General features: G+C 41.2%; 1 protein-coding gene and 1 pseudogene across 1 annotated transcript; one reads left to right on the top strand and one right to left on the bottom strand.

Moving 5' to 3' along the window:
- Positions 1–12,009: 12,009 nt before the first annotated feature.
- RAD21L1 (RAD21 cohesin complex component like 1) lies at positions 12,010–37,544 on the top strand. Its single transcript, XM_024743177.1, has 13 exons — positions 12,010–12,153; positions 13,342–13,471; positions 15,035–15,128; positions 16,802–16,908; positions 21,100–21,270; positions 22,194–22,289; positions 23,259–23,369; positions 24,698–24,924; positions 25,156–25,255; positions 26,097–26,221; positions 28,306–28,401; positions 30,714–30,791; positions 37,356–37,544. The coding sequence occupies exons 1-13, from the start codon at positions 12,010–12,012 to the stop codon at positions 37,542–37,544; spliced, it is 1,668 nt and encodes a 555-aa protein (XP_024598945.1).
- LOC112398403 (40S ribosomal protein S27-like) lies at positions 35,234–36,332 on the bottom strand (annotated as a pseudogene).
- Positions 37,545–72,089: the final 34,545 nt, after the last annotated feature.

The following is a 72,089-nucleotide window of genomic DNA, read 5'->3' as shown; positions in this document are numbered from 1 at the left end:
TAGAGACACAGATGTAGAGAACAAATGTATGGACACCAAGGCGGGTAAGCGGCGGGGTGGTGGTTGTGGTGGTGTGATGAATTGGGCAATTGGGATTGACATGTAAACACTGATGTGTATAAAATTGATGACTAATAAGAACCTGCTGTATAAAATAATAAATAAAACAAAATTCAAAAAAAAAAGTTTAGAGAGAGGGAATCTGATGGATCAGCTCAGCCTTTGACATCTGAACACATCATAGGTGGTTGGTATAAGGTAGGTTTGTTTTCTCCTCCCCCTCCTCTTCTTCTACCTCTTCTCCTTCATCATCATCGTCAATACACAGGTAATACAATGCAATGATTAAGAGTGAGGGCCTTGACACCAGGCTGTCTGGGTTTGAATCCCAAGTCTGCTACTTATTAGCTCTGTGACGTTAAGCAAATAACATAACTTTTCTTGCCTCTCTTTGCTCCTCCATAAAGCAGGGATACAACAGAAATTACCTCATACAGCTATTGAGCAAATGCAGTGAGTCAACATGGTCCTGGCACATCAATCTTAGCTATTATAGTTAATAATAACAGCTACCATTTTAAAGCTCAGGATAGTGTAGTGGCTGTAAGTACAGCCTGTAGCCTCACTCACTGCCAGTCTTTGAATCCCAGCTCTACCATTTACTCATTGTGTGGGCTTGGGCAAGTCATTAAACTCTCTGTGCCTCAGTTTCACCATCTACAGAATGGGAATAATAATATACCTACCTCCTGAGGATGATGTGAAGAACAATGAGTTAATACATGCAAAACGTGATTGGAACCAAGATGGTGGAGTAGAAGGACGTGTTCTCACTCCCTCTTGCAAGAGCACCAGGATCACAACTAGCTGCTGGACAATCATCAACAGGAAGACACTGGAACTCACCAAAAAAGATACCCCGCATCCAAGGACAAAGGAGAAGCCACAATGAGTCGGTAGGAGGGGCACAACCACAGTAAAATCAAGTCCCATAACAGTTGGGTGGGTGACTCACAGACTGGAGAACACTTACACCACAGAAGTTCACCCACTGGAGTGAAGGTTCTGAGCCCCACGTCAGGCTTCCCAACCTGGGGGTCCGGCAAGAGGAGGATGAATTCCTAGAGAATCAGACTTTGAAGCCTAGTGGGAATTGATTGCAGGACTTCGACAGGACTGGGGGAAACAGAGACTCCACAGTTGGAGGGCACACACAAAGTGGTGTGCACATTGGGACCCAGGGGAGAATGAACCACACCTACCTGCTAGTGTTGGAGGGTCTCCTGCAGAGGAGGGGGGTGGCTGTGGCCCACCGTGGGGACAAGGACACTGGCAGCAGAACTTCTGGGAAGTACTCCTTGGCGTGAGCCCTCCAGGAGTCGCCATTAGCTCCACCAAAGAGCCCAGGTAGGCTCCAGTGTCGGGTTGCCTCAGGCCAAACAACCAAACAAACAACCTGTAAGAGAATTCAGCACCACCAAACCAGCTCTACAACAAATGCAAAAGGAACTTCTCTAGGTGGGAAACACAAGAGAAGAAAGGGACCTACAAAAACAAACCCAAAACAATTAAGAAAATGGTCATAGGAACACACATATCAATAATTACCCTAAAATCGAATGGATTAAATGCTCCAAACAAAAGACACAGGCTTGCTGAATGGATACAAAAACAAGACCCATATATATGCTGTCTACAAGAGACCTACTTCAGACCTAGGGACACATTCACACTGAAAGTGAGGGGATGGAAAAAGATATTCCATGCAAATGGAAATTAAAAGAAAGCTGGAGTAGCAATACTCATATCAGATAAAATAGACTTTAAAATAAAGAATGTTACAAGAGACAAGGAAGGACACTACATAATGAAGAGGGGATCAATCCAAGAAGATATAACAATTATAAATATATATGCACCCAACCTAAGAGCATCTCAAAACATAAGGCAACTGCTGACAACTATAAAAAAGGAAATTGACAGTAACACAATAATAGTGGGGGACTTTAACACCTCACTTACACCAATGGACATATCATCCAAAATGAAAATAAATAAGGAAACAAAAGCTTTAAATGACACAATAGACCAGATAGATTTAATTGATATTTACGGGACATTCCATCCAAAAACAGCAGATTACACTTTCTTCTCAAGTGCGCACAGAACATTCTTCAGGGTAGATTACATCTTGCGTCACAAATCAAGCTTCAGTAAATTTAAAGAATTGAAATTGTATCAAGCATCTTTTCTGATGCTGGAGGAATCAGACTCCCTGACTTCAGACAATGCTACAAAACTACAGTAATCGAGACAATATGGTACTGGCACCAAAACAGAAACATAGATCAATGGAACAAGATAGCAAGCCCAGAGATAAACCCATGCATCTATGGTCAACTAATCTATGACAAAGGAGGCAAGGATATACAATGGAGAAAAGACAGTCTCTTCAATAAGTGGTGCTGGGAAAACTGAACAGCTACATGTAAAAGAGTGAAATTAAAACACTCCCTAACACCATAGACAAAAATAAACTCACAGTGGATTAAAGACCTAAACTTTAGACCAGACCCTATAAAACTCTTAGAGGAAAACATAGGAAGAACACTCTTTGACATAAATCACAGCAAGATCTTTTTTGATCCACCTCCTAGAGTAATGGAAATAAAAACAAAAATAAACAGATGGGACCTAATGAAACTTCAAAGCTTTTACACAGCAAAGGAAACCATAAACAACACGAAAAGCCAACCCTCAGAATAGGAGAAAATATTTGCAAACGAATCAATGGACAAAGGATTAATCTCCAAAATATATAAACAGCTCATGCATCTCAATATTAAAAAAACAAACAACCCAATCCAAAAACGGGCAGAAGACCTAAATAGACATTTCTCCAAAGAAAGCATACAGATGGCCAAGAAGCACATGAAAAGCTGCTCAACATTACTAATTATTAGAGAAATGCAAATCAAAACTACAATGAGGTATCATCTCACACCAGTTAGAATGGGCATCATCAGAAAATCTACAAACAATAAATGCTGGAGAGGGTGTGGAGGAAAGGGAACCCTCTTGCACTGTTGGTGGGAATGTAAATTGATACAGCCACTATGGAGAACAGTATGGGGGGGTCCTTAAAAAGCTAAAAAAAGAACTACCATATGACCCAGCAATGCCCTCTGGGCATATATCCAGAGAAAACCATAATTCAAAAAGACACATGCACTCCAATGTTCATTGCAGCACTATTTACAATAGCCAGGTCATGGAAGCAACTTAAATGCCCATTGACAGACCAATGGATAAAGAAGATGTGGTACATATATACAATGGAATATTACTCAGTCATAAAAAGGAATGAAATTGGGTCATTTGTTGATGGATCTAGAGACTGTCATACAGAGTGAAGTGAGAAAGAGAAAAACAAATATCGTATATTAACACATATATGTGGAACCTAGAAAAATGGTATGGATGAACTGGTTTGTGGAGCAGAAATTGAGACACAGATGTAGAGAACATATGGACACCAAGCAGGGAAAGCCGTGCGGGGTTGTTGGTGGTGGTGTGATGAATTGGGAGATTGGGAGTGACATGTATACACTGATGTGTATAAAATTGATGACTAATAAGAACCTGCTGTATAAAATGTATATATATGTATATATATTATTCAAGCCATCCAATGATGGAATGACCCAGTTGATTGTATGACTGATTTGACCAATAACAGAGTGATGTGAGTAAAAAATATATATATATATATTTATATATATATTGCTTGCACCAAAAAAAAAGCATACACTGTACATCTGCTCTAACCATTAAAGAAAAGTGTGCATTGTCCAGAAGTAAACAATGGCTGTTTTGAAGATAGAGATAAATACCTCCCTCCCTGGAACATCAATGCTAATACTCCTTTGATGATAAGACTCTCTTCACAGGTGCCAAGGCCAGGCTGATTTGCTGTGTACGTGCTCATCTGTCTTCTTTGAAATTTTGAAGGAATGTATCCTGTAATGTTTGATGTTGTTTGCTCTGACAAGATCCAAAACTGTGCTAAAAACCATGCTTCTTTGGAACAATGCCTCAGAGCTATCTGAGAGACTGTCTCCTTGGCTATAGTCCTCAGTTTGGCTCAAATAAAACTCTTTTCTGGTCCCATTAAAAAAAATACATGCAAAATGTTTTCAACAGTGCCTGCCATCTAATAAGGGCTGTGTGTGTGCCATGTAAACTATTCATCTTTATCATCAATTATCTACCCTAACTACTAGCACCATATGAAACATTGTAAAGATACTGTTGCTGTGAACCCACTCAACAGCTCTGCAAGGGTGATATTACATCTCCATTTTACGGATGAAGGAATTGAGCTTTAGTGGAGCTAAGGGGCCCAAAATAACACACTGAGTAAATCTCAGATCTGTCTCCTGCCTAAGCAGACCTCTGACCCACAGCATGATGGGGCTCTTCCAATCAGCAGCAGTGGAGGGAGGGGTGCCGTGGGAAAGAGGATGCAGAGATGCTGGGTTCGCGTGCCCCCCTACCAACCCCTCCACTCTTTCTGGCAGAGTCTGGGGCAAGACAGTCTCTGTATGTGTGAAAGGAACTCAAAGACATCTCTAGACAACACCATCTGGAATCACCACGGTTGGTGAGTAGGCCTAGAGTCTGGGTGTCCCCAGTAGTGTGCCCCCTTCCCTGCCTCCAGCATATCTTGAACCCAGTTCATAGGTGGGATTTCTGTCCTGCCTCTGCCCCATGGTCGCAGTTCCACTCCTGTTTCACTGGACCAAGATCAAGGTGTGGGCCAGGCTGCACTCCCTTTGGAAGCTCTAGGGGATAATCTGTTCTTGACCTTGTCTAGCTTCTGGTGGCTGCCGGTACTCTGATTGGAAGCCACACCTACGCCTTCTGCTCTGTCTGTGTAAAACCTCCCTTTGTCTTCCTCTTACTGAGGATACAGGCAATTGTATTTAGGGTCCACCTGATAATCCAGGATAGTCTCCCCATCTCAAGATCCTTAATTTAATCACATCTGCAAAGGAGGACCCCTCCTCCCTTTGCCACATAAAGTAACATTCACAAGCTCCAGGGATTAGGATGTAGGGGTCATTTTTCCACCTACCACAGTAGGTGATCAACAAAAAGGAATTTCCTTCTCACTCCTGCTGGAAATCATTCTCTGGCAATGTGCAGGGCTAAGAAGAATTTTGTACAGCTGGAGATTACCGTGGGCCCTGTCGGAAGAAGTAGGATGCGTGTTTGTTGAATATGGGCCGTGCATGGGCACCATAACGTATCGCCTGGTTAGGAAGTACCTGTTAATATTCCCATTTGACAGAAAGGAAACTGAGACCCAAAGAGCAAGTGGTCAATGAAGGAAAGGCAGGGCGGTTGAAATCAAATGAAACTGGTGGTTCAAACTTTGGTTTCTGATAAACTTTTTTGATCTTATCAAGTTGCTATCAAAGACTAGGGTAACTACTCGATGGATCGCGCCACCTGGTGTCCATGCAGAGTAACTCTTCTGGGACCCGGCCTGCTCTGCGTTCTGGGACTGGCTTCTTCAACGTCTGCTTTCCTACTGTGGGACAGGTTATTGGGAGTGCTGTGGACATTGAGGCTTTTGGGCCCTGGAGATCTAGATTTGAAGTTCAGCTCTGCCACTGACTGAATGACCTGGGGCAAGTCACTTCTCTTCTGAACTTTAACTCTAAAATGAAACATCTCTGAGTTATGGAGAGATCTTGGGAAAGTACTTTGTAAATGGAATTAACTGGAGGCAATGAAAAGAAGCATTATCTGCAATGAAACAGGTCTGGATTCATTTAGAAAAACACTTACTGTGCACCTTCTGTATGCAAGGCACTGCTTTGGATGTGGGAATGTAAGAACAAATAAAACAGACAAAATTCATGTTTCCCTGGAGTTAACATTCTAACATTCTGGCTTCTGAGTCATTCATTCATTCATTCATTTATCTACAAATAGTTTTCTGGTACCACTGTGTGCCAGGCAATTTCCTAAGCAATGGGCATAGAGGGGATCCAATATGGCTAGAGCACAGGGGGCAAGAGCACAGGGTTGGGCAGAGACAGTGCCAGGCTTTATGGGGCCTGAAGCTTATAAAATGTATTCTTTTTTTTTTTTTTTTAAAGAAGATGTTGAGGGCTTCCCTGGTGGCACAGTGGTTGAGAGTCCGCCTGCCGATGCAGGGGACACGGGTTCGTGCCCTGGTCCGGGAGGATCCCACATGCCGCGGAGCGGCTGGGCCCGTGGGCCATGACCGCTGGGTCTGCGCATCCGGAGCCTGTTGCTCCGCAGCTGGAGGGGCCGTGACAGTGGGAGGCCCGCGTGCCGCAAAAAAAAAAAGAAGATGTTGGGGTAGGAGTTTATTAATTTATTTTTGCTGTGTTGGGTCTTCGTTTCTGTGCGAGGGCTTTCTCTAGTTGTGGCAAGCGGAGGCCACTCTTCATCGTGGTGTGCGGGCCTCTCGTTGCAGAGCACAGGCTCCAGACGCGCAGGTTCAGTAGTTGTGGCTCACGGGCCCGGTTGCTCCGCGGCATGTGGGATCCTCCCAGACCAGGGCTCGAACCCGTGTCTCCTGAATTAGCAGGCAGATTCTCGACCACTGCGCCACCAGGGAAGCCCGAGTATTCTTTTCTTAAAGAAAAAGAATAAAGTCATAAATACAGAACTAGGTTAGAAAGGGAAATTGTTTCTAGAATGACAGAAGAAATAACAACAAATTATAAAATGTTAAAAGCTAACAATCATAAAATCTGGAAACATAGCGTAATATTTTATTAATTAGCTGCCATGATATGGTTCTATAATAATTTTTTCTCTACATTTTTTGCTGTATATTCTTTGACCATATACTCATAAGACAATGATTTTGTTGTCTTTTTATAAAAATATGAAGATGATAATTTAGTGTTTACAAGATTGATTAACTTTTTTGGTGGATAGTTTAAACAATTTTCTTTAAGTTGTAAAGCTTAATGCCATGTAAATTCTTAGGATTATTGTCAAATTTGAGAAAACCTCTAAATTTCTTTCATACATGAGCTATAAGTCTTTTTATACAGTGACTAAGCTTAAATACTTTTTGGGTTGACAGCACATTAACTAGTTTTATTGTCAGCATCCCCATGTGGTGGCATAATATGAATTCTACATTATCTTCATCCATATCAGTATTTCATGTCAAATAAGTGAGATATTTGAATCTTTCCCCAAATGTATTTCTATAATTCACTCCTTTTAATTAATTAGATTATCACAACAATCTACAAGTGTATTCATTACTTTGATTTGAAATGTATCTATTCCTCTTAATGAATTACCGTTGCCCTTTGGTATCTGTGGGGCAATTATTCTCCCACAGATACCAAAATCCACAGATGCTCAAGTCCCTTATGTAAAATGGCATAGTATTTGCATATAACCTACTCACACCCTCCCCATACTTTAAATCATCTCTAGATTACTTATAATACCTAATACAGTGTAAATGCTATGTAAATAGTTGCCACTGTGTGGCAAATTTAAGTTTCGCTTTTTAGAAATTTCTGGAATTTTTTTTCAAATATTTTTGCTGAGGTTGGTTGAAACCACGGATGCAGAGCCTGTGGATATGGAGGGCCTACTGTACTACTTTTGTTACCATCTACAGGCCATTTCTTCTGTAAGACATTGCTAGGGCAGAAATGCTAAGTAAGGCATGACCCAACACGATGAGATCATACAACCCTCAAATTCCCTCATGGACATACTCGCTGTTTACAGTTCACCATATCCCTACAAACATAGGACTTTGATATCTTCTAGTTTGTGCAATTCCTATTAGAAAGGAAGAAAAAACGTGCAGTGCATTTATAATTGTATAGGCTGCACTGCCAAATATACTTCTGCTTTTAACCAGGCTTTGTGGGGAACCAAATCCTCTGCATATAGTTTAATACATCTGATGATCAGAAGAATTTTCTGTAGACTAGCTCTAGCACTGTATGTTCCAAATCTTGTTTTCCACCCATTTTGCACTGATGCTGGGCAATGATACAACATGTGGCCCTGCACCTTCCTGTCACAGTGCAGGGTGAGTCAGCACAGTGGACAATAGGGATATTCCTGGAAGCCATTCCTACACTGAGACGGACAGCAATGACACAACTAAAGATGAAAGGGGCTGTGAACTGTATAAATTGATCCTTCTTGTCCTAATCTGTTCAGGCTGCTATAACAAACTACCATAGACTGGGTGGCTAAACAACAAACATTTGTTTCTCACAGTTCTGGAGGCTGGGAAGTCCAAGATCAAGTTGCCAGCAGATTTGGTGTCCGGTGAGAACCTGCTTTCTAGTTCACAGACAGCTGTCTTCTCGCTGTGTCTTCACAAGGCAGAAAGGTTGAAAGGTCTCCTTTATAAGGGCACTAATCCCATATTATTAACCCATCAGGGTGGAGCCTTCATGACCTAATTACCTCCCAAAGGCCCCATCTCCCAATACCATCACATTGGGGATTAGGATTTCAACATATGAATTTGGAGGGACACAAACATTCAATCCATAACACCTCTGAACCTAAATTAATGTACACCTAACTCAACTCTACCTTAGCTGCATCCTTCAGGTACTCCATTGCCACAATACAGTATGATAAAGGGAGAGTTGAAAGACATCTATCTTAAAGGATTACCATTAAATATCTTACTTCTGCAATGTTTACAAAAACACACACCCAGGTGAACACACTGCTATGTTTCTCCCAGGACCTTGGAGGGGCCCATGCAAGCAAGGGCCCTGAAACTGAAGATTCATTGTGGTCAGGATAAATCCACCCATAGGACATGAAGCTAGAATAATAAGTAAGGGGGAGACTATGCAGGACCCTGTAGTTGTTAGGAGGGAGTTTGTTTTTATTCTAAGAGCAACAGGAGGACTTAGAGGGCTTTAAAGGGGGGAGACCCTTCTGGCTTCAGTGTGGACAATGGGCTCAAGGAAGGCAAGTGACATGAGGGAGATTGCTGAGAAAGCTGTTGGAGCTTTTCCAGGAGGGAAGTAGCTTAGACCAGGGTGGAGAGGGTAGAGGCAGTGAGAAGTGGATAAAGTCCTATTTGAAGGTGGAGTGATGGGCTTGCTTATGGAGTGATATTAAGGTAGAGGTGAGGTTGGCATCAAGGGCATCTCCCAGATGTCTGCCTGAGTGGTCACTGTGACACCATTCCCTGAGGTGGGAAAAGGGGAGCTAAACCCGGGCTGAATTCTGTCTCTAACAACCCCAACTATGTGACCCTGGACAGGTGGCTTCTCCCTCCAGGCCATTTCCTCATCTCAAAAGGAGGGAAATTACTAACTACCTTGTGAGGTTGTTTGAAGAGTAAATAAGACAACCCATCAGCAAGGAGCCTGGGACCTTATCAATAACCTATATATTGGATGCCATTTTTATTCCAAGATTTATCAGTATTTACTATGAAGTTCAAGGGAGGAAAACAGCCTTTGATCCATATGCTTTTGTATGATTTTTCTTATGTTGTAGCAGTTGGCTTTAGCTATTGAAAGCTGTGATATTCCAGGCAGGAAAATGTTTGCTGTCCCTAAAGTGCTGGTCAATATGAATGATCTTTTTAACAACAACAATAATGATAGCTAATATTTATTGAGCATTTATTATTGCTAGGCTCTTTACGTGCTTCATCTCACTCATCTCTTACAATACCCTGTGACAGAGGTACTTTTATTATCATCATTTCCATTTTACAGATGAGAAAAACTAAGGTTAAAGAGATTTAATAACTCTCCAGGGACCTCCTCGCTCTAAGTGCAAAAGATGATGAGACATCATCCTGGTGATGTTCAGAGGCCAAGCAGAGGGGTCAGACATTACCACCCCTCACAATTGTTTTGCAGTGACTAGTGACCGGGTCGCTGAACAGATAAGCTCCAAGAGCAAGCACCACGCGGGAAACTGCTCTCAGAGTCCCCCACCCCCGCCCCTGTCCTTTTTTTTCACTGCCCCGCCCCTCCCCGCCCTGTAGCCCGACCGCGCCCTCCCAGACGCACAGCAGCTCAGGGCGCGGAGCGCCAGAGATCTAACGCGAGGATCTAGCGACTCCTCCTCCAGTCCCTGTTCGGGCACGCCTCGCTTCAGACCCGGCGCTGGAAGTAGGGCGACGGGCGGGACCCGGGGGCTGGAGGCGGGCTGGATCACGGCGGCCGCGGCCACCCTCATCCCCACACGTGTGCCGCCGGGCTCTTCACCGGCACGAGGCCTGAGGGACCCCGCCTGAGGGGAGGCAATGGGCGCTTGCGGTCACTCCTCAGCCTCTCTGTCCCTCTCTGAGTACCCGGCCTTCAACTCTGAGGAGTCGTGTGTGGAGGGAGCCCTAGGCGTCCGAGTCCTTGGCTCTCGCCGTCTTCTCCTCACACCCCTGCCCCGCCCCCCGACCTCAGCACCTTCCATTCCTCGCCTCTGCCCCCTTCTCTCTTCCTGGAAGGAGCGCCCTCTGTGGCTCTCTCCACCCCCGACGCCACCCGCCCCCAGGGTCCGCTTTCTAACCCTTCCTCCCGCCCTCTGCTCCCCTTCGCCCACCGCCCTCACTCTCCTCACTGGGACCCTTTTCCACGAATTAAGCCTCCTCCCTGGCTCCTAGTTCCATGTACTATCCTTAGCTTTACTTTGCATGAAGTCAATTCAACCTAGAAATAACTCACAGGAAAATGGGGCTTCTGTGGGGGATTTTTTGTGGGGTGAGGTAGGAAAATCAACGTCTCAGGAAAATCAACGTCTCAGGAATAGTAAATCACAGGGTTGTTTTTTTCTTAAAGTTTACTAGTAATCATACACCTGGGAGCAATTGAAAAAGACAAATTGGAATTTATTCTAAAATACCAGACACAGGAGAAAGGAAGAACGTGGAGCCAAGGCAGGCAGAGGCCATACACGTTAAAATCTCTAGCTGTCCCATTGAGGAATGTGGTTCGGTAGATTGCATAACCTTTATTTTGGGCCCAATGATTTGATTCTTGGGGTGGAAATGGGCATTGATCAAAGGTCATCTAAGTTTTTAATTCCGTGGCTGATTTTGGTTTTGTATTCGCTTTGGTTCAGTTTTCTCTTTTATCAGAACTTTAAGTAGGAAAGAAGTTAAAAAATGGTTTTCTAGTGGCAGTTTAAGATTACCTATATGTAAACAATGATTTGATTCTTCTCTAGAAGTCAGCCAAAGCGTTATGACATTCCTTTGCCTAGTACTGGAGCCTTATGATGTTATTGAGAATAGTACAATTTGTGGAAATGTGCATAATTATTTTGTCTTTAAGTGAAGGTTTTCTTTTACCATTCTTATTTCAAAACATTAAATTGGATTCTTTTTTTTCTTCCCTTCCTCTGATTCTTTTCCTATAGTTTCTTTTCTTTTTTTAAAAAAAATTAATTTATTTTTTTTTTGGCTGTGTTGGGTCTTCATTGCTGCGCACGGGCTTTCTCTAGTTGCGGCGAGCGGGGGATACTCTTCGTTTCGTTGCAGTGCGTGGGCTTCTCATTGCGGTGGCTTCTCGTGTTGCACAGCACGGGCTCTAGGCGCATGGACTTCAGTAGTTCTAGCACACGGGCTCAGCAGTTGTGGCTCACAGGCTCTAGAGAGCAGCCTCAGTAGTTGTGGCGCACGGACTTAGTTGCTCCACGGCATGTGGGATCTTCCCAGACCAGGGCTTGAACCCGTGTCCCCTGCATTGGCAGGCGGATTCTTAACCACTGCGCCACCAGGGAAGCCCAATATAGTTTTGTATTTTAAATAAAAGTTTCTTTTTATAAGAAAATAATTTGAATTGAATAATGCATTGAATTAGAAGATAATCTATTTTATAGAATTAGTGAAAAATGGTTTTGCTTGCTGTAAAGTAGCACTGAAAGATTTTTGTATCAAAATTTAAATGTCTTTTAATGTTCTCTGTAGTTCATTAAATACTACTAAGGAATACAGGCACCATGTTCTACACACATGTGCTTATGAGTAAGCGAGGGCCATTGGCCAAAATCTGGCTTGCAGCTCACTGGGAGAAGAAACTGACAAAGGCCCATGTATTTGAATGTAACCTAGAAATAACCATTGAAAAAATTCTTTCACCTAAGGTATGTTATTCATTAAAATTATAGTATGTATTTGCTATGACTTATGGAGAGGAAAGGAATTAAAATACATTATATCATGAAATATATTTCCAAGGAAACTTTACTTCTTAAATGGTCTTCTCTTTTTTATTTCCTATAGCATTTATTTTCTGGACATAAACATATATTGATTTCTGTTGGTAATTAACTCTTATATGTTTATCCTAAATTGATTGGATCCTGAAGGATAGAGGCCATGTTTTATACGTATTTTGTGATTGTTTCTTATTCCCTAACAAAATATTGTATACGCAGTAGGTATCAAATGAGTATTTCTTAGAAAAATAATGGGTGAATGAATAGGAGAGTAGCAAGAAAGGAGGATTGAGTATAAATCAAAATATATATGAAGTCACTTCATAAGCAAGGTACTATGTTCATTATAAAACACTATAACAAGCTATTAGAATTTGCATTAAAATATCATTTTAATATTTTTATAGGTTAAGTAGTTTTCTTCTTGAGAGAAGGATGAATTATAATTGAAAATTTACCATGTGTCAGGCACTGGGCTAGACTTTATGTATGTTCTTTAGTTTACTTAATCTTCACAATAACCCTATGAGATAGGCTTCTTTTAGCCTCAGTGAAGTGTGGTAATTAAGAGCATGAACTTCTGAGTTGGTCAAATTTAAATTTAATTCCTCCTCTATCACTTAATAGTTTTGTTACTTTGGGCATGCTGCTTATCATGTCTGAGTCTCAGTTTTTGCTTCTGTAAATAGAGGTTGTTGTCCAAATTAAATAAATTAGTGTATGAAAAGCTCTTAGGACAATGCCTGGCACAAAATAAGTATATAATAAATTGTAGCCATTATTAATAAATTGAAGTTCAGGAAGGTTAAATGACTCAGCCTCAGCAACTGAGCCAAGGCTTGACCCCAAGTCTGCCCGACTGCAAAGGTTATATACTTCCCGTAAAACCAATAATAGCATACTTCACTTAAATGCCACATTCGATTATCTTCACTGAATAAAAAAGTTAATCATTTTACAAGGTGAGGTAAAAGTTAAGTGATTCACCTTAAATAAGAATACAAAATGTCTGCTTTTTAAAGAGAAGACATTCTTATTATTTTATAATTTTCAAAGAACAGAGTTTATGAATCTAATTTTTAATATTCTAATACTTTAAAAAAATTTTGAAAGGTGAAAATTGCACTTCGAACTTCAGGACACCTTCTTTTGGGAGTTGTTCGAATCTATAACAGGAAGGCAAAGTATCTTTTGGCAGATTGCAGTGAAGCATTGCTTAAAATGAAGATGACATTTCGCCCAGGTATACATGCAATATTGATCTGTCTCACTCATCTTTGTTCCCTTTTGCATTTTTATTTTGGGTGGGCTCTTTTAATTGGCAGCACTCTGTAGTTCCAGTGTGAGTATGGTGAATGTAAGCTTCCTTCTGACTGAATCTAAGTTTCCATGGTTAAGAACAAATTATATTATTTTCCTTGCTCTTTTCCTGTGTTTGCAGGAAAAGGTTATGCCTTCAAAAACTTGGAATGTTGCTGCCTATTTACACAAGAAATATACTTAATGCTACCACACTTGTGTAAGAAACTCTGATATTCAGTTTTAATGGGTCACTTGGTTTGCCATATCTGTTTTTGCCTTTATGAGATAAATTAGAAATAGTGTGATTGACAAAACCTAGATATCAGTAATTGTCATTGTTTTCACAATTCTCAAGACTCTAAGTACAATAGCATGCTATTTATGAAATATTATAGAAAATCTTTAGGCATTCCAAAGTGCTAGAGATTTACATGTGTCATAAATAGAACGCTTTCAAATTTTTATTTTAGTTTTAAGACTTTAGTCATTTTCCACCTTGTATTATGTTTATCTAGGTACAGACCTTGCCTCTCACACTAGTCTGCAAGCTCCTTGAAGGCAACATCTTTGTCATACTTATTTTCTGAATCTCTTATAGTGCTTGTCTCAGTGCCTTGCACGTACTGTTCCCTCAGTTAATATGGGTGAATCAGGATTGACAAGTTTTTTTTTCTCTATTTAAAATATCTGTAGAATCTCTTAGTAGATTTATAATTATATCAAATATGGTTCAGTGAAATAAATGTGTTCATTATTTCACTTATATATTCCATAAATATTTATTGATCTCATACTTTGTGTGAAACACTATGTTAGGCTCTGGGATACAAGGACAAACAAGACAAATAAGGTCCCTTTGAGCCTGGTGAGAAAATCAGATAATGAAAAAGATTTTCTAAAAAAATTATTATAATAATTATAGATTGTGCTATGAAGGAATATAAAAAGAGTACTACTACAGAAAATAAGAGAGAAGTGTATTTTAGTTAGGCTAATTGGGAAAAGCCTTTCTGAGAGGATAGAATTTAAGCTCAGACTTGAAGAATGAGAAGTATCCAGCCATGTAAGAAGTTCATGAGGGAATAGCATTCCGGGCAGAGGGAACTGCAAGAGCAAAGGTCTTGAGGTGGTAAAGTGCTTGACTCATTCAGAGAGCAAAAAGACCAGTACGGTTGGAGTAGAGTGAGTACGGGAAGGTGTTGTTAGATGATGCCTATAGGTTTTGTAGGGATACAGGGCCCTAATTAGAAATTTGGATTTTATTTAAGTGCGCTAGGGAAGTCCCTGAGTCATTTTACCTATGGGGGTGATCTGATATAATTGCATATTTAAAATATCACTCTGGCTGTTTTGTAGAGAATAGACTGAAGAGGAGCAGGAGTGGACACAGGGAAACCAGTTAGGAGACTAAACAGTTAGTCCAGTGAGAGAAAGTAGAGATTTAGTTGGAAGTTGATTTTATATAGCATCATGACTTATTGAATGTGTATTTTATCCTTTTCAGGACTGGTTGACCTTCCAAAAGAGAATCTCGAAGCAGCTTACAATGCGATCACATTGCCAGAAGAATTTCATGATTTTGATCCCCAAAATATGAAGTAAATTATTTTATTTTCCTTCAATTTGATTTTCCTGATATTTCGTTGTTTTACATTGTCAGATTTCATGAATGCAGATGGAACATAGTTAACAACTGAAATACACATGCAGTTGACAAAGACTTAAATTTAGTGTGAAAGTTCAAAGTAGAAAACCAAAAATGAATCAATATATTTGCTGAATGTAGTTTGCAATATTGACAGTATATTCATTCATTCAATATTTGTTGGGTGCCTGCCATATGCCAAGCACTGTTCTAGGCACTGAGGAGATAGCTCCTGGCCACATGAATCTTATATTTTAGTTGGGGGAGACAGGTAATAAACAAACAAGTAAATATATTGTATGCTAGGAGATGATCAGCATTATGAAGAGAAATAGAAAATAAAATAATAGAGAGATCAGAAAAGGCTTTTCTAATAAGGTCCAAACAGAAATCTAAAGGAAATGAAGGAACAAATCATTCAGTAATGTTGGGAAGAATGTTCCATGTAAAGCAAATGGAAAGGCTCTAAGGCAGAGCATGTTGGACCTATTCAAAGAACAGCAAGGAGGCAAGTGAGACTGGAGTGGAGTAAATGAAGGGCCCAGTGGTAGGAGATGAGGTCAGAGGAGTAGCCGGGGTGCAGGTGATGGAGGGTGTCATAGGCTGTAATGAGGACTTTTCTTTTAGTCAGATAGGGAGCACAGGAGGGTTTTGAATAGGAAAGTGACTGGATCTGACTTGACTTCAACATGCTTCCTCTGGCTACATACTATAAGGGCGAAAGGAAGGAAGCAGAGAACCTATGAGAAGATTACTGCAGTAAGAAGTCCAGACAAGAGATGATAGTCTCTGTGATCAGTTCTCAGTCTTCATTTTATCAAGGTGGTAGCAGTCAAGTTATGGATCTATTTTGAAGGCAGAGCTGACAGAGAAAGAGAGAAGTGAAGGTTGACTATATGATTTTTGGCATGAGAATGGAGTTACCAGTTTAATGAGATTAGGATAACTAGAGCGTGGCAAGTTTAAAGAGGGCAAGGTAAAGGAAGTAAATTAGGTTTTGGATATAGGTTTTGAGATGACTGTTACACATCCAAGGGGAGTAGGTAGGTAGTTGAATATCTGGGTCTGAAATTCAGGAAAGATGTTTGATGGGATATATAAATTTGAGAGTTGTGAGTATGTAGATGGAACTTCAACCATGAGTCATAAGAAATCCCTGAGGGAATGAGTGTAGATTTGAGAGAGAGAGAGGTCTGAGGACTGAATGTTGGGTCATTCCTAATAGTTAATAACCTGGGAGATGAGGAAGAACTAATAAAGGAGATGGAAAAGGAACAGCCAGTGAGGTAGGAAGAAAATCAAGAGACAGTAGTATTGCAGAGGCCAAGAAGAGAATGTGTTCTATGAGGAAGGGAGTGAACATCAATTTCAAATGCTGTTGGGTATGGTAAGTAAGATAAGGACTGAGAATTGCCCATTGGATTTGACAACCTGGAGATCATAGTTCATTATATCATATGTATAATGAACTAGTGTTTGTAAGGAATACTATTGAGAAAATAAAATTCTCCTTTGTTTTTATAATAAAACATGTTTTTGTTTAAGGGTGTTTGTTTGTTTTTCAGTATACTGCAAAATCATTGTGTTCTGTTCACATGCTTTCCTCAATCTTATATTTCTCCATAGTGCTATTGATGTTTCAGAACACTTTACTCAGAATCAAAGCAAACCAGAAGAAATCACACTTAGAGAAGATTATGGCAATGATCTACTTTTCCACACTGGGAGCTTTGGTGAGAATATTTGAGAAATTCAAATTGCAAGTCATAATCAATTATATTTGCATTTTTGTATTAAAACAATGCCAAAGCTATTTCTATGCCAGTAGAAATATCTTTAGAATGTATGAGTTTTTTGATGTATAAATGTAACCCCCCAATAAGTTTATTCTTGCCTTTTTCTACTGTAGGTGTCAATGCCAAGACTCAGGCTTAGCCTATGCTTCCCTTCTCAGTGTACAACCGTTTATTAAATATCTACTATATGTCAGGTGCTATCACAGGCATGGGCAATACAAAGTTTAAAGAAGCATTTCCTGCTCTCAAGGAGCTTCAGGCTGGGAGAGAGACATATAAATAAACAGTTGCTGTAGTTAACATATACACAAGGTTTTACACAAGTGCTGCATACAGAGCCTTCAAAATATATTTCCTCTAAATATATATCAATAACAGATTTTAAAATAGCTTGGGAGTGAGGAGGAAATACACACTGAATACACATTGATTGGGAAACAGAAACTGTTGAATGTATTTTAGAATTAAAGCTATATGGTGTAATTTAACTATATAGTATTTGTTCTTTTTTATGGCGTTTACCACTCTCTGATTTGTATCATGATATTTATTGTATTGGTCTGTTTTGTTCTGAAAACTCCATGAGGGTAAGATCTGCGTCACATTCATCTTTGACTTTCTTATAGTGCCCAAAGCAGTGAGCATAGGAGAAGGCTGGCCTAAATTTGTCTTAGGTGGAGGAGGGTGATCAAGCATCAGTAATGCTTGAGCTACCTTGTAACCTCCACTTCTCATCCTGACTCTCCTTCCATAACTCTTACGACCTATATCTGTGTTTCTCAAATGATTTGTGGTGAAGGACCAGTTTTATAATTTTTGTCAATTTCCTATCTGTCATGGAATGACACTTTTGTAAAATATAATAAAAATTAATTACTAGAAAAATTTAAAAACTTACTTAAAAATCAACATGTAAGCCTCAAGTTTTTGTTATTAGATCCAACATGTATAAAATTACTCTGCGACATTATATTAAAACTTTGTGAACATTTACGTCTAATTTGTGTATTTACTCTGTTGTGGACCAACACCGTCCACAGACCCTACTTTGAGTAGCACGCATCTCTTACTGGCTGTTACCCCAAACCTTGAAATATAACACATTGGTAAAAAGTTAATCATATTTCCTACTGCCCAAGATATTCTTTACACATTTCCCTGTAAATGCTACTGCTCTTCTTCAGCCCTGCAACTTTAGGATCACTTTTAACTATGCTTTCTATAAGCTTCATACCAGTGCTAATTAAAAAAAAAATGGAAATGTCTCAGGTATTCTTTCTGTTTCCCTAGCCACCAGTACTAAATATATATATATATTTAGTTCGCCAGTACTAAAGTGCTGAAGTGCTGTATACCCTCCTACACAGTTTCTTCCAGGCCCCACATTTTATACAGCTCTGCAAGAGGAATTGTCCTTAAATTCCATTTTTTTTCCACATCACATTTCTCTTCTTAAGTGCCTTGGGTCCCTATAACTTACTGATAGATACTCCTGCCTCTCCTCAAGGCCCTCTACCAATTTATCACCATCTTTATTAACTTTGTTTTACCTTAATATAGACTTTTTGCTCTAGTCAAGCAAATGTCTTACCAGTCAACCAATACAATTTAGTTGTTCTCAGTTCTGTCTACTACAATTCAAGAAGGTGGGGAGAACATGTCCTGAGTAGACTGACAGACCTGGGTTTGAATCTGGGCTTTCTCTCTTGATTTGCTGTGTGATATTGGGCAGATCACCTAGCTTCTCTGAGCCTTACTGCCCTATATGTAAAATCCAGATATTACTAGCAACATCACAGTTATTTCCCTTATTCTCTCCTTTAGTACTCTCTACCAATAAGGGATTTTCTCTCCTTCAAAAACTAGTTCAAACCTAATGTCCTCTAAGAAATATTTAATGTTAATCCATCCTATTCTGGATTATAGTATAAGAGTGAAAGCAAAGATTATTTCTTTAATTTTTTGGTGTACTCTCAGGTTCTCATGATGTTCAGTGCTCAGAATATACTGTCTGTTCATGAATGTTATTATCTTATTGACAAAGAATGATTTTTCTTTTGGGAGCTATCAAGGTGCACCTGGAAGATGTGAACAATACCTTTACTTCTTTTGAAAAAGTTTATTTTTTCTATTGAGCAAATCTTTAGTCCAATACAATGAAGGTTGCCTTTTTTAGCTCTTTCTTTCTAGAAGATGTAGGCCTGTAGAAAAATTTCCAGTGAGTGATACTTCATGAGTTTCTTTACTGACTAGCAGTGACGTGGGTTGCTAGAGGAAGGAAAGAGAGGATCAACCTCTGACCTCTGGGATTTCAGACTTCTAGATTCTGACCTCTGGGGTTTCAGACTTCTGGACCCAAAGATTCAAACCCAAGGAAGGGAAAGAATATGCATGTACTGACAGCCAATCTGGAAGCAGGCGGTTTGAAGCAGGGAGTTCATTTTATCTGCTGCTGTCAGTGTCTTAGGAGTTTTCTCTCATTAGTCTCCATTTTGCTAGAATTCTAACCGTTGCTAAGACGATCTTTGCTGCCTTCAGATCCTGGCTCTATCATTTATTAGGGTGTGACTGTGTGCAAGTTATGAAACCTTTCTGTGGATGTTTCCTTGTCTGTACAATGAGGATTATAATAGTATCCTCTACTACATAATACAATGCACATAGTAACCACTCAGTTTATGTTAGCTGACCAGGTTTTATCTTTTTTACTGCTGTATCCAACCCCTAGCATATTGCCTAACACCTAGTCATTCAATAAATATCTATTGAACAAATGTTATAAGCCCATTGTTTAATATTTTACCTACCTTTCCATTACTTGGAAGGCAGACATACTCCTTATTTTCCAATCCCTCCTTATGGACAAACAACTCAAGCAACTGTCCATGAAATAATACTCAATCAAGTGGGATATGACCCACCTAAGGTAGAAGAAATCATTCGACTGCCAATAATAACCTTCTGGGAAGTATTAAACTGTACCACTACTAAAAACTCTGTCCTGATATTTTGGAAATTTTTGTTATTGTATTGGAAAAAGTGTTAGACTAGAAATCCAGTCTCCACTGATTAGCAGAATGACTTGAATAATTCAAATATTTTTTTTCTTTTTTCTTTTTTAAATTTAAGTATAATTTACCATGTTGTGCTGATCTATACTGTATAGTAAAGTGTCTCAGTTTTACACATATATACATTCTTTTTTTAATATTCTTTGCCATTATGGTTTATCCCGGGAGATTGGATATAGTTTCCTGTGCTATACAGTAGGACCTTGTTGTTTATCTACCAACCCCAAATTTCCAGTCCGTCTGTCTGCCTCCTCCGCTCTCCCTTGGCAACCACAAGTCTGATCTCTATGTCTTTGAGTCTGTTTCTGCTTTGTAGATAGGTTCATTTGTGCCATAATTAGGTTCCACATATAAGTGATATCATATGGTATTTGTTTTTTTCTCTCTGACTTACTTCACATAGTATGATAATCTCTAGGTCCATCCATGTTGCTGCAAATGGCATTATTTTGTTCTTTTTTATGGCTGAGTAGTATTCCATTGTGTATATATATACTACATCTTCTTTATTCATCTGTTGATGGCCATTTAGGTTGTTTCCATGTTTTGGCTATTGTGAATAGTGCTGCTATGAACATAGGGGTGCATGTATCTTTTTGAATTATAGTTTTGTCCAGGTATATGCCCAAGAGTGGGATTGCTGGGTCATATGGTAATTCTATTTTTAGTTTTCTGAGGAACCTCCATACTGTTTTCCATAGTGGCTGCACCAGCTTACATTCCCACCAACAGTGCAAGAGGATTCCCTTTTCTCCACACTCTCTCCAGCATTTATTATTCGTAGACTTGTTAATGATGGCCATTCTGACTGGTGTGAGGTGGTACCTCATTGTAGTTTTGATTTGCATTTATCTAATAATTAGTGATGTTAAGCATCTTTTCATATGCCTACTGGCCATCTGTATGTCTTTGAATAATTCAAATAAATTTTTAGCTCTCACTTTTCTCATTGTAAAATGAAAGGAGCTATTCAAAATGATATCTAAATTCTAGCTTCTAACCCTAAAATTCTGTGTTTCTATGACTAACTCAATATTAATTATATGTATTTATTTAGAGGAGGAACCTGAAATTCTCAGAAGACATAGCTTCTTTGATGACAACATATTGCTAAATTCCAGTGGTCCTTTAGTTGAACATAGTTCTGGAAGCCTCATTGGAGAAATATTTCTGTTCTGTGACAGTGGAGATGGATTTGGAGATGAAGGAGCTGCAGGAGAAATATTTGGTATACTATCTGGTCATATAGAAATTGGATATTTGTTTCAGTCAAATTACATAACATACTGGAAGTTTTATTCCATCAAACTAAAATTTCATATATGCTTCTGGGTCATATAGGTCAACACATTTTTTTACACAAGTTTTCAAAGTCTATGGTATATTTAAAAATTTAGGCTAGTTCCAAGTAAATAGCTATCTGTTTAAACACATTTATCATATAAGTTCTTGTTTTTATTTTTACAAATTTCTAGTCTTTAGAGGGGAAGAAGGGAGGTAAATATATTCCTCACAAAATATACTAGATTGTATACTAGAAAACATTGTTTTCTTTAGCAGAAATTGTGGGACAGCTATTCTAAAGGATCTGTCCAGCATTTTATATTATTATTTTATATTTATATTATTATATTATTTTAAAGTCATCATAGAAATAGGATAGAGAAAACTTGGAAATCGAAATGCACTTAATTTTAAAGATACTGACTATTATATATCAAATCTTTTTTTTTAATTCTCCAGTTTACAGTAAAAGGCTGGTTATGGCAAACTTTTTGAAATTTGAAAACTACGAAAAATAGTGGCTCTACCTTAGATCTCTACCAAAGGAGTATGAAAACTTTTACTTCTTAATCTGAAAATCTAAACCTGGCTTTGTAACAAGGCTACTATCTTGGTAGTTTAGTAAATATTTCCTGAAATAAACATTTATAAATAGACTTTTAATAAAGGAAAGGAAATTAAATATATAAAATTCTACATCATACTGCATGAAATGTGGTAGTCTATATAACCAGTCAAATCTAATTAAGTAGGGTTCACTCATTTTTGTATCCCATCACAACTCCTTGCATGCAATACTGTCAAGTGTTTAGTGAACAAATGACAGATTCAACTCTGTATAACCGAAGTGTTTATTGTGTTTTCAAGACAATCTATTGCAAGATGATCAGAATATCCTGTTAGAAGACATGCATTTAAATAGAGAAATTTCCATGCTTCCTGAGCCTCCCGATACTATAGTGGGTATGTTGTTTCTTTTGTGTAGAATGTGAACAGATACTAATATTCAAATTAAGCCTCAAAACTTATGGGTTTAAGTAGCAGTATAGTATAGTGAAAGATAATGAAGAGTGTTGTCCCTCAAACTCTTAGTCTGACTTTAGATAATATAGAATAGAAAACTAAGTTCTGGGAAAAGTACAATGATGGGTATTTAATCGGGATTGGGTTTATTTGTTATAAAAGCTCATTTAAATACTCTGCCAAAATACCCTGCTTCTGAATCATTAAAATAATATATGTTACATAGTAAAAGCATCATTAATGTTTGACACTAACATGGTTATTAATTATTAATATCACATTAATATTAATATAGCTTGACAATCTATATATAATTTGATAGAAATTATAAATTTGGGGATATTTTCTACTTGAAATTGATGTGAAAGTACCTCAGATGATTTGAAGTCTTGTAGTCTGATTTTTCTTAAGAATTAAAAGAATGATTAGCCCCATTTTGATGTTTCACTCTTTTTGATGTTACATTTGCTTTCTAACACAGTAGTAGAAATTTTAAATGTAAAAAGAGGCAATAAAAATTTAGTTATGTGTGGTTCTTTATGGGTCAACTAATCATTAACAGAACACAAATTTTTTAGCAGACATATTGCCAAATTTATGTCAATCGTTTATTGTGGTTCCTATCTCTGTTTTCACTTCTGATGTGACTGTAGCCCAGCCTTAGATGTGACAGGTGCAAAAGAGGGTGATACTACTTGACTCACCTGAACACTGCAGGCCCCAGACTGTATAATCTCTGAGTCTCTTCAGCTCTATTAAATACATGATTCTAAGAATTCAGATGTGGCTCCAGTTAGCAATATAAATCTACAGTTAGTTTATCTTTCACTTTAATTCTCATACAGTCCTCTAGTTTGCAACATAACCATTATTTTTTTTAATAAATCCTTTTATGGCAACGTTGATTAGTAGAACCAGATAATCCTGAGTGTGTATGTCCACCTGAAAATGAAAAAATGGATGAAACCACATCATCAAATGAAGAGGAAGGATTTACCCTTGAGCCAATTGATACTTCAGGTCAGAGTCATTCATGTTTTTATGTTTAGTTTTGATGCGCTACTATCTTATTTACCCTGAGATACTTTAATAATTCTTAAAATATTATAGGAGGTAGTCAATCTAGTAATAACATTCATAATACAATAAGGGAAAGGTGTGAAGAAAATTTGGGATGGTCCTTCCATTATATTCAGTCCTGGTCAAACCATCTGTCCAGCTTGGGAAATTGGAAAATGTAAAACAGAGTTCAGTTCCAATAGTTATCATGCCATTATTCTGGGCACAGAAATGAAGACATAGTTCCTGCTTTTAAGAAGCTTACAGTCTGATCAAGAGATAAATAAGCATGCAATATAAAATAAGACAGAGTAAAAGGGTCGGAATAGAGGCACTGAATATGAATCTAATATATAACTAGATCTTTTAAGAATATCCTAATTTTAAGTAGTATAATTGATATTTCAGTTTATAAACTCAGGCATGCAAAGAATAAAGCATTCAACGTTTTCTTTGCGAAATTCAACTCTGAGCCTCTATCCCACTTGGTTGGCAAGAAATGCAATCTGCAAACCTCCCCTATCTGCCCTGAGCCATGTATAGTATCAAAGTTTGGGGGAGGGGTACAGCAGGTGGAAGGGAACCTCTGGTCATCAGCCACACCACCGTGTGATACCCAGTGTCCCAGCCTACATAACCTCTGGAGTCATCACACAGCCAGCCCCTTTGGAATCTTGTCCTATTCCCAAGATTTTACTGAGGCACATCAGCAAGCAAGTTCCTTTGGCTCCATCTGATCTCAGATCTCCACCCATTCCAGAAAATCTAACTGCCCCCCACTCCCCTTTTGCATCTTTACTAAGGAAAAGCTTGACTTCTACTTTCTACCCGGCCAAATTAGTTAAAGGAGCAAAATCCCATGGCCCTAACTACCTACTAGGAATTTGTATATGAATTTCAATGGGGGAGGGAAAAATACACTGGACAAATACAAATTAATGTTTTAAAAAGTTATCCTGTTAGGTAGATATTTTAAGGAACTTTACAACTGAGTGACTTCCCTCTCAATATACTCTCTGCTCCACATTCCTCAGTTGTCCATTTAGTATATCAACAGGGTGCCTGCCTCCTAAGCACTTTACAAAATGTGTTAACCCTTGGCTGCTGAGACACACTAGCTGTGCAAAAACCATATAAAACATAATTTTCAGTAGAGAGAAGGGGATTTTCTTCCCAAGTCAACTCTGTAGGTTGTATTGTGGTAGACATTTCTTAGATATGCAATGCCTAGAATATCATTATGCAAAGTTGTACAACCTATCACATTTGTATGTATTTATTATATTTAGACATTGCTGAAAAAAGAAAAGGCAAAAAGAGGAAACTGCTCATAGATCCAATCAAGGAGATCAGTAGCAAAATTATGCATAGACAGCTTACTTCCTTTACGGACACACTCATGGTTTTGGAACTTGCACCTCCTACCCAAAGGTTGATGATGTGGAAGCAGAGGGGAGGAGCAGACACACTTCTGTCAACTGCTGCCCAGGATCTGACTCATGCTGAACTGAAAATGGTAATAGTTTCTATTCTTTTACATGGGTGCAATGTTTGGTGATAAATAAATACATATTTATATTCATATCTACAACGGAATTTACACTTGTGAAAAAATACCCCCTTTTGAATTAATTTGCTGGATGTGTGTGCATGAATAATAGTTTTAACTTTTTAGCATATATGCTTGTATTTTGTTGAATTGCTTTACTTGTACAAAAGCGAGAAACAAAAATGTATATTTTTACAGTTGTTTACAAAATGCTTTGTGTCCTCTGGCTTTAAACTTGGAAGAAAATTGATGCAGAAGGAGTCAGTAAGGGAAGAAATGGGAAGCGAAAACATAGTAGGTAAGACATCCTAATTCTGTTGGTGTTGAGGGGAATGTTGTAGAAACAAAACTTTGATTTTACATTTCAAAATTAAGATGGGATCCAATTCCATATTCCCAAGTATAAATGCTCTTAGAAGAGTACTTGAACTTAAAAGAAATTGTTAGATCAGCCTTGCATTCTTCTATGTGGATTAATTTTTGTCCAACAAACTACCTTAAAAAGATGAAGTATATATACTATGTGGACTATTCTTAATCTCACTCTTTCCCACCTCCCCCACCCACAAAGGCAGTACTCACAAGCCTTCAACAAAGAAAATTCTATATCTCGTAGGATAATGTTTCACTTTAAGACAACTAACATGAAAAATCACTTAGTGATAAGAATAGCATTTAAACAATACAGTTAACCTGAGATATAGATATATCTATCCCCCTAGAGGATGCATGAAATTTTAATAATATTAATAATGAATTATTATTGTGACTATTATAAAGGAATAATAAAGCTAACTTATGTGTTGAGTGAACCTCTGCTTACTGAAGGCATTAAAATCTGCTGAACAATATACTAAGATGGGCTTGGTATATCCATGTTGTCTTGTGAGTTAAATGTGTGGGAACGAGAGTGGAGGAGATAGGTGGTGGAACACGGGGAGTAGAAGTGATAAAAAGGCAGATGAAGGAAAATGGAAGATAAATATGTGAGACTTGGGGTGCTATAAGAAAGTTTGCGCACGCTTAAATTCTTGGATTTTAAGTTGTCTGTCAGAAGTTTTCTTTTGTAACAACCATATCCCAATTTTAAGTTTGAAAGATATGTTAGTGAAATCTTTTTTACTTCCTTAATAATTCAGAGACCTCCATGATGGAAGAGCCAAATTCCCTGCAAGAGTTAAGTCAATCCAAAACTTGGAAGGAAGCGACTGATGGATCTAAGTGTAGCTCTTGTGAGGATACCAATAAAAATATTAACTCTGATGTAAGTTAACCAAAGAGAGTAATAAAAATATTATTATCTTCCTGTCACATACAGTGAAGGAACATTGAGACTCTGGTATATCGTCTTATATTTATAGTTTATATTTCATCTTACGTTATTCTATAACTTCTTTAGTATGTACAGTACTACAGGGTAAAACATAATTTACATCTGCAGAACAGTATTTTCTAGAAGTTTAGGATAGCAAATCACAAGATAAGTAGTTTCATACTGAAAGAGTATTTTTCATGGTACACTGAATAAATTATTATACCTGAATCTGGTTATATGCTGAGGTCTCACATTCAATATGTCATGGAATCCTTTAGAAGTCTAGAAAATACACCTAAGCTTTGCTTCTGATCATAAGTTCACCCTTCCTAACTCTAAAAATAATATGTGTTAGACGCACTGGTTATCTTAGCCTGAAAGACTAAAGATCCATGACCCAAAAAAATTTTTTTAATTTTTACTTGAAGACATAATTTTTATTTGAAAAACAGTTATTAAAAAAATGTGGGGGCTTCCCTGGTGGCGCAGTGGTTGAGAGTCCGCCTGCCAATGCAGGGGACACGGGTTCGTTCAAAAAAAAAAAAAAAAAAAAAAAAAGTAGTTGGAAAAAGTGTGCTGTAAAATATTTTCCCAATGTCACTTTACTGACTGTACAAGTGTAAATATTATACCACACAAGATAAAAAGAAAACAGTGCTTTTCTGGTTTGTTCCATCATCACTGTATTTTGATAACCACTCAGGGAATTGAGAGTCAATCCACATTGAAACTGAATGCCCTTGGAAGGAAAGACAATTTCATAATACATTAAAACAGAATGTGTTTTAATTTGATCATATACTGAATATTGAGATACTGGGTTGCCAGTACTACTCTCTTCCTTATTTGGATTCAGACATTTCTTAGAATGCACCTACTGAAATTATGATTAGGCAAATTTGTTTAGTTTATTATTTTTTAACATAGTGACAAAATTTTGGTGCTTGCAGTGAAGGAAAGATTGTTGCACTACTTCTTTTGAACCTTTTACTCCTTTACCCTATACTTATGCTTTAACCTTCAATTTCATTCTTATTCTGCTTCCAAAAATGGTGAACAGATATGAAATATAGTCAGTAATGGAAGCACAGTCAATTTAAATGGACAGAAAAATATTGATTCTGATAATCATTTTCAAATCTTTCAAAAATTCAAACAATATTTTGTAAAATAACTGCACAATTGAGAGTATCTAAAATGTAGAATATTCATAGAAATAAAAGGGAAAAAAACATGATAGGGCTCCACAAACATGTATATTAAAGAACAAAATGCAACCTCATACTCATGAAAAGTTTTAAAAGCTAAAATGAAAAATCAAGTAAGCTATGTTGTGGGAAGCTTCTAACTTAATCACAACCACAGATAACAGCTTGGGGAATGAAGCTTGGAGACAGGCTGAAGATGAGAAAGGGGCCAACAGCTTCCATAGCAATGAGAAAAGAGAGTGTTGATGAATGGAGAATTTCTCTTTTTCCGTCTTCCTTTTTGTCTTCGTTCCCCTTCCAGAGGACACAGTTTTTCTTCCCTCTTGCTAGTGGCAACTCCAGCAGCAGTGGCAAGAATCCTGTCCTGGCCCTAGGTAGGGATATTAATATCCCTTCCGCCATTCTCACTCCCTCGGCTTACAATTCTTCTTCCTCTGCCACCTGGTTCTGGCATGAGAATAGAGGTAGGGGACTGTGGCAAAGACAAACTGCTTCATAGAAAGTGGTCTCAGCTGTGCAGCAGCAGAGACTTTTGATATGACATCTGTAGTGTTGAGGGAAATAGGAAGGGAAAAGATACGTAGCAAGGAGGGCAGAACATGCAAGTTCTTCATTGTGGGAGGCATAGAGAAAACAGGAATATTTAAGTCAGGGATTGCCTATTTGGGATATTTCAGAAATGATATTTTGAGAATGCAGGTAGTATTTTAAATTACTTTTAGAAATGAGCATCCATGTGATTAAAGCATTTAATAAAATGAGATTGTTCCTGTGATGACTACTACTACTGTGATAACTTACCTATATTTCCCTAATTTGCTTTAGCAGGATATTGCTGAAACGGTACCTTCAGCTGCTGAGGAATCATCTTTACTGAATGCCATCTTGGCACAAGAAATTGAAAATTGTCCAGTTGAATTGGTAAATAGATGTATAGTCTTAAGAATGTTATTTAAAACTTTGTTCCTAAATAGTTAACACCTTATTTACCTAAAAATTGTTTTTAGCTGTCACGTTACTCTCTAAAATTACAATTTAAATTTGTGTTCTTAACAAAGATGTGTATGAGTAGCTTGATAAAACATATTCAGAATTCCTTTGATCTTTTATTCTTTAATTTATTTTGAAACTTTAAGTAATTTTAAAGAAATGTATGGGATTTTTATACTTATCGCAGGTAGTCATGGGTTTAAAATGTTGAGAATCATTGTTTTAAATTATTCTTATAACATCTGTAAAGAAGCAGAGTTGTATTATGACTATGTCCTAGGGCATTTGAAATTTCATTTTATTTAAAGAAAAATGTATGGGCATTATTTCCCAAAACAATGACTCACGGTCTATACCAAGACCTTGGCTGATATAGACCAAGGTCTGACTCAAGACTTCTAGAGATCAGAAAAAGGGAATGGTCTGCACAGAGGACCACAAGTCAGTAGCGAAGCCAGAGCTAACATGTGACTCACCTGACTCCATATAGATTACTGTCTTATTTCTCTAGTCCTTGTCCCATAGTGCTGAAGGCATTTTTAACATTGTAATGAATTTTAACAAAAGTTTCTTAAATAATATCAAAACACTTACTAATGCCTAATGTTAGTTTGTTTTTAAATAAATTATCTTTACAATGAGTTCCAAGACTATTAAATTGTTTTTTTCATATGACTGACTTCTCTGGATAATCTAGGACAGAATAAATACATGAAATTTTTACCTGAAACATCCAAACAACTGAGCCAGAAGAGAGTTGAGTCACTTTCGCCTTTCTCTTTGCTTCTAGACACAGGTTATTTTCATACATGGTCAAGAAAACCACAACACAGCACAAGTTCAGCTGTTTTAATAATCCACAGGGCTTTCCACACAATGGACTCAGCTGTAGGTGTCCAGATAGATTAAGTGGACAGGCTTCAGCAAAATGCACAGACTATTTTTTTCTGAGCCTTTTCCTGATTTGTTTAGTTGTACAATATAGGTGAAGCTGCAGTCTCATGGATCTTTAACAAAGAGTTGGGCCATTGCTTTTTACATTTGAAAAATACATTTGTGTATTTAACAATAAAATAAACATTAGTAATTGGATGAACTAGTTTGTCCCAGAATAAACCAGAAAGAAATAAACATAAATTTTACCTGGAGGAATTCAGAAAACTCTTCAGAATAAAATTGACCATGTTTTCAGATCACTATCTTTGGAATGTAAGAAAGGATGCTGTATAGGCAGAACCAGGAAGCCAGTACAGCTGGCAAGAATGGGGACTTGGCAGTCCCCTTAGCCTCAAAAGATTTAAAATATCATACAGGATATTCTGAAGCTCTCTGAAATCATCTCAGAGTTCATGAAATTGAATGCAATTTTAAGAAGTGTCTGGGCTCCAGAGGTATACACGAAAACTTGACAAACAGTGGGGCTGTGATAAGGGTGACACAGGAGCTGTTGGGTTTCATGGTCAGAGATAGCATTGGGGAAATTATAAAGTAGGTCAGATCTGTGCCACTTGCCTCCCCCAACCCTTTGTAGTCTTGCTTTTTTATCAGACTCATCAGCACCTTTCCTATGCCCAGTTCTGTTCTCAGCTTATAAGGTGTTAGTTGGTAAGGGCTTAGAATGAGTTCCTGTGAAGGGATTTCAACTCTACAATTTTTAAATATTAAGGTGTTTCTGAAAGTGGCTAAAAACTGAAAAGATTGAATCTATTCAAATAACATGAAAGGCCGTGGGTTGATCTTTTTCGGACAAGACACCCTTGAAACTCGTAAGCTTCCTAACCCAATTGTACATACTAAACATCAGTTATTGTTACAGCTTTTATATCACCAGATAAATTCATATAAAGGCCTTTACAAGGTAGTTCTTCTATAGCTTTTTGTTTACTCCTGTCATCTGAGTTCAGATTGACCAGAGCTGGGACAGTCCTAGCCAAAAGTGGTCATCTTTACTTTTAAAAGTAAGTGCACAATGCCTGGGATGCATCACCAATAGAGATGGCAGAATCTCCAACTCTGGAACCCCTTGTCAGAAGATAGCCTGGGAGTATAGATATAATCCTGTAAAGACTGAGCTATATTTGTATGTTAGTCATATTCTCTCAATTATCAGACTATAAGCTCCTTATTTGGCAGGACCCAGTGTTACAGTTGTGTTTCTTGCGGCAGCTAACACTATGGCTGGCAAATAGTAAACATTCAGTAAAATTTGGTTAAATGAAATATTATATCAATTATTCAAACAGGAGTCATTGGGGAATGAACAAAATATTGAGGTGGAGAGATGGAATCGAAGAATACTTCATATGTTAAATAGCTTGCGGGTAAGACTTAGTAGGGTTTGTCAACCCTATTTTTATTTTTAAAAATAAGTAAAATGTTGAGTTCAACCTTCTAAATATTAATAGAAATAAAACAATTTTCATTGTGTTTTTGTTGAGGCCAAATTACACTAGAGTGAAATGATTTTTAAGCTGTATACCCGAGCCTAAATGTGAGTTTGCTTTTGGTGCCTACACGTTCTAATCAATTCTTACCCATTTTCATGTCCCTAGACATCTATTCTATGTCCAATTCTTGTGTTTAGCAGCCTGTTAACTAATTCTCAATGTGAAACTAAATTTATAACAGTTTAAGAATGAAACAGATAATTTTAAAATTTAACTTATATTTTTATCAAAATAATACATGTATATAATTTTGAAAGTTCAGTAGTACTATGCTTAAGGCTGAAAGGGAAACACACAAGTCTTTTGTCCCATCCCTACTTATTCCTAAGTTCTGCTTACCAGAGGAAACTATATAAACTCTTTCTTTTAGTATTTATATCTATGTTTCTAATTACATGTTCTTACTGCTCTTTCCTAATATTTCAGCTTTATATTTTATCTGTTGACTTCTTTCAGAAGAAAATGAAAATTTAGCTTAGTTATATCTCCCCCACCCCAGTGTATTTTCAGCACAGTATTCAGTGCTTACAATGTTATAATTAGAATAGTCACGATGCAGGTTTGATTGTGACACAGAGCCAAAATGTCAGTGGCTTAAAACGATGGAAGTTTATTTCTCTGTCAGGTAGAGTACTATCTGGTATGGCAGCTATGTTCACAAAGTTGTCAGAGGCCCAGGTTCCCTTTATCTCATTTTCTTTATTCTTGGGATCCAAAATGGCTAACTATCCACCATGTCTGCATTCCAATCAGCAGCAAAGTTTCCTTTAAGGGTATATCCCGGAAATTGTATGCATCACTTTTCACATTTAACTGACCAGCACTTAATCACCTTGCCACATCTAGCTGGGAAACGTAGTCCTTATCTGGCAACCATGGGACCAGCTAATAATTCTATTACTATGGAGGAAGAAGAAAATGGATATTAAGGGACAACCATCAGTTGCCACCACTATGTAAAAATTAGTTTAAATTGAGACTTCATAAGCATAATTACATTTCTTGCCAACTTTATGGGTTTTTTATTTTGGCGTTAATCTTTACCTCATTTTTCACATTTGCTTAGTATCTATATACCCATCCTTAATTCTTTTTCAAAACTCTCTGACAATAAAATAAAACCCCTTTTAGTATGGTCAAATACATCAATTAATTCATCAGTTCCTTTCTTTTTTCTTGAAAATATCCTTCCCAGAGCTCATCCTCCTCTTGTTCTAATCTAGACTAGTTGCTCTCTAGGTCTGCTCCACAGTTTTTGTCTTGGGACATTCCTTTACCATAACATGGGGATTCCTTTGTCTCTTTCCTATGTTAGTCCCTCTAGTTTTGATGATTTGATCTTTATCTTGAATTTTTTTGGTGGTTAACATCCTCTCATAATTTCCTGAGACAAAGAGTGCATAGGAGGTCAACTAATCTATGACAAAGGAGGCAAGGATATACAGTGGAGAAAAGACAGTCTCTTCAATAAGTGCTGCTGGGAAAACTGGACAGCTACATGTAAAAGAATGAGATCAGAACACTCCCTAACACCATACACAAGAATATACTCCAAATGGATTAAAGACCTAAATGTAAGACTGGATGCTATAAAACTCTTAGAGGAAAACATAGGAAGAACACTCTTTGACATAAATCACAGCAAGATCTTTTTTGACCCACCTCCTAGAGTAATGAAAATAAAAACAAAAATAAACAAACGGGACCTAATGAAACTTCAAAGCTTTTGCACAGAAAAGGAAACTATAAACAAGACGAGAAGGCAACCCTCCAAATGGAAGAAAATATTTGCAAATGAACCAATGGACAAAGGATTAATTTCCAAAATATATAAACAGCTCCTGCAGCTCAATATTAAAAAAACAAACAACCCAATCCAAAAATGGGCAGAAAACCTAAGTAGACATTTCTCCAAAAAAGACATACAGATGGCCAAGAAGCACATGAAAAGCTGCTCAACATCACTAATTATTAGAGAAATGCAAATCAAAACTACAATGAGGTATCACCTCACACCGGTTAGAATGGGCATCATCAGGGCTTTCCGGGTGGCGCAGTGGTTGAGAGTCTGCCTGCCGATGCAGGGGACACGGGTTCGTGCCCTGGTCCGGGAAGATCCCACATGTCGCGGAGTGGCTGGGCCCGTGAGCCATGGCCGCTGAGCCTGTGTGTACGGAGCCTGTGCTCCGCAACGGGAGAGGCCACAACAGTGAGAGGCCCGCGTATCACAAAAAAAAAAAAAAAAATCCGGAGCCTGTGCTCCGCAACGGGAGAGGCCACAACAGTGAGAGGCCCCCGGAACCCAAAAAAAAAAAAAAAAAAAAGGATGGGCATCATCAGAAAATCTACAAACAACAAATGCTGGAGAGGGCGCGGAGAAAAGGGAACCCTCATGCACTGTTGGGGGGAATGTAAATTGATACAGCCTCTATGGAGAACAGTATGGAAACTAAAAATAATCTTACCATATGACCCAGTAATCCTAGTACTGGGCATATACCCAGAGAAATCCATAATTCAAAAAGACACATGCACCCCAGTGTTCACTGCAGCACTATTTACAATAGCCAGATCATAGAAGCAACCTAAATGCCCATCGACAGACTAAAGGATAAAGAAGACGTGGTACATACATACCATGGAATATTACTCAGCTATAAAAAGGAACTGGTTGGGGGGGGGTGGTGGTATGAATTGGGAGATTGGGATTGACATGTATACACTAATATGTATAAAATAGATAACAAGAACCTGCTGTATAAAAAATAAACAAATTAAATTAAATTAAAAAAAAAAAGAGGGCTTCCCTGGTGGCACAGTGGTTAAGAATCCGCCTGCCAATTCAGGGCACATGGGTTCAAGCCCTGGTCCAGGAAGATCCCACATGCCGCGGAGCCAAGAAGTCCATGTGCCGCAAATACTGAGCCTGCATGCCACAACTACTGAAGCCCATGCGCCTAGAGCCTGTGCTCTGCAACAAGAGAAGCCACCACAGTGAGAAGCCTGCACCCCACAACGAAGAGTAGCCCCTGCTCACCGCAACTAGAGAAAGCCTGTGCACAGCAACGAAGACCCAACACAGCTATAAATAAAAATTAAATAAATTAATTAATCTAAAAAAAAAGAGTTCATAAGAGATAGAGGCCCTACATACAAGTCTGAAAATGTCTTTATTTTACCTTTAACTTTATTGGGTGTATCTGAACATAGCTTGAAAATAATAACTCTCAGATCTTGAAGGCTTTGCAACATTTCTAGGCATCTGTGTTGTTATTGAAAAGTCAGATGCTGCTTGGTTGGTGGTCTTTTGTAGGTGACCTTTATTTTCTCTCTGGAAGCTTTTAGATCTTTTCTTTATCCCCAGTGGCCTGAAATTTCATGATGATGTGCTCTGGTATGGGTCTTTTTCATTTATTGTGCTAAACATGTAATAGATTCTTTATTCTGAGAGTTCATGTTCTTGCATTGGAAATTGTTTTGGATTTCCTCCTTGTTAATCTAGTCTCCTTTTCTGCACTACCTATGCGTCAGATGTTGGATCTCCTGATATCTGCAGGTGGACTCTCAACCACCGCGCCACCAGGGAAGCCCCTTAGTGATTCTCTTGAATGCATTCTTTTCTGCTCTTGAATGTTAGAAATTTTATCCAAATGTCTCTTAGATCTCTTTTTTTTTTAAAAGAGTGAGACACCAAAAAGCTGATTGGAGGTTAGATAAGCATGGATGGGGCTTGTAGACTTGTGGTCTTTATAGTGAGATAATTGGGTGGTGCCCCCCCAATACACACACACACACACGTCATTATCTATAGGATTCTTTTCCTTGGAATGTTCACTTTCCCAGCTTAATCTTCAGATCTACTGCCTAGCAGATATAAGCATGATGCCCGTGGTTCAGGAACCAAAGGGAGTAAGGGAGAGGCTGCAGTCTCACTGTTTAGACATTAGAATTTCCCATATTTCCCCAGTCTATAACACTTCTCCTCCACCATCCACAGTGCCTATTATTCCAAGTCTAGAACCTCACTGGTTGATATCTCCAGAAAGACAACTTCCTGCTTCCTGCTAGGTATGGGAGTAGTGGTCTTAAGGTTCTGTGAGGTGGTGGAGTAGACCTGAGGATCTAACTGTTTCCAAGTAGCCTTTTAAGGAACTCTCATGTTTTTAGCTTCACCCCTCATTTCCAGCTTATGACATCCTGCTGCCTACAATTCCTGAGCTTTTCCTAGGTTTTGTTTCACTTTGGGGTTTTGTCTTTTGTTTTATTCAAGTGTGTTTATAGGAATGGTATCCCTCTCGTCTTGATTCAGGATGCTTTTAGAGCTGCTTCTGTCTGAAGGAGCGTCCTTCTGTAAGCCTTGCTTTTATTCCTGTAGGCTGGCGAGAACAAGGAGCAACCAACACACAAAATTACTGTTTGTGCATTGCTAGAGGTGGTAGTGATTTTATGGCATCCTGGGTATTTCATAACCATGGAGTAGGAATTGGGGTTCTGGACCAGGTGCTTCTCATGTTTCCTCTTCTCTTTTGGAGACGGATGAAGGAGATCCTTTGCAAAAGGCACATATTCATGGGGAGGCTGTCACTGCTGGAAATGCTTTTTTTAAATTTTTTTATTCTACAGCTTTCATGTTTTATTGTACTTAACTTAAATTCCACCATTAAATACTGAGCACAACTATATGCTGGCCTTATGTCCACATTTTTGACATGTAAAGATAAATGGACGGATGGCCTTAAGTATGTGATATATTAGAGGTTGTAGAATATATTAAATAATTAGAGAATCTGGCGGTAGTAACATTCTGTCTATATACATTTACACATTTAGTGGCACAAGTAAACTCTATAGGGACAGGAAGACAGATGTAAAGCTTTGGGTTGCAATTAGAGGAAAAGCCCATTCAGGACTGAACTGAGAGGTCCTTGCTTGCTGACAGAATCTCCCCTTGACTTCAGACTTTAGACAAACTAAGTAGTTTTTTTGTTCAGTATACAAAAACCACTGAATTGTACAAAATCCCTATTAGTCATGAGAAGCAGTAGCAACAAGATAGATTAAGGAATTGGCTCAAGCCAATTCAGATTGTAGGGTCTGGACAGTCAGAAGTGAGCAGGGCTGGCTGGAGGCTGAAAATCCAATTGGATGTTGCAGTTCAAGTCTGGGATCTGTAGATTAGAACAGCCAGCAAGAAACTCAGTCTAGAGGCAGAATGGTTAGTGCATTCCTCAAAAATCCTTGTTCTCCAAATAAGTTCCTAAAAGACTTTCCTCAAACAGGGTCAAATTTCTGTATCTCAAGTTGGCTTGCTTTTTGCTGGCTTTCCTCTCTGCTGGCATGTAGGGTTCGGCTTTCTCTAAGTCTGATAGTCTTCCACTTTGTATTTCTCTCCTTCCTTTATTCCTTTACCTTCATTTTAAAGGAGTTTCTGGAGGAAACAGAATAATCCTCTCAGGGTGTTTTTCAAAAGGATTCTTGGAATTGAGAAGGCTGTCCCTGCTCTCTCCCTGGGGAAAAAGCCACCTGATCTGCATTTTGTCTCCTCAAGAGGGGGGGATAAATGAAGGCTTGGCATGCCATCTCTGAAAGGTTGCTGACACTGGGCTGCTCCTTTGGTTGAGATAAAGTATGATAAATTATTTAACTTATTGATTTGTTAAGTGTTATGGACTGGCAAAACAAAACAAAACAAAACAGAACAGAAAAACCCTTGTATATGTTATTTAAAAAAAAAAAAAATGCTTCACAGCTATCAGATTAGTACAATACTCACAGGGATACTGACCAGTATTCACCACAGTATTTCTAACTAAAAAACAATACTCCTGTTCTAGAAATCTGATTCCAGGTACGTAGTCTATTTAAATACTTTATTGTACCTCAGTTTTTTCTAGTAGATTCACAGGTGTCCTATAGTGAATCCAACATCTTTTTAATCTGTGCAAAGAAACTGGGAGATGTATTTAGTCATATTCCCCTGCCATGACATTTACCACAAGAGTTGTTTAGTCACCCCCATCCTGCAGTACCTTTAAAGAAAACAAGCCTGATAGGCTGATAATTTTCATTGATTTTGAAGATTCCCAAGGTCCTGTGGACTTTTTTCTGCCTGCAAGTCTAAATTAATTTGCACTTTCTCCAGGAGCCATTTATGTTAACATCAATTTTTTAAAAGACCTAACATTTGTACAACACATTAGAAATTTGTGTAATACTTTAGAGTTCTTTTGCATGTATTTTCTCAATGAACCAAGCTGTGCTCAATGACCTATGATGTTTTTTGTTTCCTAATGAGTCATTTGCATTTCTCCATTTAAGAATTTCACAGTCACTTATCAAAAATATCAATATTTTGTTGTTCATTATGCATCCACAGCCTGCTTTATTTCTAATCATCTTGTTTCCCTTTCCTTTCTTCTTTTATAATTGTTTTCCCAGGAATCCAACAAGATGGGAATGCAGTACTTTAGTCTGATGAAGCTCTGCAGAAATAATGACCGAAAACAAGCTGCAGCCAAATTTTATAGCTTTCTTGTCCTAAAAAAACAGCGGGCTATTGAGCTGAGGCAGAGTGCTCCCTATGCAGATATTATAGCTACAGAGGGACCAATGTTCCATAAAATGTGAAGGAAATCCAGAACATGCAGATTTATGTCACCATTGGAATTTCTTTATAGATTGTTCAGTTTAATGTCAAAGCTTGTCTGGAAGCAGCTGAAGGTCTGATCCATTTCATAGATAGGTTGATCTCCATTTCCTCTTTGTAAGCTCAGAATAATCATAGCTAGAATTGGAAACCTATATGCTTACAGCAATACTTAATTATAGCTAAGTAATATTTTAACTTAGCTGACTTGAATGCATATCATTTACCATTTCCCTGACTTGAACGTTGCATTTAGAATACATTGTTAAAATACTGTATGCCTTCAAGAAACGTTCAAGGATTTTTTAAAAATTGGATTATTTACTTAAATTTTATGGGATTAATTAATAATGAACACTTTCTTATTTCCCCACAGACAATAATTTATTTGATCCTAATGCCTATCATTCTTGATTTGATATGCCCCGGCTTTTAATCTAATATCTTAATTGAAGAGTTATAAAATTCACCTTAGCTTTTAATTATCTAAGTGGCTTCAGTCTAATAATAGATCATTCAACCTATTTATACACTATTTAATGATTATTATGACCATTATTTATGTATCAGCAAAACTGCTTCTTAACATTAAAAAAATTAACGCATACTTACTCAGCATGTTGTCTGCAGCTACAATTCAAGTAAAGGTCACTAAAATAAATGTTCTTTATGTGGTGTTTACTGAGCATTTTTGTATGGTGTTAGGGAGTGATCTAATCTCATACTTTTACATGTACCTGTCCAGTTTTCCCAGCACCACTTAATGAAGAGGCTGTCCTTTCTTCACTGTACTGTCCTTTCTCCTTTATCAAAGATAAGGTGACCATATGTGCATGGGTTTATCTCTGGGCTTTCTATCCTGTTCCATTGATCTATCTTTCTGTTTTTGTGCCAGTACCATGCTGTCTTGATTACTGCAGCTTTGTAGTATTGTCTGAAGTCAGGGAGTACTGAGCATTTTTGATATTACAACCATTCTTTTTCTTTTTTCTTAGTTGAAGTTTAAGTTAAGAAATTTTCATGTAATGTTCTGTGAGCTCCATAGTGTGCTATAAAATGAAGCCTGTGGGGCTGTCTAAAATACTATTGTATCTGGAATTATGCTACAGACTAAATTCTAAATGACCCCTTTGAAAGTATTAACTATAAGTTTTAAATGTCAAAATTGCCTTTTTATAAATTTCCTTTAATTCTTAAACAGCACACAGAAAAAATTGACTTTTTAACTTTGGTGCACAGTTCTATGAATTTTACATGTATAGATTCCTGTAACCACCACCAGAACTAGGATACAAAAAAACTATGCTGTACTATCCCTTAGTAGTCACACCCTTCCCCCATTCTAACTCCTGGCAAGTACTCTTCTACATGACTATAGTTTTATCTTTTTAAGAATGTCATACAAATGCAATTACATAGTATGTAACCTTTTTGAGACTGGCTTCTTTCACTGGGTGTGTCTTTGAGCTTAGTACAAATTGTAGCAAGTGTCAGTGGTTCATTCCTATGTATTGCTGAGTAGTGTTCTGTTGTCTGGATATACCACAGTTTATTTATCCATTTACCCCCTGAAGGACATTTAAGTTGTTTCCAGCTTTTGACAATTATAAATAAAGATGCTACTTATACCTGTGTATAGTTTCTTTTTTTTTTTTTTTGCGGTGTGCGGGCCTCTCACTGTTGTGGCCTCTCCCGTTGCAGAGCACAGGCTCCGGACGAGCAGGCTCAGCGGCCATGGCTCACGGGCCTAGCCGCTCCGCAGCATGTGGGATCTTCCCGGACTGGGGCACGAACCCGTGTCCCCTGCATCAGCAGGCGGACTCTCAACCACTGCGCCACCAGGGAAGCCCTGTGTATAGTTTTTGTGTGAATAAAAGTTTCTTCTCTAAGATAAATGTCTAGGCCTGGGTCATATGATAAGTGCACGTATTTTGTTTTTATAATTAGAGTATAGTTGCTTTACAATATTGTGTTAGTTTATACTGTACAGCAAAGTGAATTAGCTATATGTATACATATATCCCCTCTTTTTTGGATTTCCTTCTCATTTAGGTCACCACAGAACACTGAGTAGAGTTCTCTGTGCTATACAGTAGGTTCTCATTAGCCATCTATTTTATACATAGTATCAGTAGTAGTGTATATATGTCAATCCCAATCTCCCAATTCATCCCACTCCCTCCTTCCCCCTTGGTATCCATACGTTTGTTCTCTACATCCATGTCTGTATTTCTGCTTTGTAAATAAGGTCGTCTATACCAATTTTTTCAGATTCCACATATATGTGTTAATATACGATACTTGTTTTTCTCTTTCTGACTTACTTCACTCTGTATGACAGTCTCTAGATCCACCCATAACTCTACAAATGACCCAGTTTCATTCCTTTTTATGGCTGAGTAATATTCCATCTTCTTTATCCATTCCTCTGTTGATGGACATTTAGGTTGTTTTCCATGTCCTGCCTATTGTAAATAGTGCTGCAATGAACATTGGGGTGCATGTGTCTTTGAATTATGGTTTTCTCTGGGTATATGCCCAGTAGAGGGATTGCTAGGTTATATGATATTTCTATTTTTAGTTTTTTAAGGAACCTCCATACTGCTCTCTATAGTGGCTGTATCAATTTACATTTCCACCAAAAATGCATGAGGGTTCCCTGTTCTTCACACCCTCTCCAGCATTTATTGCTTGTAGATTTTTTTGTTGGTTTGTTTTCTTAACATCTTTATTGGAATATAATTGCTTTACAATGGTGTGTTAGTTTCTGCTTTATAACAAAGTGAATCAGCTATACATACACATATATCCCCATATCCCCTCCCTCTTGCGTCTCCCTCCCACCCTCCCTATCCCACTCCTCTAGGTGGTCACAAAGCACCGAGCTGATCTCCCTGTGCTATACTGCTGCTTCCCACTAGCTATCTATTTTACATTCGGTAGTATATATAAATCCATGCCACTGTCTCACTTCGTCCCAGCTTACCCTTCCCCCTCCCAGTGTCCACAAGTCCGTTCTCTACGTCTGCATCTTTATTCCTATCCTGCCCCTAGCATCTTCATAACCAATTTTTTTTGCCTTAGATTCCATATATATGTGTTAGCATACGGTATTTTTCTCTTTCTGACTTACTTCACTCTGTATGACAGACTCTAGGTCCATCCACCTCACTACAAACAACTCAATTTTGTTTCTTTGTATGGCTGAGTAATATTCCATTGTATATATGTGCCACATTTTCTTTATCCATTCATCTGTTGATGGACACTTAGGTTGCTTCCATGTCCTGGCTATTGTAAATAGAGCTTCAGTGAACATTGTGGTACATGACTTTTTGAATAATGGTTTTCTCAGGGTATATGCCCAGTAGTGGGATTGCTGGGTAGTATGGTAGTTTTATTTTTAGTTTTTTAAGGAACCTCCATACTGTTCTCCATAGTGGCTGTATCAGTTTACATTCCCACCAACAGTGCAAGCGGGTTCCCTTTTCTCCACACCCTCTCCAGCATTTATTTGTAGATTTTTTGATGGTGACCATTATGACTGGTGTGAGGTGATACCTCATTGTAATTTTTTTTTTAATTTTTGAATTTTATTACTTTTTTTATACAGCAAGTTCTTATTAGTTACCCATTTTACACATATTACTGTATATATGTCAATCCCAATCTCCCAATCCATCACACCACCACCATCACTCCGCTTCACCACTTTCCCCCCTTGGTGTCCATACGTTTTTTCTCTATATCTGTGTCTTTATTTCTGCCCTGAAAACCGATTCATCTGTACCATTTTTCTAGGTTCCACATATATGCGTTAATATATGATATTTGTTTTTTTCTTTCTGCCTTACTTCACTCTGTATGACAGTCTCTAGATCCATCCATGTCTCTACAAATGATATCTTAGAGGAAATGCTTTCAGTTTTTCACCATTGAGAATGATGTTTGCTGTGGGTTTGTCATATATGGCCTTTATTATGTTGAGGTAGGTTCCCTCTATGCCCAGTTTCTGGAGATTTTTTTTATCATAAATGGGTGGTGAATTTTATCAAAAGCTTTTTCTGCATCTATTGAAATGATCATATGGTTTTTATTCTTCAATTTGTTAATATGGTGTATCACATTGATTGATTTGCGTGTATTGAAGGATCCTTGAATCCCTGGGATAAATCCCACTTAGTCATGGTATTTGATCCTTTTAATGTGTTGTTGGATTCTGTGTGCTAGTATTTCGTTGAGGATTTTTGCATCTATATTCATCAGTGATATTGGTCTGTAATTTTCTTTTTTTGTAGTATCTTTGTCTGGTTTTGCTATCAGGTGATGGTGGCCTCATAGAATGAGTTTGGGAGTGTTCCTTCCTCCACAATTTTTTGGAAGAGTTTGAGAATGATGGCTGTTAGCTCTTCTCTAAATGTTTGATAGATTTCACCTGTGAAGCCATTTGGTGCTGGACTTTTGTTTGTTGGAAGATTTTAAATCACAGTTTCAATTTCATTACTTGTGATTGGTCTGTTCATATTTTCTATTTCTTCCTGGTTCAATCTTGGAAGGTTATACCTTTCTAAGAATTTGTCCATTTCTTCCAAGTTGTCCATTTTATTGGCATAGAGTTGCTTGCAGTAGTCTCTTTTGTATTTCTGTGGTGTCTGTTGTAACTTCTCCTTTTTCATTTCTAATTTTATTGATATGAGTCCTCTCCCTCTTTTTCTTGATGAGTCTGGCTAATGGTTGATCGATTTTGTTTATCTTCTCAAAGAGCCAGCTTTTAGTTTTATTGATCTTTGCTACTGTTTTCTTTGTTTTTATTTCATTTATTTCTGCTCTGATCTTTATGATTTCTTCCTCTTACTAACTTTGGGTTTTGTTTGTTCTTCATTCTCTTGTTCCTTTAGATGTAAGGTTAGTTTGTTTATTTGAGATGTTTCTTGTTTCTTCAGGTAGGCTTGTATTGCTATAAACTTCCCTCTTAAAACTGCTTTTACTGCATCCCATAGGTTTTGGATCATTGTGTTTTTCTTGTAATTTGTCTCTAGGTATTTTTTGATTTCCTCTTTGACTTCTTCAGTGATCTCTTGGTTATTTAGTAACGTAGTGTTTAGCCTCCATGTGTTTGTGCGGTTTTTACATTTTTTCCCTGTAATTGATTTCTAATCTCATAGTGCTATGGTCAGAAATGATGCTTGATATGATTTCAATTTTCTTAAATTTACTGAGGCTTGACTTGTGACCCAAGACGTGATCTAATCTGGAGAATGTTCTGTGTGCACTTGAGAAGAAAGTGTAATCTGCTGGTTTGGGATGGAATGTCCTATAAATATCAACTAAATCTATCTGGTCTATTGTGTCATTTAAAGCTTGTGTTTCCTTATTTATTTTCTGTTTGGATGATCTGTCCATTGATGTAAGTGTGGTGTTAAAGTCCCCCACTATTATTGTTTTACTGTTGATTTCCTCTTTTATAGCTGTTAGCAGTTGCCTTATGTATTGAGGTGCTCTTATGTTGGGTGCATATATATCTATAATTGTTATATCTTCTCTTGGATTGATCCCTTGATCAATATGTAGTGTCCTTCCTTGTCTCTTGGAACATTCTTTATTTTAAAGTCATTTTATCTGGTATGAGTATTGCTACTCCGGCTTTCTTTTGATTTCCATTTTCACGGAATATCTTTTTCCATCTCCTCACTTTCAGTGTGTTTGTGTCCCTAGGTCTGAAGTGGGTCTCTTGTAGATAGTATATATATGGGTCTTGTTTTTGTATCCATTCAGGGAGCCTGTGTCTTTTGTTTGGAGCATTTAATCTATTCTCGTTTAAGGTAATTATTGATATGTATGTTCCTATTACAATTTTCTTAATTTTTAGGGGTTTGTTTTTGTAGGTCCTTTTCTTCTCTTGTGTTTCCCACTTAGTGAAGTTCCTTTAGCATTTTTTTGTAGAGCTGGTTTGGTGGTGCTGAATTCTCTTAGCTTTTGCTTGTCTGTAAAGCTTTTGATTTCTCCCTTGAATCTGAATGAGATCCTTGCCGGGTAGAGTAATTTTGGTTGTAGGTTCTTCCCTTTCATCACTTTAAATATATCATGCCAATCCCTTCTGCCTTGTAGAGTTTCTCCTGAGAAATCAGCTGTTAACCTTATGGGAGTTCCCTTGTACGTTATTTGTCATTTTTCCCTTGCTGCTTTCAATAAGTTTTCTTTGTCTTTAATTTTTGCTAATTTGATTACTATATGTCTCGGCATGTTTCTCCTTGAGTTTATCCTGCCTGGGATTCTCTGAGCTTCCTGGACTTGGGTGGCTATTTCCTTTCCCACATTAGGGAAATTTTCGACTACAATCTCTTCAAATATTTTCTCAGGTACTTTCTCTCTCTCTCTTCTCCTTCTGGGACCCCTATAAAGCAAATGTTGTTGCATCTATTGTTGTCGCAGAGGTCCCTTAGGCTGTCTTCATTTCTTTTCATTCTTTTTTCTTTATTGTGTTCCATGACAGTGAATTCCACCTTTCTCTCTTCCAGGTCACTTATCCATTCTTCTGCCTCAGTTATTCTGCTGTTGCTTCCTTCTAGTCTGTTTTTCATTTCAGTTATTTTATTGTTCATCTCTGTCTGTTCTTTAATTCTACTAGGTGTTTGTTCTTTAATTCTTCTAGGCCTTTGTTAAACACTTCTTGCATCTTCTCGATCTTTGCCTCCATTCTTTTTCCAAGGTCCTGGATCATCTTCACTATCATTATTCTGAATTATTTTTCTGGAAGGTTGCCCATCTCCACTTCATTTAGTTGTTTTTCTGGGGTTTTATTTTGTTCCTTCATCTGGTACATAGCCCTCTGCCTTTTCATCTTGTGTACCTTTCTGTGAATGTGTTTTTTGTTCCACACGCTGCAGGATTGTAGCTCTTCTTGCTTCTCCTGTCTGCCCTCTGGTGGATGAGGCTATCTAAGAGGCTTGTGCAAGTTTCCTTATAGGATGGACTGGTTGTGGGTCAAGCTGGGTGTTGCTCTGATGGGCAGTGCTCAAAACTTTAATCTGCTTGTCTGCTGGTGGGTGGGGCTGGGTTCCCTCCCTGTTGGTTGTTTGGCCTGGGGCGACCCAACACTGAAGCCTACCTGGGCTCTTTGGTGGGGCTAATGGCGGACTCTGGGAGGACTCACGCCAAGGAGTACTTCCCAGAAGTTCTGCTGCCAGTGTCCTTGTCCCCACGGTGAGCCACAGCCACCCCCTGCCTCTGCAGGAGACCCTCCAACACTAGTAGGTAGGTCTGGTTCGGCCTCCTATGGGATTACTGCTCCTTCCCCTGGGTCCCAATACGCACACTACTTTGTGTGTGTCCTCCAAGAGTGGAGTCTCTGTTTCCCCCAGTCCTGTTGAAGTCCTGCAAGCAAATCCTGCTAGGCTTCAAAGTCTGATCCTCTAGGAATTCGTCCTCCCGTTGCTGGACCCCCAGGTTGGGAAGCCTGACGTGGGGCTCAGAACCTTCACTCCAGTGGGTGGACTTCTGTGGTATACGTGTTCTCCAGCAGTTATGGGAATTGATTTTATTGTGATTGCGCCCCTCCTACCATCTCATTGTGGCTCCTTCTTTGTCTTTGAACGTGGGGCATCTTTGTTGGTGAGTTCCAGTGTCTTCCTGTCAATGATTGTTCAGCAGTTAGTTGTGATTCTGGTGCTCTCGCAAGAGGGAGTCCGGTTTTATATATTTTTTTAATGAGTGTATGTTGAAACTTGTTAAATGCTTTTTCTGAATTGATTAGATACTGAGGTTTTTCTCTAGACTATTAAATATTACACCAACCAAGTTTTCTTTTTTTTTGGCTGTGTTGGGTCTTCGTTGCTGTGCGTGGGCTTTCTCTAGTTGTGGCAAGTGGGGGCTACTCCTCGTTGCAGTGCACAGATTTCTCATTGTCCTGGCTTCTCGTGTTGCAGAGCACAGGCTCTAGGTGCGGGGGCTTCAGTAGTTGTGGTATGCAGGCTCAGTAGTTGTGGCCCTTGAGCCCTAGAGCGCAGGCTCAGTAGTTGTGGTGCGTGGGCTTTTTTGCTCTGCGGCACGTGGGATCTTCCCGGTCCAGGGCTCAAACCCGTGTCCCCTGCATTGGCAGGAAGATTCTTAACCACTGCACCACCAGGGAAGCCCACCAACCAAGTTTTGAATTTTTAACCAGCTTTACATATCCAGGATAAACTCTACTTGGTCATGGTATATTATTTCTTTTATGTATCTTTGGATTCAATTTGCTAATATAGTTTAACAGCTTTACTGAGATATAATTCACATATGATAAAAGTTTTAAAGTGTTAAAAAAAAAACCTTTTATAAAGTGTTAAATTCATGGTTTTTCATATATTCACAGTATTATGCAACCAATACCATTATCTCATTTTAGAACATTTTAATCATTCATATAGCAACCCCATACTCATAAGCAATGACTCTTCACTCCCTCCTTCCCCACAGCTCCTGGAAACAAGTAATCCACTTTCTGTCACTCGTATAATATATGGCTTTTTGTTTCTGGCTTTTTTTCACTTAGCATAATGTTCATTTATGTTGTAGAATATATCTGTACCTCATTCCTTTTAATGGTCAAATTAATATTCCATTATATGGATATGCATTTTGTTTATCCATTCATCTGTTGCTAGACATATGAGTCGTTTCCATTTTTTGACTATAATGAATAATGTTGCTGTGAACAACAGTTTATAATTTTTTGTGTATACATGTTTTCATCTTTCCTGGATGTATATGTAGGGGTGGAATTGCTGGGTCTTATGATAATTCTATGTTTAACTTTTTAAGGAATTGTCAAGCTGTTTTCCAAAGTACCTGTGCCATTTTAACTTTCCACCAACAATATATGAGAGTTCCAATTTCTCTATATCTTTGCCAACACTTGCTATTGCCCCTTTTTTGATTATAGCTATCCTAGTGAGTATAAAGTAATAACTCATGGTGTTGATTTGCATTTTCCTAATAACTAATGATGTTGATCATCTTTTCACATAGATTTGCTAGTATTTTGTTTAGGATTTTTGCATCTGTGTTCATGAGGGATATTGGTCTGTATTTGTTTTTTCTTGTACTGCCTTTTTCTGATCTTGGTATCAGGGAAGTACTGACCTCATAAAAATAACTTGGAAAGTATTTCCTCCTATTTTATTTTTCTGTGAAAAGACTGTGTAGATCTGGTACTATTTCTTCTTGAAGTGTTTGGTAGAAGTCACCCATGAAACCATCTGGATCTGGAGATTTATATTTTGGAATGTTTTAAACTATGAATTCAATTTTTAAAATAGTTGTAAGGCTATGCAGTTATCTATTTCATTTTGGGTGAGTTTTAGTAGTTTGTGGTTTTCAAGGAATTGTTCCATCTCATCTAAATTGGTGATTATGTGTGTAGAGTTGTTTAGAGTGTTCCCTAATTATCCTTTTAATGTCTGCAGGGTCCATAGTAATAACCCCTCTTTCATTTCATGTATTGTTAATTTGTATTTTCTCTCTTTTTTTCTTTTAAATCACATTAGAGGCTTATCAATTTTATTGGTCTTTTCAAAGAACCAGCTTTTGGTTTCATTGATTTTCTCCTTTGCTTTTCTTTTTCCGTTTCATTGATTTCTGGTGTGATATTTATTGTCTCCTTCCTGCAGCTTGCTTTGAGTTTATTTTGCTCTTATTTTTTAGTTTTATTAAGGTGGAAGCTTAATTGATTTGAGACCTTCTTTAAACAGTTAATGCTATATACTTCCCTCCAAGCACTGCTTCAGCTGCATTGCACAAATTTTGACATGTTGTATTTTCATTTTTGTTCAGTTCAAAATATTTTCTAATTTCCCTTGAGACTTCCACTTTGACCTGTGGATTATTTAGAAGTATGTTGATTAATTTTCAAGGGAGAGTTTCCTGTTACCTTTCTGCAATTATTTCTAGTCTAATTCATTATGGTCAGAGAACATACTTTAAATGATTTTGATTCTTTTAAATTTATTAAGGTTTGTTTTATGACCTAGTGTAGGGTCTGTCTTGATGGATGACACTTGAATATATTCTGCAGTTGTTAGGTGAAATGTCAATTGAACCTAGTTGGTTGTTAGTGCTATTCAGTTCTTCTATATCCTGGCTTATTTGCTGTCTACTAGTTCTACTGATTACAGAGAAAGGAGTGTTCATGTCTGCAACTATAATTGTGAATCTATTTATTCTCTCGGTCATGACAAGTTTTGCTTCATGTATTTTGAAGCTCTTCTACAATTATTTACAATTATTATGTCTTCCTTGTGAAATGACCGTTTTATTTTTATATAATGATTCTCTTTATCTCTGGTAATTTTCTTTGCTCTGAAGTCTACTTTTTCTCATATTAAGCCATTCCAGCTCTCCTTTAATTCGTAGTATGGTATATCGTTCCCCATCTTTTACTTTTAGCTTACCTATATCATTATATTTAAAGTGAGTTTCTTGTAGAAAGCGTCTAATTAAGTCATTTTTTTATCCATCCTGAAAATCTCTGTTTAATTGATGTTTATACATTTAATATAAATATTGACATGTTTGGATTTAGAGCTACCATTTTATTATTTGTTTACTGTTTGTTTCCTCTATTTTTTATTCCTCTGTTTCCTCCTTTCTTGCCCTCTTTTGGAATATTTGAACTTTTTGTTTTAGAATTCCATTTTAATTTATCTGTTGTTTTTTATTATATCTTTTGTTATAGATATTTTTAAATGGTTTCTTTAAGGATTACAAAATAAATACTTAACTTTTCACAGTCTACTTAGAATCAGTATTTTACCACTTCAAGTGGAGTGTAGAAACCTTGTACCATATAAGTTCCTTTATACTTCCTGCTTTATATGTAATCAAAATTGTCATGTATTACATCTACCTACATTGAAACCCCATCAGACAGTGTTATGATTTTTGCTTTCAACTGTCAAACATATTTTAAAGAATTCAAGAGGAGGACAGTCTATTAAATTTACCCAAATATTTACCATTTTTATTGTCCTTCTTTCCTCCCTGATGTTCTAAGTTTCCTTCTAATATAATTTCCCTTCTGTCTAAAGAATTTCCTTTAACAGTTCTTTCAGAGCAGGTCTGCTGACAACGAATTTTCTTAACTTACCTTTATCTGAGAAATGTCTTTATTTTACTTTTATTCCTGATGGATATTTTTGCTGGGTATAGAATCCTGGTTGACTGCTGTTTTCTGTCAGCAATTTTAAATTCTTGTTCCCTTTTTCTCCTGCCCTTCATGGTTTCAGTTGAGAAATTCACAGTTATTCAAATCTTTATTCCTATGTAATTAACACATCATTTTTCTCTGATTGCTTGCAAGATTTTTTCTTTATTTAGTCTTCAATAGTAACTGGGATCATTATTTTTCTATTATTATCATTATTTGGTTTATCCTCTTTGGGGTTCACCAGAAAGCTGGAGCTTGTAGCTTTGTTTACTCTGCTCTGTTTTGCTGCCTTCTCCCCACAATTGCACCTGCATCTGAAGACAAATGGTGGGAGGACGAAAAGAGACAAAAGAAAATGAATAAATAAAAATAAAAACAAAAAAGCAGCAGAGGCTCACACTCTCTTAGGACTACAGATACTTGATTGGAGAAGTTTTTCCTCCCTCAGAGTTTTAGGGATCTGTGGGTCCTGATGTCACAGCCACCACTGCAGGATTCCCTGGGAGCTTGGGCATGAGATAATGAAGAAAAGATTAAAAAATAAAAGAAAAATTATTTCCCCCTCTCACCCTGAGCATTAGGGGTCTCCTTTCCTAACCCTAAAATCAGAACTAGGGAGATTCATGGGCACTCTCTCTGTGTTGATTCCCCAAGTCCAGGTTTTGGGCTTCCTTCAGACCAGGCTGGGGGATACCAGAGGAAGAAAAACTGGTAAATTCACTAGTCAGTGGTATGTCAGATTCTATCCTTCTTCCCCAATTTCCTGCTAGTATTTTCGGAGTCCTCAAGTAGCTGCTACATACATTTTGTTCAGGTTTATTGTGGCATTCAGTGGGAGGAATGTGCTTACCCAGAATTGGAACCAAAATTGCTTTTGAAACTAAACAAATTTAAGTATTTCCCAGTGTGTACAAAACAAAAACTACTAATTTCTTTAGAATAATTTGTTTTATGCTTAAAATCCTCACTTTTTATAATTTATGTTGCAACTAAACATTGGTTCTCTTCTTCTCAATCACACGCTTTATGTTACTGAGGAGAGATTCTTAACACCATCCCAGATGGGAGTAATGTGGTTAGAGGTCCTCTCTCTTTTTGTGGCGTGAAGTTCCTTGTGGATATTTCTGGGAAATGTAGTCTTCTAAGTACCAAGGGAAAAAACCTGAGGACAAACAAAACATATTTTTTAAATAAGGATCTCAGGAATTATCTCCTGATAAACAAACAACAATTACATGGCTTCCTTTGGTTTTGCTTTAAGTGTAAATAAGTCACTTATATAATTTAGGTGTGCCTTAGGGCAGACAAAACATTTCATCAATTAACTTGCTAATTTAGCATTAGTTTTTTGTTTGTTTGTTTTTAGACAGAAGGCCTTATTTCACATGGCTTTTTCAACTACAATTTCCTATTTCTGCCACGATTGCTGTTATGTTTTTCCACAAAGCATAATATAATCATGGCCATCTGATAGGAGAATTCAGCTTAATTGAATGAGGGAAAAATATTACCAATGCAAAAAAAAACTTATAGGCATTTGTTGCAAAGTTATATGTATTGTTATAGAGTGATGGATCTACCACAAATCAGGGCTACACAAAAGATTTAACTTTGAAAAGTAACAGTTAATTTAAAATAATTATTTTTTTCATGTACATTGTAAAAGTTAACTATTTCTCACCAGGCCAGTATTGCAGAGTCATGATATGAAGTTGGTGAAGTCACTTTACAAATACTTCTCTTGGAAAATTCAGTTTAGGGTGGAGGGTACCAGGTACAGCCTTGCTAAAAGTAGACTGAGACTTTAGGACATAAAAGTCTTAAGAGACGAGGATAGCATCTGGCCTTGTGTTCTTATAGAAGACTAGGGCCTGGCATAATGCATGCTTGCTCTCTCATTCACTTAGTCAATATTTATTGAGCACCTGATATGTGTTAGGCACCATTGTAAGCACTGGGGATATGGCAGGAGACAGAACAAAGTCCCTTCCTTCATGGAGTGTACATTCTAGTGGGGGTAATAATGAAAGACTACAAATAGTAAAAATACAATCTGGTGGTGAAATACAGCAAAACTGGGGCAGAGGAAGGGAGGGAGGAGGGAATCACTATTTTATTTTGGGTGGTCAAGGAAGGCCTCCCTGGGACAGTGACATCTGAGCAGAGATCTGGAAGAAGTGACAGATGGTTTGAGCAGAGGAATGACAAATCAGATAGTTAGGGCTGGTTCAGAAGGAGGGAGACCCTTCCCATTGAGCCCCACTTCCCACACATGGAGCAGATAAGAAACCAGGCCCAGAGAGTGAGTTAACTTATCTAAAGTTGCAGGGCTAGAAGTGGAAAGCTAGGCAGAGAGTCCAGTTTTCTTTACTTTTCCCACTTGTTTTTCCTCTTCTTCCCCTGTGATAGTGGGTGGAAGACAGACACAGAGGGGAAAGGTGTATAATAAACACTTACTTTAGGTTGTGACTGCATATGTTTCCAATGATTCACCATCTTGTTTCAGATTCTTGCTATCATTTTTCTAAGTAGTCTGAGGGCTGTTTGCATTAAATACTCAGAGGTACTTGATTTGAGGAGTGAAAAATGTTCTCAGAGGAATTCGGATCAAATTACTATTTAAGCCAACCGTGTGACAGGGAGTAAGACTGTTATCATCACCCGATGTTACAGATGAGAAAGCTGAGGCCCATAGAGGTGAAGGGGCTTGCCCAGGGTCACACGACCTGTCAGTGGGCCAACGTGCTCTCCGCCAGGCCCCGCCGCCCAGGTATAAGTACAGGCCGGTGTGGAGGTAGGAGAGGCCCCTAACTCCACGCATGCTGGCGTCTTCCGCGCCCTCTGGAGCAAGACACTAACTATCTCTTTAAGAAGGAAAGTGAAGCGGGCCGCTTACGCAGCTGCCGGCGAGCCGCCGACTCAGCTGTGCCGCCGCAGCCCAGAGTGCCAAGTGCGGGGTGGGGGGAGGGGAGGCGCGGGCCCCGCAGGGGAGCGGCCGGAGCGCCCGGCGGGCAGCCGGCCCTCCAGGCTTTCTGGCCGCGGCGGCCCAGCTGTCAGCGGTCGGGGACTCGGCTGCCCGCTGTCCCCGCCCGCGCTCACCCGCCCCTGTCTGTCTGTTTTCCCCACCGCCGCAGGTTGCTGATCTGGGCCAGGCAGCTGCAGCAGCGACTGCAGAGGCGCTGCGCCAAGCCGGGCCGGAGTCGTGAGAGCCGGCGGGACTGCGGAGGGCGAGTGGACTCAGGTGAGGAGGCCTCGGCGGAGCAGGGATGGGGGCCTGCGCTGCACCGCGGCGGCCGGCGGGCGGGGGCTGCTCTCTGCGGTAGAATCCCTCAGAGGGCACCAGCCGAGGAGGGGTTAACTGTGACTCATTCTTACCATCCCTTCATTCCCCTACATCCCTCGAAGCGCCCCACCACCACCACCTAGAAATTCACTAATTAGAGGATGCTGGTGGCAGCAGAGAAGATGCCCAAAGTGGGCTATTTGGAGGATTTTAGGGATCACCCCATTCCTATTTGTTTTCCTCTTACGGCATTTGACAAACATTTAAGCCTCTTTCTTTCTTGGAGGAGGAGCAAGAGTACCTGGGGGAGGGGGAAGCAGGGAACCCCACACCCAGCCCAAGGTCAAATGCCAATGACTGCTTCCTTCCCATATTCTCCCCTGAGAAGAAAAAAATGTCCATGACCCCTAGAGTAGGAGATCTAAGCCTCAGTCTCCATGGATTCTCCACAGGCTGTGATGGTTTCTTCTGCTCCTCGGCAGGGAGCTGGGCTGTTGGGAACACCTCCTAGCCTGGGAAGCGCCCATATACCCTTACTCAACCCAGCAGATTGAGGAGAGGCCTGGCGACACACTGCCTGTTTCCTCTGCCTTCTCTGCCCATCTGGAGGTGGGATGGGCTGGAGTTGCTTCCCAGAAAAAGGTGATCTCTGCAGGCATGGTCGGGTAGGGAAAGTGCCAGAGACTGGGGTTCTAGTCCTTTAGCTTGCTCGTAGGCCACAAGTAGCCATCTTAAAATTCTGTAGGCGTGGGTGTCTGTTAATCTGTTAAATTCAGGAGTTGGATTCGATGGTCTGTACAGTTTTAATATGCCATTCAAGCAGCTCTTACACGTCAGGGGGACATCCCTATTAAAGCAACCCAGAATTTAAACTTGGGTCTATGAAATAATTGGGGTTTCCTCAGTTGATCTTTTTCAACTCGAGACTTCTCAAGTGAAACATTGACTGTGTGGGCCTCGTGGAACCGGAGGTATCAGACAGTCCTATATTGTCATCTCTGCGCCATCACTGGGATGACCTTTGTCAAGTTACCTCCCTTCCCCAAGCTTCAGTTTCCTCATCTGTAAATCTGGGAAGAAGGGTATGTATCTCAGAGGGTTGATGTAAGGATTGAATGAGACATATATGAAAGCACTTAAAATAGTGCCTGTGCCTGGCACATAGTAGGTTCTCAGGGACACAGGAGTTGGGAGATAGACTGGAGGAGAGAGGAGGGGTGGCTGCTCTTTGTCCGGTTCTCTCCCATCTCCCCCACCCCACCGGTCTCTTTTACATCCCTGCGGATGGTTCCCTGCCAGGGGATAATGAATGCTGGAGTGTGTTGGGCTGCCAGGCTGAGGGGCCTAGGAAGCAATCAGGAGGTACAAACATTTCCACTGCAAGGGCACTGACGTCATTCCAGCAACGATGGTCCCAAGGAGGCGTATATAGCCCAGCACTGGGTTTGGAAAATCTTGGCATCCGAGGGCAGAATCCCTAAGGGAACAGAAGCATCAGAATCTTGTGTGCTGTCAGGGAGTCAGGGACCGTGGCTTTCTGATTTCACATGGATCCCACTGCTGCTCCCTTGCCCTCCCAGGAATCTCTCATTAGAATCTCCATGAGACAAGGAGGTCAAGTTTTTGGTGTCTGTATTTTCTATTCTCTACCTTCCCTCCTGCTGTGCTGTTCAGCCTTTCATTCATCTTTTCTTGCTCCAGTTTATTTCAAAGATACATTCTGCCGCTTGACAGCATGATAAAGAAGCCTCCCCATAGGGTGGGGCAGGGCATTTTACTGCTGCACCATTTGGACCAAAAGAAGTTGTTATGTCCCCACCTGCCCTCAATCCCCATTAGATTGTGAGCTCCTTCCGGCAGAGGCATGGACTTTTTCCTCTCTGTGTCTCCAATCTCTAGCCCATGGCTAGGCATAAAGTGGGTCCTCAGGAAGTGTTGAATCAAATAAGTTGGAGGAAATTATGTTCCTAAGCCAACCAGGTTAGGGAGAAACTGTGAGAATGTGTTGACAGTGTAGGGAAAAGCATTTTAAAGTATAGGGTACTGTGCCAGTTGTTGACTGTCATTATTTGTTGCTCTTACTGTTATTATTGCTACTGCCAGGGGCCAACAGTTGTTTTACCTTCTCCTCAAGTCAGGCTTGAAGGGACTAGATGTGCCTGGGGGGTGTGATTATGTTGACAAACAGATGGTTCTGGCTGGTGAAAGATAAGCATGAAGGGAAGAGGATGGGAAAAGAGTGATTCCATCCACTTCCTGTGTTTCGGGGAGGGGGCAGATAAGGAGAATCAAACGGGCCAAAATGGACATGTAGCAAAAAATCAGGAGACCCAGGTCCCAGGTCTTGTTCCACCACCACCTCAATGTGTGACCTTGGGCCAATCACGCCTCCACTCAAGACCTCTGGGTCTCCAGCTATAAAACGAGAAGACTGGACCACATGATCCCTAAGGCCCCTTCTGGTTCTGACATTTTGTCAAGTGGATTTTGTTAAATAAAAATGAGACAACTATTATTACTTTCAGTATCATTTATGGAATAGCAGACCATTACATATTTTAGGTAATCCTCATAACAGATTATACCACTTTGTTTTGTTTTGTTTTTGTTTTTGCGGTACGCGGGCCTCTCACTGTTGTGGCCTCTCCCGTTGCGGAGCACAGGCTCCGGACGCGCAGGCTCAGCGGCCATGGCTCACGGGCCCAGCCGCTCCGCAGCATGTGGGATTCTCCCGGACCGGGGCACGAACCCGTGTCTCCTGCATCGGCAGGCGGACTCTCAACCACTGCCCCACCAGGGAAGCCCAGATTATACCACTTTGAAAGATGAGGAGACTGAGGCTTAGAGAGAGTGACTTGCCTCAGACTGCACAGCTCTAAGTGGCAGACTTGTTATCTGACACCCGGTCTATCTGACTTGAAAGGGTGAGCTCTTGCAAAGGTTTCACAACCTCTCCTTGTCATCACTGTGAATTGTGTGTACACTTGCACAGGTGCATAAGGCTTTGGAGGAAGGAAAGCTGTGAAGGATTCGTGACAAAAGATCAGGCATTTCCCCAAAGGGATCGTTGCAGGGGACTTGCTGGGTTGAAGACTGTGTAAGTCAGTGCTGGAAAGTCTTCCTTGCGCTGTGAGCTCTGCTTTGCTGATGGGTGGTGGGTGCCCCTTTACCAAGGAGAACAGCCAGGAGTGAATGACAGTCATGACAGGCACACTTTTTGAGCTCCTCCTATGTCCTGTGCTCTGTTTTACACAGGTTCACTTACTCCTCAGACAATCCTATAATGTAGGCACTGCAATTTTACCCATTTTACAAGTGAGGAAGCCAGGGCAGTGAGGCAAAGGATCTCGCCCAGAGTTACACAGCTAATGTGTGGTAGAACTCGAGACAGTTTAGCTGGAAATGCACTGTCCTGAGAGTTGGAAAGGCTGCTTTTTGTCCGAGCCCTCTCACTGACGGAGTGATTTTGGATTGGCCAGTTTCCTTCTGCGTGTCACAAATGGGCTGGATGTGTCTATGGCTCTAAGGGGCCTAAATGCTGCCTTATCCCAGAACAGGAGTGGAGGGGATTCCTTGTCTAGCTAAACATATATCAGCCTTTGTTTATTATCTATTTATCAGGCCCTAGACCAAGTGCACAGGATAAAGGAAGGAGTAAGAGGCGGTCCCTAGTTTCAAGAAGCCCACGGCTAACAGAGGGAGACAAATATCTAAATGTGTAGGTATGACGAACCATCTAGGAGCTGTGATAATACTGATGTGGGTGTAATGGGACAGGGAGGGGGGATGGCCTTTCCTACTCAGTGGGTCAGGAAGGTGAGGGTGATGCCATTTTCTGTGTTGAATTTGTGTGTAATAATAATAAATGTTCTACCCAACTTAGGACATTTTCAAACAGTTCTTGGCTCTTGACCCCAGCAACCCAAAAAGTGGCCACAGAGTCTGAGGGGCCATCCGGACTCACTTCTGTGGCACAGTTCCAAAGGAACCATCCGTTTGTCTCAGGTGGGCCTGAACCTTCCCTGTCATCAGAGGCCTCTAGAGGCAGGACTCTGAGGCTCCTCTTGGAAAGCCTGTCTAGTGCCTGTAACAATCCAATAGGCTTGGGAACTTCTTCCTCATGTCATTCTTTCACCTGTCTGGAGCACCTGACCCCTGGAGAGATGAAGGCATTCACCCAAGATTACTCAGCAAGGCTGGGATCAGAACTCTGGCCTAATGGCATTGCATTTCTGAGGCATACGTGCATCTTTCTACATCTGGGTCACCAGGGACCTAAGGGGCTGTTTCTTCATTTGATGGGCAGCTTGCACTGAGTGGGAGGTTTGATGCAGGTGCTGTGAAGCTTGAGCTGAGGGCCCTTATAGGGGATGAGGCCTGTGTTCCCAGGCTGCTTTTTACTGCTTAGTGGAGAGATATTTATGAAGTGTTTGTCACATGCTAGCACCTCTGAATTGAGGTGCTGAGCCAACCAAAAGGGAGCATCTGGGAAGCAGCCTGGTGCAGTGGAAAGAGCCAGCACCAAGGGGCCGGGAGACTCACTTTAGCTCTGCCAGGACTCCCTGGGTGGCCCGGGGCGAGACTCTTTGCTTTTCCACACCTGCAAAATGATAGTCAGAAGTGGTGATCTCTAAGGGCTCTTCATGTGCTGACTGGCTAATAATTCAGTATCTCTTCCCTCTGTTCCAGAACCACTTTAGGGGGTACAAGAGTGGATAGGATACAGATAACTGTAACTTGAGGAAGAATGAGATAAATATAACAAGAGGAATGAACAAATGCTCTGTGAGTTTGCTGGAGGGAGAGGGCTTGGGAAAAGCTCAGTTCAAAAGCCACCTCTTCAAAGATAAGATGAGATGTAGATAGAGGTGGGGTTTTATTGAACCAGGAGGAGTAGCAGAAACATGCTGTCATTCTGTGACAAGAAGGCTGTATAGCAGAGCAGTGGTCCTCAGACTTAGACTTCAAAGATCAGTACATTTGGGAATGTATCCTAGGTTGGCCAACTTTTTATTCTGCCAGGCAAAGACACATGACACTAGTTCTGTTTACTATTGCTATCATATAGTGAGAGAAAGAACATTTTAATACCTTTAGCCCCAAAGTAAGAAGGCTATATAAAATCAGAAAAAAGTATTCCTTCAAACTGAATGCATTTTGCTGTATGAAAAACTCACTGCGGGGGCTTCCCTGGTGGCGCAGTGGTTGAGAGTCCGCCTGCCGATGCAGGAGACACGGGTTCGTGCCCCAGTCCGGGAAGATCCCTCATGCCGCGGAGCGGCTGGGCCCGTGAGCCGTGGCCGCTGAGCCTGCGCGTCCGGAGCCTGTGCTCCACAACGGGAGAGGCCACAACAGTGAGAGGCCCGCGTACCACAAAAAAAAGAAAAAAAAACAACTCACTGCATTGTCCATACTTTTGCTGCAGACCAGTGTCCTTGTGTTTGGCTCTGAAGTCAGGCTGCTAGGGTTCGAATCCTGGCCAAGTTACTTTTTCTCTCAGAGCCTCTGCTTCCTCATCTGTGAAATGGGGACATGATGCTATCTACCTCATAAGGTCATTAGGAGGTCCGCATGCCATGATAAAACATGAAAAGCAAGGGACCTCAAACCCTGTTGTCTATGTTGGGCTCTTTGGGGGTGATAGCAAATTAGAGAGTGTTGCTTGAAAGAGGTGGCTGCTAGCCTGCTCTCGCCACCGCTGCCACGCAAGAACTTGGGCCTCGTGTTATCAGATCTTCTCACTTGTAAGAAATCTGGATGTTTGTGACATCTCTTGATTTTTTTAATGTGGCCAACTAGGAAACACTTTAAAACGCACCCATTAATGTGTGTCTGTGTCCGGCCATCAGTCTGTGTCCCCTGATGTACAGTGTTAGATGCCAGGTGCGTAGTGCTCCTAGTTGTCACCTGAGGATGAGGGCGGAGAAGGGAAGCGAGGCTGGAAGTACAGGCCTGGGCCAGGGATGCCCTATCTGCAAGGCAAGGGAACATATGACTTTGGCCACTTGCGATCTTCTGCTTCTGGGCCCCCGGCTTCAAAGGCCTAATTAGTGCCCCTTCCCTTCTGGCAGCACTGTCAGAATGGAGCCTCTAGAGACTGAGGCCTCCAGGCACCTCTGAGCCCCCTTGAAGCTGTCACACTAGTCGGCCTCCCTACCACAGGGTCTCTGGAAGCCTGGTGGGCAGCCTCAGAAGAGGGAACTTGGCTGATGGCATGTGAAGCCGGCATGTGAAGCCGGCACAGAAGCCACACCCGAGAGGCAGGTGTGAGGAGAGGCTCTGGCAGCTCCTCAGCGGGAGAGGTGCTTCCTGTTCTCTGGAAGCCCTGCTGGTTCTGCCACCTCTGCCTGGGTTGTGATGAGGTCTGCACAGCGAGTGGTCTCTCTGTAGAGAGCTCTGCCACACAGCCACCACCGAGGAAAAGCTGGGATCTGAGTGTGGAGGAAGCCTGGAGCCTTCTCAGAGAAGGACCTCAGAGGAGTTCCTAATTAGCAGGAGGGGTCCCGCTGACATGCTTTCAGGAAATTCTGGGATTCAGTCTAAAGCCACTGAGGACAGTTTACATTTTTGTGGCTCTAGTTAATCAAATATTCATCAAGCACCTACTGTGGTCAGGCTTTATCCGGGCCGCTGTGGGAGAATGCAAAGAAGTATTTCCATCCATTCATTCAGCCAGTGTGTACAGAGTGTCTGCTCTGTAAGCAGGCCCCAAGATGTGGTCCCTCCCCTTAGGGAGCTTTTTAGGCTGATAAATATATACGGATGGTACATGGAGCCTGGCTCATAGAAATATTAATAACAGCTGCTGTTCAATTGTGTGCCTTCTGAGTAAAAGATACTAGCCATATAGTACCTGCTTTAAAGAGTGGGTACTGGGATTGAATGGAATCCTCGTCGGAGGGTTGAGCGCCACACACTGGTGCTCAATAAAAGGGTAGCTGCGTTACAGTTACCTTGGAAAATTGGGCAGATCCAGAAGAAAGGCCAAGACACAGATGGGTCAGAGAAAACAAGAAGCAAAACAAGTCAGGCCCACTTAGCATATGTTATCCTCATTTTATAGATGAGGACACTGAGGCTCAGAGAGAGGAAGTAGTTTGTTCAGAGTCACACAGCTGCTGTGTAGCAGAGCCTACACTTAAATGCTGGTCAGTTTGGCATCGAAGCTATGTTCTTTCTTCTAAGCCATATTGCCTCTAAAGAAGTGGTTAATGAACAGAACAATAAAACTACCACATTCGACAGGGGAGGCAGTGCCACCTGGTGAGGTTAGGAGTTTTTATAATTGAGGAAGCTGGGACTAGTGGAAAGAAGGAACTGGCCGGAGTTATATAACCAGGAAGTGGTAGGGTTGGGACCCCAATCTAGGCATACTGGACATGACTTCCCACACTGCTGGGACAGAATAGTAGCCGTTGAGGGTAAAGATAGTTGTCTCCAGATACTCAAAGTTCAGTCACAGGAAAGAGCCCAGGCTTCCATATGCCCTGAGGGGCAGACCCCAGACCAGCACTTACAAGTGCCAGCCAGGGAGGAAAATTTTGGCTCAGTTCTAGGAAGAACATTCTAAATTGAAAAACCATCTAGCAGGGCTTCCCTGGTGGCGCAGTGGTTGAGAGTCCGCCTGCCGATGCAGGGGACATGGGTTCGTGCCCCGATCCGGGAAGATCCCACATGCCGCGGAGCGGCTGGGCCCGTGAGCCATGGCCGCTGAGCCTGCGCGTCAGGAGCCTGTGCTCCACAACGGGAGAGGCCACAGCAGTGAGAGGCCCGCGTACCGCAAAAAAAACCCACAAAAAAACAAAACATCTAGCAATGAAACAATATGTTTTTGAGAGCTAGCTCCTCATCTCTGGGCAGCTCACATAGGTCTGGATGTTCTAGAAGGAGTTCTTGCAATGTAATGGGGTTTGGAATGGCTGTGCTTGGCAGTCTTACAATCTAGAGGATCTGGAATTCTAGTATAGGACTGGTCACAGGTGATGCAAGCAGTGGGTACCACTGGCGACCCCAGGAGAAAGGGTAACTGTAGGCTGGAGCTATCTGAGAAAGCTTCCTGGAGGAGGAACTAGAGCAGGATCTAAAGGGCTGTGAAAAGGGAGAGGAGTAGGACTGGGTAAGGTGAGCCCCCCAGTCTAGCTGGGCTGTGGGGTTAGTGCTTCTCAGCAAAGGGTCTTCCCCTGTTCTCTGGGGCTTTTTAAACGGTGGAAATGACACGGTGAGTCCTGGGTCTTTCCTCATTAGGAGGCTGGTTTAGCACCACATCCCCCTCTTACCTCCCAACCATCCCTCCCTCCTCTCTTCATTGTACCACTCACCTCCTCCCACCCTCCCTTTCAGAGGTGGCAGGCTTTGGACATTGAGCTCCCTGGGAGAAAGGTGTGCCAACGTGGCCTCTGCCGTGAGGCGAAGCCCGCAGCTTCTGACAAAGGCCACCTTCCTTGCATTTGGGCACAGAGCTGAAGCCGACCTGGGCCTCCTAGCAGCTGCTTGCTGCTAAGGGTGAGCACTGGCTTCAGAGTCAGGCCTGGCTCATCTCCAGTTCTGCTACTTGTTAGCCTGGGACCTCAGACAAATTGTCTTACCCCCAGGGCCATGTTCTCATCTACCAAAGAGGGATCGATCATTCCTGCCTGAAAGGATAGCTATGATCTGCTGAAAGGGCCTGGCATACAGCAGATGTCCGCACAAATGCCCCTCTTCTGCACGGCCTCAATCGCTTCTCTGCCCACTGGGTCCCAACCCTTGTCCAGGTGAATGATAAGAGGGACACCACATACCAGGTGCAGGGATGTGTGACTTAGTGCATCCTCCTACCGCTCTGTGAGGAAGGTATTATTATAGGAGAGGAAATTGAGTCACAGAGAATTTAAGCAACTTGTCTGTTATATGCGGCCTAGCTACCAAATATCTGATTCCAGAGCCCACCTTCTCTCCACCCCTTTTTCTCCCTTTGCTTTTTCATCCTCTTTCTCTCCCTATTTCTGTTCTCAGGTCTGTGAGTATCCGTTCGTCCCTCCTCAGCCCTTAGCTGGGCTCTTATGAGCAAGATTACCAGCCCTGGGCCTGATCGGAGTGAGCCGGCCTAAGAGCTAGAGAAAGGCATTTTGTTACTTCAGAAATGTCCCTAAGGGACCCTTGGTCCCATTCTATCTCAGGTCAGCAGTATACCTTCCACGGGCCTTTCCTTTCTACCTAAATTACTTTTACTCACCCCAGTTCCCTCTGCTTGAAATTTTCTTCCCACCACTACTGCTATCTCCCCATGTTCCCATTTGTCTCAAGGCCCAGCTCACATGCCATCTTTCAAGGGTCCCTCTTCATCAGCTCCTTCCCAGAGCCCAGGCTCCTAGTCACCAGACCAAGGTCTGTGCTCGCAGAGGACGGAGAGTACCTGACCCTCCATGCCCTCCCATTCCCTGCCCTGCAGAGAGCAGCCCATGCTGGGCAGTACCCAGGGCCCAGCCTGGAGCTGTAGGACACCTTGAGCCAACTCTCTGTTTTGTGGCTTCCTTCTGGAAGGAAGTGGGTGGGGCCCGTGCCTGGGAGAGGATGGGCTTCAGAGTTTGTTAGGACTGGCAGGAGATCGCCATTGTAAGGAATCCCAGAGGTTAGCCTTCAGATGAAGGAGACCAGGATCCAAGCCTAGACAGCGTCAGACCCCTCGCCCTGCTCTCTGAGTGGTCGAGAACAGAGAGCATGGACTTTGCAGTTGGACTTGCTTGGTCTCGAACATGGACTCACTTTGTGACCGTGGGCAAGTCACTTGATTTCTCTGACCTTTTGTTTCCTCAGTAGTAAAAATGGGTATCATAATCATAACCCCAGCCTCACAGGAGCGAAGCTGGGCAGAGAATTAAACTAGATTAGAAATCCCACATGTGTGAAGCCCCCAGCACAGGGTGGAGCACACAGTAGGTGCTTAATAAATGCCAGCACCCTTCCATGCGCAGTTAGAAGGAAAGAACTTTACAACTTCTCTAGTTCTCCAAGGATCCGATACATCTTCAGTTGGTAGTGAGCTCCTCTCTCACTGGAGGTATTCAAACTGGGTCTGGGTGACTGCAGAACAGGCATGTTATTCAGAGAAGTGAAGCTTCAGTCAGATGGATGTTGGGCTTTGAAACCTCCAGATTCTTTCCTGCCCTGAATTTCTGCAATTCTGTGAAGACTTTGACTCAGATCTCATTAGTCAGTTCTTAGAAATCAGTTGGGGTTCAGCTTGGATGTCTGCTTAGCACAGATACAGGACAGAATCCGGCTGGAGTTACGAGCTTTCTCCCAAGAGGTGGCGAGGCTAGAAACAAAATCGGGTCCAAGAAGAAGAGTTCTCATAGCTCCTGTGAAGGGAACCTGCCTGGTATATTTGGGGCATGAAGCTAAATGTTTAGGCTGAATTTTGGGAAGGCTTCCCCATGGCCAATAGCATGAACTGCCCAGGGCAAGGCCTGTGTTTGATTTATCTCTGAATCCCCAGTGCCCAGCGCAAGCCAGGCACACAGTACTCTGGACGAATAATGAGCAAATGGCAAGTAGCCTTGGTGTTTCTCACAGATGGAATCCTCAGTTGAGAGACTCTTAGGACTCCCCTGGAGGCCAAGTGGCAGTTTCATACTCAGTGCGTGTACGTCCGTGTGTCTGTGTCCAGGTCCCAGGCTTCCCAGAAAGACTCCTCCTGCTTCCTGCTGCCCTGCCTTCTTCTCTTTCCCCTGCCCCTTCCCCTCCTTCCAGCTTTATTGATGTACGGACAACATACATCAAGCTGCACATACTCAAAGTGTACAGTTTGGTCAGTTTTGACATAGTATGTAACCCATGAAACCATCACCACAATTAAGATAGTGAACACATCCATCAACCCCCAAAGTTTCCTCTTGCACCTCTGGAATTCCTTCCTCTCATGCCTCCCTCTCCCCTCCCTTGTCCAGGCAACCACTGACCTGCTTTCTGTCACTGTCAATTGCTTTGCATTTTCTAGAATTTTGTATAAATGGAATCATACAGAATATACTTTTTGGGAGGCGGTGGGGGTCTGGCCTTTCACCCGGCATGATTATTTAGATATTCAAGTTGTTGTGTACATCAGTCTGAGTGCACATAGTACACCATTGTATGTAAGGGTAAACCATGATTTGTTTTGCCCTTCATCTGTTGATGGACACTTGGTTTTTTTCCAGTTTTTTGTTATTATAAATAAAGCTGCTGTGAACAATTGTGTATAAGTCTTCGTATGGATATACCTTCCTGTTCTCTAGGGTAAATACCTAGGAGTGAAGTGGAGCGGCTAGATCATTTGGCAAATATATATTTAACTTTTAAAAACACTGCCCAACCAGTAGGGCCTGTCTCGTAAAAACACTGCCCAAGTGTTCCCAGAGTGGTTGAACCATTTTACATTCCCAGCAGCAGCGTATGACAGTTCTGGTTTCTCTGCATCCTCAACAGTACTTGGTATGATCAGTCTATTTAATTTTAATCATTCCAATAGGTGTATCGTGGTATCTCCTTATGGCTTTAATTTGCATTTTCCTAATGACTGACGATGTTGAGCATCTTTTTGTGTGCTTATTTGCCATCCATATATCTTTGGTGAATTATTTGTTCAAGTATTTTGCCAACTTTTAAATATTTAACTATTTGGCTGTTGGTCTTAATATTATTGAGTTGTAAGGGTTATTTATACATACTCGATACAAGTTCCTTGTCAGATATATATTTTGCAGCTATTTTCTCCCAATCTGTGTCTTGCCCCAGAGAGCCCTGTGGGAGTTTCAGACTCAGCGTGCGTGTGTATGTATGTGTGTGTGTTTGTGTGTGTGTGTGTGTGTAAGAGAGAGAGAGACTCAGAAAGAGACTGGCTTCCTGAGAGACTGCAGCCTCTGAATTCAGTCCTTCTCTACTATCGTGTGGAATCACAGGACAGCACCTAGAGGTACTTAAAATTCGCGCATCTCCACAGCTTTGTTTTGCAGACAGGGGGCCTGAGTCCCTGAGACCATGGGGTGTAGCGTCAGAGCCCACACAGACCTCTGATCTCTAGAGGAAGAGGGCCCATGCTGGGTGCCTTGATGCCTTTGATTCCGGTGACACTTGGTGAAGCAGGTCACCTTTCTCCCTCACCTTGTATGTACAATGGGCACGGCACTGCCTTTCTGTGGGTGAGAGGCAGGTGCAGAGCTCTGTAGCCGACCGTCTCAACTCCAAGGACAAGGAGCGTGTCAGCACCATCTATTGTCACAAAAGGCATTTGGGAGACAGAGGAGGAGGAGCCATATATTCATTAAGGAATGTTTGTTGAGCTCCACGCTGGGCCAGGCTCAAGATGCACTGGCTGGAACAGTGCAGGGCAACCTTCTCTGCTCTGTTCTGGGTGTGTGGAGCCTGGTTGAGGGCATCACTACCTCTTCTGCCAGTGCCCTTTCACAGCTCGCCAGCAGTGCACATCGCTGCTTAAGCCAAACGCCTCTGTGTCTGTGTGTATGTGTATGTAGACTTAGAAGCCCTCAAAACATGGAAGATAGTGATCCACAGCGGATGTGTGTAAACAGCCTGTGTCCTCCTGGTATAACAAAAGAGCACGTGCAATGGGGCCACCGTGACGAGAGCTGTGAACTCTGTCTCCTGTGGAGCCACACATGGGCTTGGAAGAGAAGCAGGTAGAAGAAGCTTGGAAGGGCTTTCTAGGCAGAGGGCACTGCATAGGCGAAAGCATGGTGAATCCATGAGGTGAAATCAGTCAGGATATTTGGGAAGATGTGATGGCAGAGGCCAGGTGGTCACACAGCTCCATGAGGTGGGGGCATTGTCTCCATTTATAGACGGGGACACTGAGGTACCAACTCAAAAGAAGGGTGCCCTCAGGCCTGTGAGTCAATGGCAGAGCTGAGCGTATAGGTTCCCAGTTCTGTGCTCTCTCTCCTGTGCTAGGCTGTGTCCCAGAGTAGATGGACAGTGGCCTCAAGGCCATTTTCCTGGTACTAGGCTGACTGTGCATGGGGTTCTCAGGTCCCAGATCACCTGGTTGGCTGCCTGACTTCCTTCAGCTCGTGTTTGCTAGCCCTTGATTCTGAATCTGGCCCTGCTTCTGGCACCTGGGAGACTGAGCCACTGAAGGCGTGATGCCCACTTCTCTTCCGGCCTCGCGTGCTGGATGACAACTAGCCAGACTCTCAGGCCCGGTACTGATGCTCACAGTACACAGGCCAGAACTGCTAGCGCCACTCTGGATACTGGTGTGTTTTAAGCTGGGTATATTGCCAACCCTGAACAAAAATAGGGTTCTGTTATTAAGGGAGAAGGGGAGATGAACGTTGGGTGGGCATCACCCCCATGTACCCAGAGGCCTGGGCATCATCACGGTTCTTCCCTCTCCCTGGTTTCCCACGGCCCATCTCTTTTGGTCCCTGTCTACTCCCTAAATTTCTCTCGAAGCCATCTTTACTTCTCTCACTTCCTTTCCTCTTCTCCCTTCTTGGCTTTCCTGGTGCCCTTTCTCATCTCTTCCAGCCCATTCTCAGCAGAGCTGGTACAGGGTTATCGTCTACAATCTAAACTTGACCTCGTCCTTCCTCTGCTCAGAACTTTTTCTGTAGGCTCAAAAGGTGCTCCCCCAGTGCCTGGTCTCCCCTCTGCTCCCCTTTGTCCCTACACTGTCTGGTCTCGTGTACCCAGCCCCTTGTATCTCCCCTTCTCCTGCATGTTTCTGTAATGTTGACCCCCCTTCCCTGCACTGAAGCTGGAATGCTCCTCCACAGACAGCTGTGCATCCATCCGCAGAAGCCCGCTCCTGAGATCTGCAGAGAGGCTCCCTCTGTCCTCTGCCCAGCCCCTCCCTGACACACGCTTTGTTTACTGGGGCTACTGGGGAGAACCCAGCGCACATAGACGCTTGGTAAACATTGACTGAAATGTCCCTGCCAGACCTGCCACACAGGTAAGAGGTACTCTGATTAGGAGAGAGGAGAAGCTTGAGGGGACCTGCTTTCAATCTTGGAGCTAGGCCACTTTCGAGCTACGTCTCTCCAGGAGGCCTCAGTTTCCCTCTTTGCCATGTGAGGTGAAGACACTTGTCACAAGGCCAGAGAGACACAGAAAGACCGTCTTTGGTAATTCCTGTTTTGAACTCAGACTCCTTGCCTTCAGGAGGCAAGGCTAAGTGCCTGTGGTTTTGTCAAGGGGAAACACAGCTGCTGTGCATATGTTATGGGGGGAGAATCAACTAGCAACTCAGCCCTTTAGAAAAGCAGTTTGGCAGCATATTCAAACTTTTTGACCCTATAAATCTACTACTGGGGATCCTTCCTAAGGAAATAATTCTAAATACAGAAAAATAATAATGCACGAAGATGTCTGTTGTAGCATTCTTTTTGGTAGTAAAAAAGTCTATATGTTCAACAGAGGGGGATGTTAAGGTAACAGTGATGCATCCATGAAATGGACTATTATACAGCCCATAAAATACTTCTTATAAAGAATATGCCATTTCACGGGCAATTCATAAACCATGTTAAATTTTTAAAAAAGATATAAAGGTGCCTCTTACCATGTTTATAACTATGTAAAAATAGCAAAACCCACCTCCAAAATAGTTTTTCTTCTATGCTTAGAAAAAAACTAGGAGGAGCAGCCGTCAAATTAATCAGTGGTTTATCTCTGAGTAGCAAAAATGGAGGCTTTTTTTAAAAAAAAAAGATGTGTGCTACTTTATAGCTATAATAACATTCATAAATAGAACTATATTTAACATTTAAAAATTACCCAGTTGGAGCTAATTCCGTGACCTTCTTGGGGTGAATTATTCACTTGTCTCTGGGCCTTGGTTTATAAAATAAGGGAAAGAAATGACTGCTCATTGGGCAGTGTGTGCCAGGGCTCTTCACAAGCATTATCTGATTAAATCTTCGCAGTTGAAGATTTAATGTTGCAGATGAGGAAGCTATAGCCCATGGTCAGTCCTCTGCTGAGACCTAGGTTTTCCAGCTAGATTCCGCTCTAGGAAAAGCCCCTGCTCTGCACACCTTCCCGGGGGCCCCCGCGATTACGAAGATCTTTGCCTGCTCAGGGGAAATGTCGGGGCAGAGGGACACCTGAGAGCCCTGTGTCAACAGAGCCGGGGAGGAGTTTATCTTACAGGGTGGGGGAGGCTGGTATTTGCCCGCAGGTGGGAAGGAGAGCTTTCTGCTGACTGCTGGTCTCTGCTTTACCTTTTGGCACCAGCAGCCTTTTCCTGAACAGGATTTGCCCCTCAGCCCAAGTCCCCCGTTCTGTGTTCCCAGCCTCCCTGTGTGTCCAGCACCCTGGGTTCAGAGCTGCAAGCGTTCAAATCTCAGCTCCACCAGTTTACCTGGGGCCTTGGGCAAGTGCCACCCCTTCCCCCTGACCTCAGATCCTCTATCTATAAAATGGGATTGGACTAGGCTGGAGATTCCAAACTCCAATGCCAGGCAGCTAACAAACAAAACAGCCCAGGTAAAGAGCACAAGTGCAGGTAAGAACTGGCAAAAAGGGGCCACTCCTCAGCCTCAGCCCATAACTGCCATGCAGGAATGCAGGCACAGAGCTGCAGGATCTTTGGGGTTAAGACAAGCTAGAAATCTGGGTTTCTTTAAGTATGCAATCTCTCAAGTTATAAATGTTGACTGAAATTAAAATACACGTACATGCAGGCCAAAGGAGAGTGGTCTTTAGGCACGATACAGCCTATGGGCTGCCAGTTTGGGACCCCTGGAGTTGCCTGTCTCTGAGCACCTTCTGGCTTTGACCTGCTGGCCTCTGGCCTCCTGGCCTCCAGGTGCTCCTTGAGGCAGCGCTGGGCAGAGTGAGGCCCAGGCCTGCGAGAGCAGGGAGGCCAGTCTGCTAAGGAGGGGGAGGCCCTCAGTTTGGCTCTCCTGGGCCCCATACACGCCCTGTACAGATACAAGGGCTGAAAAGGCTCTGTCCTGCTGCCTGCCCCAAGCCCTACCCCTATCCCTGCGCTTGGCAGCTTGACCTGCACAGCCCCACTTTACCATCGTGACAATGATTAACCTCACATACGCGTAAGGAAACTGGCCCTGATTATGACAGGCCTGCAGGCACACGGCTCCCCGCTGAGCTGGGATTTGAATCCAGGAGTGTTTGGCTGTACCCCCCGAGCTCCTGCATTTAGTCCTCACGGCCCCCTGAGGGCTCGGCTGGTGCTGGTGCGGATGGCAGTGTTGAGTACACGGAGCTGAGCACACAGCCGAGCGTGGTTGTATATGTACTTGTGCATGAACACAACCAGACCTGTTGTGTGCAGACCTGGGTGCTGGGCACCTGTGCTTAATACAGTCAGTTCTTGTTATTTGCAATAGTGATGTTCTATAAACCAGCTGTGAACCCTGAATTAGTACAAAACCATTGCTCCTGAGGGAGAATACAGAATCAGGCTCCTGGGAGCCTCTGGTCACAACATTTTCATCAACTGATCAATACATAACCTTGTTTTATTTATTTGTGTTTCTGTTTAAAGACACCTTTAACATACATTGTTGATACATTCACATTGAATTCGTGCCAACAGCACTATAACTCACACCTGGACGAACCTTATCTGACCTTTATTTTCTCCATAAGGCACGTCACAGCCTTCCTGAGCTTAGGAACACTGGACAGCGCTTCAGCACTATGCTTGCGGGCCGTTTTAAATGGCAAAATTACCCCCCCACACACCAGCAAAGCACAAAATATGTTAAAAACATAGCTCTAAAGAGACCACAAAAAGGACACTTGTTTATAGTATAAGAAAGGAGCCAAGCTAAGTGAAGTGTGTGCATTTTTGATAACTGTGTACTCCTGGAAACTGCAGTTTAAAATATGATTTTTTAAAATCAATTTTATTTTGAAAAAAAAGAAAGAAGAAAAGAAATGAAACGAGAGGTTGCCTTGCTCCACTCAGCTGGGAACATGGGCATCAGGCAACTGAAAATTTTTCACCGCTCTGTGCATTCCACCCATGACTGTGAAGGAACTGGGTATTGATTTGGGGCTTATGAATAAATGTTAGCAAGTAGATGCTTCACAACTACAGAATCTGCAAACCATGAGGCTCCATTGTAATGTTGCATCTTTCACTTTTCTCTGAGGGCTGCTGTCAGGATTTGGGGCTGTTGACACAACGAATTGGATTTTCTGAGTGCGGAGATGTAATTTAGAGGGGCAGCTGGAATCGTTTGAGTTCCACTCTCAGTATTACCACCTACTTGCTACGTGCCCTCCTGCAAGTTCGCTGGTCTCTGGAGCCTAAGCTTCCTTGGTGGTAAAATGGAGGGCACACCCCCTAACGTGAGGGTGAACTGAGAGGATAAATGTGGAACACCCAGGACAGTGCCTGGCAAGAGGCTGATTAAATGACAGCTTTCAAACTGTGCTTTCATGCTTTCCCTTAAGATGCAGTTTTTAAGGGTTTTGTACTCAAGACCCTGCTAGATACTAAGGATTCGGAGATGGATAAATCCCTGGCTTACAAATCTAGCAGGAGAGACCAGCCCACCTAAATAGGACGCCATGTGTGAGAAGGACTATAATAATAGAAACTAAGTACTGCAAAGCTTTTCTTGCCCCTTTTTTTACTTGCTAAGAAGCCCGCACTTACTTGGGTAGTGATATCAACCCAAGTGAGTGCAGAACCACTTAATTATCCAGCAAATATTTGTTGAGGGCCTGTGGGGTGCCAGGCACTGGTCTAAGCGCTGGGAACTAAATTAAGAACTAAATGGGCAAATATTCTTACCTTCCTAGAGCTTATATTCTAGAGACAATAAACAAAGTACATAAATATATTAGGTGTTGCTAAGAACTGTGGAGAAAATAAAGCATGGGGAGAAAGAAAGAGACCCCTGAAGTACAAACTATTATATTTCAGATGAAGATTTTGGAGTGGAATAAAGATGTAACATATATGAACAACATTAAGAACGAGACTATTTAGGTGAATAAATAAATACTGTTTATGGAGTGCTTTCCCTATGCCAGATCCTTGCTAGGCATTTAGCACGCATAACTGCTAATCGTGACTGTACTTGTGCATGATATCTGTAATTAGCTCCATTTTACAGATAAGGAGACTGAGGCTTAGAGAAGTATAGTGGTATTCCCACTGTCATAAAGATGGTGGCTGGTGCAGTTTGGAATTCAAATCCTGGCATATTTGAGCCCAAAGCCATGGTTTCTTTTTGTTAAATTCGCCTCCCAGCAAAGGGGAAAAACTCATTCTGAGACAAAGGGATTTTAATATAGACATAGATTTTTGCAGAGTCTCCCTTTGAAAACATTTAAAAATGCTCATTTTAGCTAAATTAAGGGGTGGAGCAGCTTCTCCAGAGTAGGAGGTCTTTTGGGGAGAGAGGTTTATAATTACCCACCCTCTTTCAGCAAGTGTGAGCCATGTTGGGCGCTGTCAAAGGCCCCAGATCTTAGTGAAGGCAAAAGAATTCAGCTTGATGGGGGAAGTGCCACCGGAAATCAGTTGGACAGGAATCAGCTGCTGAGGACGGCAGGGAAGCTGGCAGCTGGAGAAAGAAAGGGGGTCTGGGAGGAGAGGTGAAGGATGCTGATTTGGGATCAGCATGGCTCCTGGGCTAAACAGGAACAGTTGGGTGAGCTGGGCCTGTATCTCCATACAAAGCCCCCAGGAGCCTCAAGAAGATAGGTGAGACTTGGCTTCCAACAGGAGCAGCACGCCCACAGTGGCTGGTGGGATTGGAATCAGCTGGCCCACCTTCAGTCTCATGTCCCCTGTTCCTACAGCTCACATTGTGGCCTTTGGCAAGTCATCAGTCTCTGCTTAGAAAATGTGGCAGTTGGACTAGATTGTCATGAAATGCCAGGAGAGAGAGCGAGAGCGAGAGAGAATGCAAGAGACAGCATGAGTTTATGTGGTTCCCTGCTTTGGATTCCCAGGAAGATAGAGCTCTCTGATCTCAGATTGGGTGGGGGCTATCTCCATGGAAAGGAGCTGTGGTCCCAGGCAGATCAGATGACATCTGAACATCCCTTTAGCCCTTTGGTCCTTGTGTTCCATGGGTCCTTCAATCTCATGTCAGCAGAGCACAGCACATACAGGGTAACTTGGCTGAGCTCTGAGGCCACCATCTTTCCTTTATCTTGGGATCCTCCTTGCAGATTCACAACAGGCAGTCCTCTATCCCTACAGCAAATCACATGCAATAATGTTTCTTTCAGCGTTCATTTTAGGGAGAGCTTTATGCCTCCTAAAGAACTAGTCTGCCTCCTGCTCTCCCCTAACTATAAGAACAAGAAGACTGGGCATAATTTCTCTTTTTGCTTTGATGGCCAGGAAGCTCAGAGTGGAATCTGAACCTCGTTATTGCTGCCACATTTGCACGTGTGGTCAGCCTGTGGTATTCCCTTCTTCCCCCGGCCTCGGTTTCAATGTATATTTTACTGTGTCATTTGTGAGCTGCCTTAAAATTGGTGAGACTTCTGTTTTACCCTTGGCTTTCCTTCCATGACTTCTTTACTCAAAAAGCCGCCTTCTGTTCTTATTTCATCAGACTCCTGCCTGGATTCGAACAGGGGTGTGGGGTGGGGCTGCAGTGCAGAAGCTTTGTCACTAGAGTCAGGAGGTGAGCTCCCAGCCCAGGCTCTGTGCTGCACTTGCTGGGCAACTTCAGACATATGGCGTGCTCCCTCTGGCTTTCAGTTTCTGTCTGTAAAGCGGTGGGCTGTGACAAAGTCTACCCAGCATTCTTTCCATTCTAGAGCTCTGTGAGTGTGTTGTAGCTCCTGTAGGTACTTGGGGTAAATGCAGGGGAGGGTTGCACACTAACTCCAGGATCCTAAGAGCCGCAGCAGAGATCTGAAGAAAAGAGAGTCCGTGGGGTCATGCTTTAAAGCCGGAACCTCAGGAGGAGGCAGTGGCAGGAGAGGAGCCAGGCTGCGGCTTGACAGCTCTATCGGCCGGGAAGCCCAGGGAAGCATATGCTGTGGCCAAGGTCGTTGAAGGACCTCCACCTGCCAGGAGCCACTTGCCAAGCAGCTGCCAAGCTGGGGCTGGCACCAGGGCCCCTCTGTCCCCCA

The sequence above is a fragment of the Neophocaena asiaeorientalis genome, unplaced genomic scaffold (genome assembly GCF_003031525.2).
Source record: "Neophocaena asiaeorientalis asiaeorientalis breed wild unplaced genomic scaffold, Neophocaena_asiaeorientalis_V1.1 scaffold82, whole genome shotgun sequence".
Lineage (NCBI taxonomy): Eukaryota > Metazoa > Chordata > Mammalia > Artiodactyla > Phocoenidae > Neophocaena > Neophocaena asiaeorientalis.
Note: the sequence above shows the minus strand (reverse complement) of the source record. Positions and strands in the feature narration are given on the sequence as shown.

What these genes read in the sequence shown, in the direction of transcription:
- RAD21L1 (XM_024743177.1), top strand. Translation starts at nt 12,010, where the DNA reads ATGTTCTACACACATGTGCTTATGAGTAAGCGAGGGCCATTGGCCAAA. An exon ending in TTTGATCCCCAAAATATGAA is followed by an intron (nt 15,129 to 16,801) that starts GTAAATTATTTT and finishes ATTTCTCCATAG; the next exon opens with TGCTATTGATGTTTCAGAAC. An exon ending in ATATGTTAAATAGCTTGCGG is followed by an intron (nt 30,792 to 37,355) that starts GTAAGACTTAGT and finishes TTGTTTTCCCAG; the next exon opens with GAATCCAACAAGATGGGAAT.